We start from the raw sequence: 72,089 nt of genomic DNA on the forward strand, positions 1-72,089 counted from the left end.
TATATAATTGGAAGGTGAAGGAAATATGGAAGCTTAGACAGAAAAATAAAGAATTAGGAGAAAAATTAAAGTTGTTTGATGATGTTGAGAAAAAAAAAACAAAGTTTTAGAAGAAAATGTGAAGAAATTGGAAGAGAAAAATAATATGTTAAAGATGGAATTGTCTACTCTGAAACAAGAGAAAGAATGTTTGAATGTGAAACTATTTGTATGTGATCACACAAATTATTTGAGTGATTATGTGATTGAGAAATGTGATTTTTCTGAAGTTGTTTGCAAAAAGGAGAGTAATGATGAACATGAAAATTCTATTGATAGAACTTTTATCTATGAAAATATTGGTTTTAAGATTATGAAAAGAATGATTTTCAAAGGTAAAGGTTTAGGAAAGGATGAACAAGGATTAAGGAATCTGATTGAGACTATAGTCAGGCCAAAATGTGCAAGTCTTGGATATGCTAAAGATAATGGAAAGATGAATAAAGGTTCAAGACAATCAATTGAAAGCATAAAGATTGTGGAATGTTCACATTGTAATAGAAAAAGGCATACAAATAATAGATGTTTGGATTTAAATCCCTGTAATATTTGTGGCTTGAAAAATCATTGTAATAAGACATGTTGGAATAGAGAGTGCAATGAAGATTTTATGGTAGGTTGCATCAAAATGGATTGTGGATGGAGCTATGGATCAAATTGGCAAAGAATTTTAGGAATGATCAAAGTTTTATTTAGGTACAAATGTTCAAGTGTTAGGAGGAATACAACAGCATTGGGAAACAAATTAGAGCAAGGCATCAAAGACGAAAAAGGTTATTAGTGAACCCTATCACCAACATTTGTGACAGATGAGGCAAGATTATCAGTGGATCCTATGAAAAGTGGAAATCATTGCGAGCCAATTGTTGACAAAATGTTTGTAGAAATTAAAGGCCATAGCCTTGGATGATACTATTCATGAAAGCATTAACATATATGAATATTATTGAAAAATAACATTTTGGCATCAAGAAAAAGAAAGGATTTGGATTTGTATGCAACAACATTTGAGGTTGAAATTAAGGGAAAATGTTGGAATGTGTAATTTCCCCCTCAAATAAAATTGTAAAAAGAATACTAGAGGAATCTAGAAACTCCAGCTAGATTACCAAATAGGGTTAGGTAAAATTAATATTTAGGTTTGTAAAGTTCTAGAAGTAATTTATGTGTAGATAGTTCTATAAAAGTATTTTTTTCTTATGTCGGTTAATTTACATGTTTCCGCAAACAATTAAAGACCTCTATAAAATAGAGGCACCATGTAATGTTATTTTATCATTAGGCAATGAAATGATTTTATAATTTCTATAAGTGCCTGTAGTGTGTATTTTGATTTTAATTGTCATTGTTGATCCAATCCATCCACTCCAATCCCTCTTTACACACAAACATATTCATGTGTTTTGATACCAAATGTTTATTTTACACAAGAACTAAATACTATGAATATATCTTTATTGCAACTATTTTAAAAAGGTTACAAAGGGTTGAATATAAAGAATTCATACCCATAGAAAAATTATCAAAAAACCTAGAACAAATAAAACTAAATCTTAAATATATGCATATTTCAACACATTCTTTATTTTCATAGAAAATAAAAACTAATAAAAATTTTCCTTAGAAAAAACTCTATTTTATGACCAACGTCAATTATCAACAAAAATTTCCACATATATGAAGAATATTTTTATGAGATCTCATGTAACTATAAAATATGGGGTTAGTAATACATTATTAAAAATCGGTAGATGGAAAACTCCTTTTGTGACAAAGGCCACAATACAATTGATGCCAATCTGCTGCTCAAGCAACAACCATCACCTTGTAGTGCCACCTTTAATGTTGAATAATTATCTTTTCTCATTCTCCTCCTTTAGTTTTTTCATAATTTTAGGTAAAATTCAGAGCAACCTCATCATTGAGAGGTGTAATTAATACATCTAGACCTATCTGGGTCATGTGAATGGAGGATTCAATATGGACACAAAATACATGTTCTTAAATAATTTAGAGGATACTATGCAAGCCAGACTTTGGGTAGTATATCTACTTTGGCACAATGTCAACCATTTAAAGATGTTTGAAAATATAGTATATTCAAAATAAACTATCATTGATTTCATATTTCTCTTTTATCTATCAAATCATTCCTAAAATTTCACTCTAATATATCACAAGATATAGATTGCAATATGTTGAAACTCTTGTATTTTTCTAGATTAGCTTACATCATTCAAGTATCACAATAAACACTCATTATTTTTGCAATTAGTTTTCTAAATATCAGTTACAAGCAATATATTTTAAATATGACATCATGATAATTAATTTTTTTAAATTTTGGTTAGAGATGCATTTTATTGAATCTATCAAGACCATCCTGAAGGAAATAGGAGTAGAATGGATTTATCAGAAAACATAAAAATCAACCACATAGATCCATAATAACTTGATTAATATGGAGATTGAGCTTTTTCAATTCTACAAGACACATACATCAATCAATTCAAACAAGTAGATTTAGAAAGAACATCTTAACTCTTTCTATCACATAAGAAAATTACTGAACCATAATCTTCAATACTTATTAATAATGTAGAACTCATGCTCTTACAAATCAAACTACAATTTTAAAAATTAGAGCTACCTCTCATACACTAGATAGAAAAATAAACTAAGTTCTAACTTGCTAAAACTAGAAAATGAGCTGATACTCTCACATGAAGGAAAAGTTGTTATTTTCTTCTTCAATCTGATTTCTACGCAACCCAAAATCTATATTTATAATAGAAGTTCTTATTCAAAAAATGAAAAACTACTCTATTATTTTACATGCATTCTTGGCATTATAATAACTCTAATTTTATAGTCCAATAAATATCTGACATGATAATCCTTGGAGAAATCAAATAAGGATGAGGACCGTTAAATATTTGTTAAAGTTTTCAATTTTTTTAACTGCAACTCTTTGATGATGCATGTGTCTCAATGATTGTGATTAAAACTTCCAATACTCTCCCTTAATCACAACTACCACCACTTACGATTCCCAAAAAATTTCTTTGGTGCTCAAAGCTTTCTTGTCCTAGTGGCTTGGTAAAAATTTCTACATATTGTTCTTCAGATCTACAATAATCCAAATATAGCTCTCCATTGTTAATTAGTTCCCTAATGAAATGGTGTCGAGTATCTATATTCTTGCTCCTCTTATGAAACATGTGATTCTTGGATAATGCAATCACTGAGTTATTATCACAAAAGATTTGTGTTTTTTCCTCTTGTTTATGCCTCAAATTTGCTAACACTCTTCTCATATAAATGGCTTTACATGTTACTCCTATTGCTACTACATACTCTTCCTTTGCTAATGAAAGAGTCATAATAGGTTGTTTCTTGGATACCCAAGATACTAGACCTATTCTAAAATGAAATACATAACCAGATGCAATTTTTCTATCATCAATTCTACTAATACGATCACTATTAGTGTACCCTATAAGTTTGAACTCATCCAAACATGAATAGTGCATTCCATAATTTCTCGTTCTATTCACAAATCTCAAAATTCATTTTCCTACTTTCCATTGAGAGTCTTTTAGAGACTCCATGAACCTTGAAATGAGAATCAAACCATACATTATATCTCGCCTTGTGGCAGTTAAATACATTAGACTACAAACAAGTCTTTTGTATAATGTTGGATCTTCATTGGACCCATATCATCCTTGCTTAGCTTCAAACCTATCATAACTAGTGTTGGTGTTGATTTTCTATTGATCACATTGAAACTTTTCAAATTATTAGCATATTTGTCTTTTGAGATGAATATACCATACTCATCTTGCTTCACCTCAATGCAAAGAAAGTACTTCATAAGACCTAGATCAGTGATTTCAAATTCCTTCTTCATAGCTTCTTTGAACAAGTAACCTTATAGATCACCCATAAATATAAAATCATGAACATACAAACATACAATTAGAATTTTACCTTGGTCATTCATCTTTGTATATAGCATAGGCTCACTATTATACCTACTAAAGCCTTCCTATATAAGATAAGAATCAATTCTTCTATACCATGCTCTAGGAGCTTGTTTAAGTCCATAGAGTGATTTCTTGAGTTTGTAAACCTTATTTTCATGTCCTAGAACCTCACATCCTTGTGGTTGCTTCACATATACCCCTTCTTCTAGAAAACCATTTAAAAATGCAATTTTGACATCTATTTGATATACTAACCACTTGTTCTAAGGTGTGATTGCAATATTGTCTGCATTGTGTCTAGATGAGTCACTAGAGAAAATGTTTCATTGTACTCAAATCTAGTATGTTCTGAGTATCTGTTTACCATAAGTCTTACCTTATGCTTCTGTATATCTCCATCTGCATTTATCTTAGTCTTATAAACCCACTTTACTCTTATCACATTTTTTCCTTTTGGAATGTTTACTATGTCTCATGTATGATTCTTTTCAATAGAATCAATTTCCTCATCCATAGCATGTTTCCATTTTTCATCATTAATTGCATCATCAAAATATTTTGCATCATCTACTTGTAAAAATAATGCAAAAAGAGAAATTAGATCAGCATTATTCTAACTTTCATTTTGATCATATATGTCACTTAAGCTTCTTGTTCTTGGTCTACTTGAGACTGATAATGTTTTATTTGGAGTAGATCCTAAATCATGTGGGCTTGATGGTACTCCATGAAGAGTTCTTATTAGAGATGGTATTTCTTGTGCATGATTATATTGAGTTTGAGTTGGTACAGAAGGATTTTCTATGGGAGCACTTGTTGAATTGTAACTTCCCTATCCGCTTGCAAAAAACATACCAAAACATTAACTATTTTCTCAATTTTTCCATCCCTAGATGCCTCTTCTATGAATTGTACATCTCTACTTATTAACACTTTTCTAGTTATAGGATAAAAAACTTATAAGCTTTTGTATCCTCACTATCACGAACATATATCCATTTTCTGCCCTTGTTATCCAATTTCTTTCTCAACTCGTTTGGGACATGAGCATATACTACACATCCAAATACTTTCAAATGATAAACAATAGACTTATTTCCAGTCCATGCTTCCTCTGGAACCTTATTCATAACAATTTTGGTTGGGCATCTATTCATTACGTAGATGAAGCACGTGCTACAACTTCTTCCCATTGCTCATTTGACATATTCTTAGCCTTCAACATACTCCTAGCCATGTCCATAATAGCTCTATTATTTCTCTTTGTAACATGATTTTTTTGTGGAGTGTACCTTTTAGTAAATTTCTTTTGTATTTCATGATCCTTGCAAAATTTGAGAAACATGTTTGAGATGTATTCACCACCTTTATCAGTTCATAGAACTTTGATATAATATCCACTTTGCTTCTCAACTAAAGACTTGAATTGACAAAATATATTAAAAACCCTAGACTTATGATTTATGAAATAAAGCCATGCCTTTTTGGAGTAATCATCAATAAATGTCAAGAAATAAATACTTCCACCAATTGAGGGTCTCTGCATTGGTCCACACAAATAAGAGTGAGCTATCTCTAAGGATGCCTTTTCTCTAATTAACTTGCCAATGGGAAATGTCTCTCTATGTTGCTTTCCCAAAATACAACACTCACATACTTTATCTAGGTTTTCTATCAATGGAAAAGCTTTTACCATATTCTTTTTATGTAACACATCTAGGCCACTAAAATTCAAGTGTACAAATCTTAAATGCCCAAGCCAGTTCTCATCTTTTATTTATGATTGAAAAACTACTTGTGATAAATTTTGAGTGATTTCTTGGGAAAATTTAACCCTTAAATATGATGTTATACTTAAGGGAAACATTATTTTGTTCATCATCTGAACTTTTTCTATTAACTAATTTCTTGGGAGTTGATCCAAGATTATACATTCATATTTTTGAAAGAAATTCTATATCCCTTTTCAAAAAGTTGTCCAATACTCATCAAATTATGTTTTGATCTAGGAACAAAGTAAACATAAAAAATAATTTTTTCTCCCACTATTTAGTTACAATGTTGACATTTCCTTTTCCCATTACTAAGACATTTTTATCATTTCCCAAAGTTACATATGATTTTATAGACTTATCCAAATTTGAAAACATTCTTACATTCCCTGTCATATGATTACTACAACCTAAATCTAGAAACCAAACATCCTTTTGACTCTCCTATGCAACATTACATGCTAGAAACATATTGCCTTGATTTTGATTTTCTCTAGAAAAATTTGAACTTTTTTTGTTGGAATGATATTGTCTTTTTCTACATTCACTTCCATAATGATCATATATTTTACAATAGTGACACTGAACTTGAGATTTGTCATACCTTTGACTTGGGGATCAATTTTGACTCAAAATTTGGTTGTTGGCTCACCCACTTGGATTGGTTGGGTTGGTTCTTCCACTTCTATATGAATTTCTTCCTTGACTCTAAAGTTAGATATGCCTATGCTTCTACTATGAGAAATTGTGACTTGTGACTTAAAAGCATGCTCGAAAGAAGAGTTAGAAGAATGAATAGGTCTATGCTCATAAGAAAATAGAGAGGCATGACGCTCATCTATAGAGTATTGAGAATTTTTTTTTGTTTCTTCAATAGTCACAACAATAGATTCAAACTTTCTAGGTAAGTTTCTTAGAATCTTTTCAACTATTCTTTTATCTTCATGAGTATCACCATGAGATCTAATTTGATTGACTAGCCCAATAATTTGAGTAAAAAAAGAATCTATAGATTTAGATTCTTTCATATACATAGTTTTGAAATCCCTTCTTAACATTTGTATTTTTGCAATTTTCACTTTATCTATACCTTGGTATGCAGTTTGAAGAATATCACATGCTTGCTTCGATTTTATTGCTGCTCCAACTCTAGGGAAAATGCTCGTGTATTGCTTGGAAAATGTAGAAAGAAGCTTTAGAATCCTTCTTCCTATTATCCTTTAGCAAATCCTTATCTATCTTAGACAATGCTCCAGATTCAATAGGTTCAATGTTTCCATTTTCTACAACACTCCAAATATCTTGAGAACTAAATAAAACTCATTGTAATTGACCAATATTCATAATTTTTTCCATTAAATTGGGAAATCTGGGGATTTGACAAACTTGTACTAGAAGAAGATGCCATTAACTTGGCTTTGATACCAGATGAGCAAAATAGGAGTAGAATGGATAAAGGAAAAAAATGAAAAAATCAACCACACAGATCCACACAAAGCTGATTAATATGGAGATTGAGTTATTTTCATTCTACATGACACATACATTGATCAATTCAAACAAGTAGATTTAGAAAGAACATCTTAACTCTTTCTATCCCATCAGAAAATTACTCAACCATAAGCTTCAATACTTATTAGTAATGTAGAACTCATTCTCTTACAAATCAAACTACTCTCCTAGAAATTAGAGTTGCTGCTCATACAATAGACAGAAAAGTAAACTAAACTCTTAACATTCTAAAATTAGAACATGAGCTGCTGCTCTCACATGAAGGCAAAGCTATTGTTTGCTTCTTCAATCTGATTTCTACGTTGCCCAAAACCTATATTTATAATAGAAGTTCTTATCCAAACATTTAAGAACTTCTCTACTATTTCACATTGATTCCTGGCATTATAATAACTCTCATTTTGCAGTCCAATAAATATCTGACATGATATGCCTTAGAGAAATCAAATTAGAATAAGGACCATTAAATATTTCTTCATATTTTCAATTCTGTGTGGATACATGTGGTAATTTATAATAGGCGGTAATTTGTTTTATTTATAATTTCATAAAACTTGAAACAAAAAATAGAAATATACAATTATTTTTAAAGAACAGGAATGAAGTAAAGCGTATTGATCACAAAGACTCACAAATTAGTATCTTTTAATGAAACAATGTGTTAAATTCATTTCAATTTAGGCTCGATGAAAACGAGTAAAGTATTTATTCATTTCGGCCAGAAAGCAGAATGAGGCTCTTAGTGGGTTCACCATAAAATCATCTGAAGGAAAGGAAGAAATCAAACTGAGGAAGAATCTAGACTAAGAGAGATAAGATACAAACTTCTCTCACCACAATGGTCTATAAATTACAGGCGCTCATGAGGTTTGTCCAGCAATCAACTGTTTGAGCTGTTGGTCATTGATATTAAATGCCTTGGTCAAAACACCTTGAGGAATTGGAGGATTGGCTCCAAAGACGGCAGATGCAACCACTTGAACACCAGGCAGCTGGCTGTTTAGAGCCGTAATGGTAGTTGCATATGAATTCCCAACATTCTGTTGAAAATGGATTAACCCCCTTGGAACCACAAACACATCTCCCTTCTCCAACTTTTGCGAGAACAACACATTATTTGTGGTGACAAAACCAACCAAAATAGTGCCCTCCATTACAAATATGATCTCAGTAGCGCGAGGGTGAATATGAGGGGGATTCAAACCACCAGGTGCAAATACTCCGTGGTTCATTGAGATGCCCAGCGTGTTTAATCCGGGGAAAGTTTCCACAGTACCAGCGGTGATATTGAACCCAAAACGATTGTTGGTTGAGAGTGGAGTATCAAGTCCCTTAAACAAGAAATCTGAAGCATTCACTTCCTTTGGGTCTTTGCACACAAAACCGTTCAGCTTCACATTGGATTGAGTAAGATCGGCCACACAGAAATCCTGCAGAGGATCTGGGTCTGATGCATTAATTGACAATATTAGAGAAAACCATAAAATGCAGCTCAAGGAAGCTTTCATCATTGTTGCAGAAGTTTGCATTTCCTATTGGTTCAAAATGTTGAACGGTATGAGAAATGGAGAAACAGAGCTTGTTATGATTGAGCCTACCCAAAACAGGTATTTTATAGAGAAAATGAGCGGTGCAATATGTTCATTTTAATTTGCAATACTTTGTCAAACGATGGCGGCTAGACACGAATTAGTCCATTGTGCGCGGGATGAATCCATTGGAACGGGTCGTTGAGTACGTTGACATTGCAAAGCTACGTACGAGAATGGAGAGAAATTGTCATGTATAGCGTAGAGTTCGTTGACATTGCAATTTATCGAATTGTTTACACATTGTCTAGTGGAGTCTCTCTACCATTTTATGAATAGTTTGAATTTAATAATCTGTTAAGACACAAAAGTATCCACGTTGATACCGTCTCTGGTACCTAATCTGATAGATATTTTGGAAATTTAATGACCCGTTCTTTCGCTTTCCTAAATCTTTGTCATGCAAAACTTTGTTAGCAGGCTTATGTAGGATTCTTTGTCTGAACACTTATCCACGTTTTTTCACCCACTTATGGTGCTTCGCTTTTGACGTCGCAGTATTCACACTGTTATGAGCCAGGATTGTCACTTGAAGATAGCCGAAGATTGCATCTCCGCTTTCAAGTACGTAATTAACCATCGTTATTACTACAAAACATTGTTCTCATAAATGTATTAATTACAAAGATAAAAGAATAGTTTAGTGTTTTGGAAAATTAAATGATAGTTTAATTATCATTGTGCGCGGGATGGGACCGTTGGAACGGGTCATAGCTACGTAAGAGTATGGACAGAAATTGTTATAGACGGAAGCGTCTACCAGCCAACAGAATGGTATTTATTTAATATTTAATATTAAATTAAAATTATTAAAATTATTTGTTTGTTTTATAAATTTCAAATTAGGTAATTGACATTTCCATTTATTGAATTGTGTACACATTGTCTGAATAACTCGCTCTACCATTTTATGAATAGTTTCAATTTAATAATCTTTTTAGGCATAAAAGTATAGACGTTGATACCGTCACATCTACCTAAGCTAATTTAAGGACCCGTTCTCTCGTTTCCCTTAATCTTTATTATGCGACGCCTCGTTGCCAGTGGCTATGGGCCAGCAACTTATATGCATCTGTAGTCAGTATTAAATAGACTGCCTGATATCAGTCGCTACAGGCCAACAACTTATATGTACCCGTAACCAGTATTAAATAGTCAAAAGTGTTTTATATTTGAATTGAATAGTGGTGCATCAAAGTCTTTTATATTTGACCTGACTAGTGGTGCATCAACTTCAATAGCATGTTTATGTAGAATTCTATTGTCTGAAACACTTATCAATGTTTCTTCTCCGGCTTATGGTGCTTTAATGTTAACATTGTAGTATTGATAATGTTTGTTTTTTTTTTAAATCAGTAAACAGTCAAGATATTGTATTATATTAATAAAAAATTAAGTTTTTACAAGAATCTTTGTTCTGGTGGATACTGGTAGGAAATAATGTAGAAGAAAAGCTCTAATCTAGCCCAGAACCAAAGTCTTATATTATACAGAAATAAAAGGAGCATACCCCAGTGAGAATCTAATTAGAGTTTCATAATTTCCTGCGTACATAATAAATCTGCTTGGATTATGAAAGTGACCCTTCTGAACTTCGAGGAATGCAGACTTGAGTTGAAGAGTAAGAGTCTTGATTTCGTATAGAAAAAACACCACAGACTAACCACAAAATGATATTGATTGTTAATCCAAGATATGGAGGAGGAAAAGCCAAAATAGATGTCAAAACTTCATGCTTGATTGAGAGAGACAGAAAATGAAGTTGGTACCAAGAGTCGATACATAATGGGGATTGTCTAAATTAATTGATATTTCTTAAATTTAGAAAATTACTGGTGTTATTCTCAACTAGCTTTAGCGTATACTTTGAATCTTAATCATTAAGCCGCTGCGGATTTTATTGTAATTAGCTCATATTTTATAATAAATATACAATCACTATTAAAAGAAAGCTAAACTTATCAACCCACTACCAAACTAAACTCTTAATTGATTCATATATTACTTATATCTGTAATAATCCGAAGAGGCAGAGAGCCAAATGGCATAAGATCTTTCAGCCAGGAGTCAATCCAACCTAAATTAAGGACAATCTAAGTTATTATGTTCAAAACTGTATTAAAAATAATCTTACTAGTCCGATAACTCTTAACCTATATGTTTGTTAGCCTTAGAAGATCACAACATAACAATATCTAAACATCATTTATACTAACACAAGAGAACGAGCTGTAATCAAGTAGGTCTAATAGCTACGATACCCTTCTGATGCTCCCTGAGTGAGGATAGAGAAACAATTTAGACCTCCAAAAGACTGAAAGTCCAAAAGCAGAGCGACTGGTACTAAGTTTCGATTCGAGTAGATAATAATTATCTCTACCAATATCTTGAAATTAAAGGCCTACTCCAAAATCTAAGAAAACCATGGTAATAACCATGGTGAGATATCAGGCAAAAATTGATAAAAATAATCAAGATGACATACAAAGAATAGATACAATGTGAAGACTTAGTTAATTAAGGGTTAATTCTTGAAAAACATGCAGATACATATTTCCAACCCATCCAAAATTTAGGAAGCTGCTTCTAAGCCTACCAATAGTAATTTAAATCTACCAAAGAAGTGAGAACCATCCAGATATAAAAGCTTGTAACATAACAAATGGGGAGCAATAAGCCCCAAAAGCCACCGAAAACCAAGGAAACCATGAAATATATGAATAAAATAGTAGTCGTTACCATTATCTATATTAAAGGAGAGAAACATTTATAGAGAGCAGAGGAAGGAACCACCAAGCAACAATCCCTTATAGGAGAAGCGAGCTAAGGGGGGCCCAAAACTAGAAAATATAACCAAAATGAGACCAAAAAATAGTTTGATATGACCATTAGAGAGGCCCAAAGTAGAGTACATCTTAATACCAACATACCAGCAAAATGAGTGAACATAGCCCTAATACTGAAAGCATCCTACCAATCTAACTAGGCTCGAAAAGAGAACAACCCAATAGAGCTCCTAAGAGCCACCTACTTCCAATAGATCATAATGACTTCAGATATATCATTTGGGTTCTCCAACTAGAAATTGGGCAGAAATTCAAAATCAAACTTCACCTAGCTAGTTTTCTCTATGTTTGGAGTGTAGAAGTTTAGGGCTTCTAGGTTGTCAAAGACCACCCCAAGCTAAATGTATGTTTTTGAACAAATTGAGATAGTTGATAGGCCATTCTCTACTCTCATCCTTGACTATTCCCCTCCACCAGGGCAGGAATTGTATACTAGCCTCCATTATGGGCCACTCCCAATAAAAGGCTAAGTTTTTGCAGATTACTAGGGAGGGTCGATGAAAGGATATCTTAAAATCAAGGGAACCTAGAGGGAGTGCCATGTACTTCTCCAGAAGAGGGATACACAACTTGTCATCAATGCTTCTAATGGCTTGTTCAAGGCCCTTCCTCCTGATTGGTCAAAAATGTTGCAGTAGAGTTAGATAATGGCCCGTGGCTCCACCCTAGCTCTTGCCATACAACCTATGAAGATACCTATAATATCACTATTTTTCCTCTAGGTATACTCATAGTCAAAAACTCCCTCATCAATGGCTCTTCTTAAAACTATCCTCATCATGTCATCAACCTATTTAAGGATTCTGCTCCATCTCTCTAGTTTGACATTACCCCAGAATGCCATGGTTTGAATTTTGGAGGTGTAGAAAAAACTAATGTTGCGATCCATCCCGAAGGTAAGACTGAGCCCAACAATAATGATAGACAATAAAAGGTGGGGTCCAAAAGAAGGACCTAGAAGCCCTTTCTGCCATGATGTCATAAAATGATGACACCAACATAAGCTGAGACACGAGGGAGACATTAAGGCAAAATGGTGAAAAAAACCAAAGGAATAAATTAACACAATCATAAAAATGACAAGCTAAAAAAAAGATGGAAGGTCAACAAAAAACAAATGAATGCATGAAAGGAAGGAGATAAAAACATATAATAATAATAATAATAATAAATAAGAAGGTTGAGATAAAAGAGAATAAAGGCTACCTCTACTAGAACTAAGTGGATGATAATAAATCGCTTGCTATCTCTAAAAATTAGATAAGACTTAGCATTAGCCCCTTCATTTTCTAATAGGTCTACCTTCTTATTTCCTTCCAAATAGATGTGATAAATTTGAGTTTCTTTAAATTTATCTAGAATGGAGAGGACCTCTGATAGTTTCAAATTCAAAGTCTAGCTAGGTGTGGCTCGTTTCCTTATGGCATTTAATACAATTTGGGAATCTCCTTCGATGATAATTTTGGAGAGATCTAGTTTTAAACAAATTAGCAACCCCTCTTGCAAGGCTTCAAGGTCTACTAGGTTGTTAGTAGTTGACTCAATAGATTTGGCCCTCTTAGCTATCCAAAAGCTTGACTCATTGTTAAATATGTAGCCAATGCTTGCCTTGCCTGGGTTACCATGGGAGGCCCCATCAAAGTTTATTTTTGACCAACCACAAGGAGGAGGTTGCCATCTAAAAGATTCCCTTTCTATAGTTGAGCAGAGGGTTGATAAGATTATTCCATTTTTCCTTAAAGAAACCATCCCAGCTAGAGAAGGATTCTTCTTCATTCTAGGACTTTCTAAGATGGGAGTTCATTATTTCGACAATACTAGATTCAATTTTCATGATGATCTCCTTTGGCTACATTTCCTGCTCCCTGAACAGTCTCCTGTTCCTTTACTTCCAAACTTCCCATACAAGGATGGAAGGGCTGATTTTCCATATGCTACAGAAAATACCTTTACAAGAGTTGGAAGCACAACTTCTAAGAAGATCCAAAAAAGAAAAGGGGAAGGGGATGTGCCAGCCCAACATATATCTGAGCCACTCCCAGTAGTCAAGGGTTTAAGGGCATTTATAAAGAATGTGATCAACATCTTCACTACTATGTTTACATAGGTCCGTCTAAACCCAATTTGTGAAATCTCTCTGCTATAAGGATCTTGTTATGGTATGTGAGTCGTAGTAAGATCCTAACCTTGGGTAGACATGAAGGGCCCTAGAACAAAGAAGATGGTAGGGTCTATTCCCTACTATAATAAGGATTAGTGAGAGCTTTATAACCACTTTTGACATTATACCTTCCATCTTTGGATGCAGCCCACACCAACCTATCTACTTGCTCTAATCGATTGATCTTTCTTGATTTTTTTTATCTTTAGATATATCTCTTTTGAAGAAGGATCCAAATCTAAGTCATCCACTTTTTTCCATATCCAAATAGAGGAGTCATCATTAGGGTCCTTAGTCTTATAGTTGCTAACCTTACTACCCCACCGAGAGATCAACATCTCTTTGAGAACCCCAGGAATGTCTGGACAATTGATGAGAGGGAGTCCATCCCATGAGTCATCCTAGAATAGTGCTTTATCTCCTTTGTCAGTATCCTAGGTGAGGAATTTATTGATGGGAGTTCTACATATAACCATCAAATTCCAAATTTTAGATCCTTTAGGGAGAGTCTTCATCCTAAAAATAGAGTAGGGGTCGTTAGGATCAAGGTGCTTATTATATAAGATTTTAGCCCATTTGCTATCACTAATTTCAAAGAGGTGCCAAATTAATTTGGTACCAAATGCCTCTATTTGCCAACTTAAGGTCTTAACTCCTAAACCTCCTAAAATATTGGGTTTGCAAATGTTTTCCCATCTTATAAGAGGTAGAATTTTGGATTCCTTCCCATTTTCCCAAAAGAAGTTTCTAAGTTTAGATTCAAACTTCTTATTAATGTGCTTAGGAAGTTAGAGACAAGATAAAGAGTAAGAAGGGATAGCAAACAAAATAGATTTGATCTTGACTACTTTACCTAATTTAGAAAGCCATCTATCCTCCCAATCACCTAGTCTGGAATCCACTTTGTCCAAGACATTTTGCTGGACCTTACAAGAATTGCTTTCTTTGTCTAGGTCTATGCCTAGATACTTACAAGGGAAAACACCCTTCTTATATCCCATAATATGAAAAATCTTCTTTTCTACCTCCAAATTGGTGTTGATAAAGATCTTCAATTTTGCTATATTAACTTTTTGACCCAAAGCTATCAAATATAGTTAAATGATAGACTTAATATTACAAGCTTCTTTGATTATGCTTTCACTAGGCATACTAGTATCATCTGCAAATTGTTAGTGGGCTATATTGGAGGTGTTATTCATGACTATTATACCCAAAATATTTCCTCTTTTGTGTGCTTCAATGAAAGCTCTACCAAAGGCTTCTTCCATAATGATGAATAAAAATGGAGAGAGGGGATCACCCTATCTAATTCCTCTTGAAGTATTGAAGAAACCTTATGGTGTGCCATTGACTGGAACTGAAATCTTTGTGGTTGATATACATTGAAAGATGAGGTTGATCCATTGGTGGGAAAATCCAAATTCTTTGAGGGTTTTACAGAGGAATCTCCAATCCACCATATCATATGCTTTTTGGATATCTAATTTCATGAACATGCTTTCCCTTTTGTTTTTGATCGCCCAGTGAATTGTCTCTTGGATGATTAGTATAACATCTAAAATTGATCTGCCTAGAAAAATCCTAGTTTGTTCTTCAAAAATGATTTTGGGCAAAATATGTTTGAGTCTATTTGCTAAGATTTTTGTGAATATTTTATAAATGATGTTGCATAAGGCAATTGGCCTAAAATCCCCCGGGTAGACTAGATCCTTTTTTTTGGGAATCAAAGTAAGAAAGATGTGGTTAATTTTTGAAAAAAATTAACCACCATTCCTATTAGCTTCGATTGCTTTCCAAAGGTCTTCTCCCAAAATGTCCTAGCATTTTTTATAAAAGAAGGATTGGAAGCCATTTGGGCCAAGGGACTTGTTAGGATGTGATTCAAAGACTGCCAATTTGTCTTCTTCCAACAAGATAGGTTTATTTAGTTGTCTATTATCATCCTCAGTGACTATTCTTGGAATGACTTTCAAGATACTTGTTTGGGTTGTCCTATCAAAAAATTCATAATTATTTAAAATATTCTGGAAGTGATTAACTATAATTTCAAAAAAAATCATTGGATCTTCAGTGATGGTGTCTGTTGAATCTTTTATTTTGACTATTTTTTTTTCCTCTATATTGAAGAGTTGAGTGATGAAACAACTTTGTGTTCCAATATCCATCATCTAACCATTTTTCTTTGGATTTTTGTCTCAAAAAAAATTCTTCTTTAGCCAAAATGCTTTCTTGTTTGGCAATCAGTTCTTTTTCCAAAAGATAGCTATTATTGTTCATACCCTTTTTAAAGACTTCTAAGTTAAGCTCCTTCAACCTCTCCTCAATTTCTTGTTTTTCTACAAAAATATTGTTAAAGTATTCTTTATTCTATTTTAGAATATTCTCTTTTAGAATTTTCATTTTTGAGACAAAGATGTACATTTTGGAACCTTTGAAAGACCCTTGTTTCCACAAGCCTTTTATGTACTCTAAGAATTTAGGATCACAAAACCACATCTTTTTGCATTTAAATGGATTTCTTACTGGTTTAGTGTATTCTTAAAAAAACATTCTAACTAGAAAATGATCTGAACTAGCAATAGGTAGGATTGGGGAGTGAAAATTTATGTTAGTTTCACTTATATCTCCTTTCAGAAAAAAAACTAGTCTAGTTTTTCTGCTATATTGCAGAAGTCTTTCCTTTTGTTGTTCCATGTGAATTTTTCATTGTTGATCAGAATTTCAATCAATTTGTTATTGTTGGTGTAAATAAGTATTTACTTATTACACTTACTTAAGTTTTACTTAGGTTAATGCATTATTTAATTATTTTTCATTATTTTATTATTATTTTAGGTGAGACACTTAGGAGTTTGTGAACTCTCATTGAGTTACGCAACTCTAATTAGGCACATGGTTTCTACAACACAGGAGTATGCATCATTCACTTGTTTTCCGCACTCCTCATTTAGCACATGTTGTCTACTCCACTGATTTCCGCACTACACCATTGTAGTCTTATCCTCACATCATCGCACTTATTCCCGTGCTTAATGGAGGATAATCCATATCTGGTGGACATGTGCCTGGTTGTATGACATGTCATGGTGCTAACTTCTAGGCATTCTAGAAGCTCTCCTGAGGCCTTTATATTCAGGCACTCCTAGTGTACTCATAATATGTTGGTTTTATCCATTATTGAATGAATATCATCATTCTGATCATACTCTACCTATTTTTGTCTACTGTGTGCTATTGTTGAGTTCTTATGTTCTTGGGTAAATTCTAGCCTAAGCCAAATTCTTACATGGTATCAGAGATGAGGAAGATTCTCATCAAGTAGCTGTTCGAGACCATACATGCTTCAACACATCAATTCTGGAAGATTCCCAGAAATTGGGAGCGTCTAGAGCCAGATCTGACCTCTCCGTTGCGTCCGGAGCGCTGAATCGGTGAAGATTGACTATAAATTCGTCTATATTGGGTGAAAGTTGATCGAGAGGCAAAATTTTTTGCAAACCGGCACCCGAAGGCACCGATTTGCAATTGGGTATGATCGTTTTATGTGATCTGATTAATTAATGTTCAGATCTACATTAATTTACTCTCTGTATTTTATTTTCCTTCCTATCTGAGTGTTTTTTCAAATTTTATTTTCGAAATTTAATAGGAAGCAAAAAATTTTGCCGAACTGGGCAGTCAAACCCCAGCTCAGCTCTTTGTATTTGGCGGGTATATTATATTATCGCAGGGTTTAATATTAAATCTGCGGGCTTCAATATTTTTCCCGTGGACATACCCCTGAAATTCCGGCAGCCACTGCATATTCCAACAGTGGCGACCGGCGGGAGAATTTCGCTAAGTATTGGCGGGCCCACAGCATCCAGCGGCCTTTTCCCTTACGTCTGCGGGCTGCACTTTATAAAGTGCGCAGCGTTTTCAAAACCCACGAATGTGGGATTAAAAACTGTGAACCCGACACGCAAACCCGGTGCTGGACAACCGCAAATGAAATTCGACAGGGTTTGTTCCACCCCCGACACGGGGACCAATCCGCCAGCACCACGTGGCGACCAGTTATTCCCCTGCCCTGCCTTGTCAGGACACAATCAGCAAACTGTACACTTGCCCAATTAGATTTGACATGCGAGACATTATCCGTACGATCCGTACAGTACGGATGTCCATGTCAGCGCCACGTCATCCAGGTGGCCGAGTTTTCTGCTGACGTCATCATTTTCATGAGCCTAAAATTGACGCCCATCTGGACATCATCCCGAGTCATTTTATAACTGCTGTGACGGCCGTATGACCGTCAAAATTAACCTCATCTTTTGCTGGTGCAACCCCTCACCAAATTGATTTTGATTTTGGCAGTCCGACTTCAAGAGGCCATAACTTGCACATCCGGACTCCAAATCAGGTGCAATTTTTTTTGAAATTGGGTAAAATTTTCTAAATTTTTTAGTGGTGCAGCTATTTTTTGGTTTTGGCACACGGATTTTTCAGAATTTGCATTTTTTGGCGACTGTACCTGAATAATCTTGCATTTTGCAACTTCAAACGCTCTGTACGGGCACATCTAGAGTCGAAAACAGGTTCCATTTTTTTTGAAAGTGCGGATTTTTTTGTCTACTTTCCAGATATGGAATAAAATTGTAGTGTTTTGTGGACAAAATTGTTACTTTCAGAATAGGGCCTTTCTTTGCCTTGTATTGCTTCAATATTGTAGCACATTGTAAAGTTTTAGATTTATACTCTATTGAGAAGTTGTAACAAGAAAAATCAGAAGTCCATAAAGTTCAAACTTGGCAAGTGGCCCATTGTAATCACACTACTGATAAAGTGCCCAAAGCATCTATTTTTGGGGGGTTTCTTGATTTAGTGAAAAGGGGGGGTATTCTTGGTGTTGTGTTCTCTCTTTTCTACAAATTTCTTTCATTTTTCTGCATCATGGGCAACTTTAAGTTTCCTAAGTTAACTCCTCATAACTATGCTACGTGGTCTATCAAAATGTTGTATCACTTAATGCATAATGGAGTTTCACAATATGTCGATGGTACTCTTCCTAAACCGGCAAGTGATAATGTATCAACAAGTGAACTTTCTGAATGGGTAGCCATGGATAGGAAAGCCCTAGGTGATATATGTTTGGGGGTAGATGATAAGATCATGTATCAAATCATAAAATGTACTACATCCAAGGAAGCTTGGGATACCCTCGAAAACCTTTATGGTAAAGTGTCTGAAGAAGATGTGTTCAAAATAGAAGATGAGCTAGTTTCCTTAGATCCTAAGTCGTATGACTCAATACAGGACTTCATCATCAAGGTGAATGAATTAAGGACAAAGCTTACTAATTGTGGGAATTCTATCAAAGATGACAGACTGATCTATCTCATTCACAACAAGCTACCATCTAAATATTCCACATTTGTCTCTTCTTTTAACACCTCAAAGACTACCTTAGGGTCTGCCTACAAGAAAGTAACTTTTGATGAATATGCTAAATTGTTGGATGATGAAGAAAAGAAGTTGAAAACAATGGGGATTCTCAAATCACCTCAGACCAAAGCATTGGTGGCCAATGAGGGTTCTCAACATTCAGCTGGACAATCTTCAAACAAAGGAAAGGGTAAGCAAAAATGGAAGAGCAAATCTAAAGATGCAGAAAAGACAACACCACAATCAAATCAACAAGGCAAGTCCTTGAATTCCAACAAGATAGGGGACAACAACAATAAGGAGAAGAAGAAGTGTGCTTATTGCAAGAACACGGGTCATGAAGAGCATGATTGCTATCTTAAAAAGATTGATGAATTGACCAACATCATGAAGAAACATAATGTTCCATTGCCTAATGCTTATAAGGAGAAGGGATCTTCTTTAGATTCAAAGAACAAAGGGCAAGCACTCATGGCTAATGCAAACTCTTCGAAGGAATGGATATTTGACTCAGGTACCTCATATCATATGGGTTCTTCAAAGGAGGATTTTTCTTCATTGAATCGCTCAAGGGTACCACACATCTTCATGGGGAATGATAGCAAAATGGAAGTTGAAGGAAAAGGAAATGTGGAAATGGAAAATGGAGAGTTTCAAGAGGTTCTATATGTTCCCAACCTAAGTTCAAATCTCCTTTCAATCTACCAAATTACTCACCTCGGAGATGGACATAGAGTTGAGTTCCTTCCTGACTCAGTTCAAGTGCACAGTCTTAAAGATAATTCCTTGGTTGCAGTAGGGAAAGTGAATGATCACAAGAGGTTGTACTCTTTCTCACATTTTGTATCCAAGACTCCTTCAAAGGCCTTGTTATCACAATCACATTCAAACATGCAATTATGGCATGAGTGGTATGGTCATCTTGACTATCGCTATCTTCAGCAAATTTGCACATACCACATGGTCAAAGGTCTACCTCAAATCAACTTTTCTAAGGGTAAGTGTTCATCAGATTCAATGGATATGCATCCAGAGGGGAAGTTACAAAGAGGGAAGTCTTCTAGAGCAACAAGTGTTCTTCAAATGGTTCACATGGCATTAGCAGGTCCTTTTGCATTCAACCAGGGTCGCTACATACTTACCTTAGTTGATGACTTTTCAAGGTTCACTTGGGTCTACTTTCTGCATAGTAAGGGTGAAGTTTTGGACGCATTTCTAGACTTCAAGGCTCATGTCGAATGACAATCCAAAAAGGCCATCAAAGTACTTCGCATGGATAATGGAAACATGGATGTGAACAGAAGACTTAAGGATTTTTGCAGACATAAGGGCATTGATCTTCAGACTCCTTCAGCATTCAATTCGCATAAGACAGATGTTGCAGCTTTGAGGATTCGAACTCTTAAGTCTATGGCAAGTTGCATGATTCATGCCAAGTCTCTAGATCCATCATTAGAAGTCGAAGCAATCTCAAGTGCCACTCACATTCTTAATCGTTCTCCTCATCCCGCCTTAGATGGAAAAACTCCTTTTGAGGCATGGTGTGGTAGAAAACCTATTGTGACACACTTCAGAGTCTTCGGTTGTCCTGCTTGGGCAAACAGATCTTCCATGGGTCGCAAGGCACAGACATCTCGGCCTTGTACTTTTATTGGTTATGAAGACAGTGTGAAGGCATATAGACTTCTTGATCCTAAGACACATCAGATTTTTGTGGAGAAGGATGTACATTTTGAGGAACGTTCTCCGAGCTTGTTCTCTACTCCTCTTCGCACATCATACAGTGTGGAAACTGATAGTGACACCAGCGGTAGTGCTTCAACAGCTTCAGACACGTGGAGTTCTGTCGACAGATACAGTGAGAGGTCACTTCATTAGTTCAGTTTGCATGCCTACATCGCCACAGTGATAAGTCCAGAACAATAGGGTACATTCAGTCTTCCAGATACAAGTTCAGTGACAGATTTGGGGGACAATATTCATGATCTGCCTCTTCTTCTTGATGCAGAATTACCTTCTTCAGTTGTCACGGGAGTTTCAGACTCTCTTGTTCATTCTCTACATGATCAATCCTTACAGGTTGAAGTGAATGTGGATACTTATGATCAGCAGTTGCAGCAGGGTTCTTCATCAGTTGCAGGGATAGACAGTTCTTTGGGATAGGTTCTTCAGCTAGTTGAGCAGGTTTCAGAGACATCACTTATCCATGGGATTCTTTCCACACACAGCGGAAGCGTCTCATTTGTACCCTTGGCATTGTTTCTTCCTAAGGGGAGGAACACCATTCTGCAGTGTTGGATCAGCTTCTTTACTAGAGCATTCACTGTTCGGCATTCTTATTTGGGGGGGGGAGCCCATTCTATCTCTCTACCTCTTCTCTCATTCTCTTATGTATATATTGGATGTATGTCATAATGGGGGGGTCTTGATTACTCCATCCATCCATGCATCCTATCTATCTCTCTTTTTGGGGGAGGGTTTTTCCCATGAGGTTTTCTCTCTTTCCCCGCTTTATGGGAGATTACATATGATTATGTACATGGGTACCTAACATGGTCTAGTAGCCAGGACCCATCTTGCATTTTCATCCTAGATTGCGTAAGCTTAAGGGCATTCCCCTAATTTGCACTTAAGGGGGGGTGTTGGTGTAAATAAGTATTTACTTATTACACTTACTTAAGTTTTACTTAGGTTAATGCATTATTTAATTATTTTTCATTATTTTATTATTATTTTAGGTGAGAAACTTAGGAGTTTGTGAACTCTCATTGAGTTACGCAACTCTAATTAGGCACATGGTGTCTACAACACAGGAGTATGCATCATTCACTTGTTTTCCGCACTCCTCATTTAGCACATGTTGTCTACTCCAATGATTTCCGCACTACACCATTGTAGTCTTATCCTCACATCATCGCACTTATTCCCATGCTTAATGGAGGATAATCCATATCTGGTGGACATGTGCCTGGTTGTATGACATGTCATGGTGCTAACTTCTAGGCATTCTAGAAGCTCTCCTGAGGCCTTTATATTCAGGCACTCCTAGTGTACTCATAATATGTTGGTTTTATCAATTATTGAATGAATATCATCATTCTGATCATACTCTGCCTATTTTGGTCTATTGTGTGCTATTGTTGAGTTCTTTTGTTCTTGGGTGAATTCTGGCCTAAGCCAAATTCTTACAGTTATAGTGATACCAAAGCTTGAATTCTTTGGAAGCTTGGGAGGTATGTTATATACCTCTAGATTTTTCCTCCATATGTAAAATTATGTTAAAATCCCCTCCTAAGAGGATTAACTCATTTTTGTAACTATTAAGGAGATAAGTAATTTCATTCCATAAAATTTTCTTCTCTAAATTGTATGTAGGACCATATATATTAATTAGAATAAACTGAAGGTTAAATTTAATATTTCTAACTCTGTAGCTTAGCCAATTATACTTGGGTGCTAGAAATTCTAAACTAACTTTGCTAGGATTCTATATGATGCCTATACCTCCAGACACCCCTTTGGATTCATGTAATAAGTTGTTCCAACTACCTAGCCTATGTTCTAATCTAGTTCCTTCTTCCTTGTTTAGCCTAGTTCCCTATATTAAAATAATATCGGATTCAAATAATTTTATATTTTGTTTTAGGTAACTTTTTTTTACTAGGGGCATTTAAGACCCTAGCATTCCACGTGGTGATATTCATGGCTCCTTGGGAAGGAACTTCCCCTTCCCTATGTTAAAGAGTTGACCCATTTTTTGCTGTTCTCAGGCCTAACCATCTGCTTCTCTATGTTCCTTGAGAGATCTTCTTCCTCTTTTAGATTTTACCCTACCAAAATTAGGAGATTTCACTTGTTCCTGATTCATTTTTATACCTAGCTATTCTAGATCTACCTGTGAACTCTTAACAATCTCAAATAGCTTACTTTCCTTGCCTTCCTTTTCTTCACTTCCTAGCTCTATTAGTATTTTCTCTACCATGCCTTATTATTCCTTTGAGGTTCTAACCTCCTCCTTTGATGTCCTTCTGGCTAACATGACCTTGGCATCCTTATTTAGCTTGTAATCTTCCTCAAAGGATAGTAGGTCTCTTTTAAGGTCATCAAAAGTGTAATCATCTCCCCCCAACTATAATGTTTGTTGCATGAGTTCTTCCATATGTGAAGTGCTACTATTATCTATGTTTTCAAAGTAAAACACTTAGATCAAGTCCTCTAAAAGCCTTTCTAGTTTTTCTTTTTCTTCCTCTTTTAAGATCTCTTCACCCATGACTTCATTCTCCCCCAACTCTCTATTAAGAAAATCTTGAAAGTCTTGCACTACAATATATCTTGGCCTCTTTCCTCTAGGATTACTTGTTATGGGTGTATTTTCAAGTGGATCTCTCCTTGTGAGGGGGTTTTGCCAAAACTTGGCAAGATTCTTTGGGGACGTTTTGCCATATGTTTTGGTAATCAATGAAGGCTCTTCAGGATGCTACATCTATACCTTAATTTTATCCTGTACCTATATAGTATTACCATTTGCTGCATCTTTTCCAAATAAGAGTGAATTTTCCAAATCTTCTATTTTGCTGAGAGAGTTGATATGACTTGATTTCCTCATTGTTCAATTTCGAAGCCATTAAAGTCTATTCTTTGCGTATCTCTAAGGAGTTTTTTCTTTCCTTGGATTTTTTTCATTTTCTATTGGATTTTTTCCTGCAAACTATTATGCACTTAAATGTAGTTGAAAATCCATTTTGGATGTATCCATTCATTTATTTACTTAAGATTTTTCTACTCTATTTATCCAAATTGGTAGGGTTCTCCAAGTTAAGGTTGAGGTCTTCCTGCTCTATTGTGACTGGTGAGTTTGAGTTGTCCTCGCTCTTATCTGAGATTGGATCTTTATATCTACTCTTGAGAGGAGGACTCCCTTTGCTAGTTTCCTTTACTTCTGTGTTCTTTTCCTTCTGTTAATTCTTATCTCAGAATATTAGGCTTCTTTCCTTTCTTGATTTAGTCTTTTCTAATTCTTCTTTCCCTAATTTTCCTCTTGTGACTGTGAAAACTTTTTCCTCATATATACTCTCCTTCTACTTCATTCTTTTATGCCTAATTTTGATCATGGGGTAAGAAACATTAATATCTAATGTCATTTGTAGAGTCTTGAAGGAAAATTTTCTCTCATCATCTAACCTGATTATTTTTTAGATCTTTCCTTCACTTCTCTCAAAATTTAGATTGTAAATTGATCTATTGTTAATAATTTTGATAGGCTTAAGATTTTTATTGTTCACCTTGCATTTGATTTAAAGTTTTATATTGTTGCAACATTCAAATGAGGCATCTACACCCAATAGGTCTCCCACTGAACACCCTATTCTTTTAACGATATCTATTTGTTCAAGCTCTAGAGGGATAGCTTTTAAAGATAACCAGGTTGGGATTTACTAGATTTTGTATCAATGTAGGAATGAAAAAACCCTTGTCGAAAATGGTTGATCTAAAATATAAATGGGGAAATTGGATGCAACTAATAGTCTATGAGGATGAAAATCCCCTTTGCCAAAAGTACAACATGTTTTTTCATTTGGTTTTGAATTGCCTGAAGGGTGAGAAACTCAAAGACAAAGTATCCTCATTGAGAGTGGTGGTGGTTGAAAGCTCAAAAATTGCTAAGATGACTCAAAAGGCCAAAATCCTAGTGAATAAGGAATTGATAGGCTTGAAGGTAACATGTGAGGTGACCTCTCTAGACCTATTTGAAACACCTAGAAAATATTGTGAGAAGGTAAGAACCCTTGTGAAGGTCGACACCATTGGAAAGGGTAGAGATGTTTAAGTTGTTATGGATGATGCAATTGACCATGAAGAGGTGGAGATTTTGACATGTTCACTCTAAAACTATTTCAACTAGGGGAAGGACGCATGAATAAAGTGATGCAAGCTATTAGTATTGCTACTCCATGTTCTCCATACCTTCTCTTAGGGAATGGATCACTGCTCATTGATGACACCCTAGTGGTCTCACTTCTAGGTATTGTTGAAATGCTTTCCCCCACAACTAAGCTACCAAATCTTAACCTTCTTAGTATTGATGTTGAATGGACAGTCATGAAGCATAAGTCTAGAGGAGGATAAAAGGTAGATGTAGGGTCATCCATGAGGATTGGGAGACCTCTGACTAGGAAAGTACATCAAAAGGAAATAGAGAAGGATATAGCATAGTGGAAACAAAAAACTTTGAAGGACACTCAATATCAATAAAAGGTGAAGCTCAAGTCTTGGAATGTGAGATGGATGAATAGCTCAAGGAAATAATATGAAATAAAACAAAAGATCATAGAGCTCAAGTCTGATTTGATTCTTTTGCAAGAAGTCAAAATGATTGAGTTGGTTTTTGCTAGAGTTGCTACTTACATTTGTCCAAGGGATGAATTTTCTTATGGTGAGGCTAATTGCATCTCTAGTGGAATTTCCATGATGTGAAACCCAAACAAGGTGGTAGAAATAGTCACCTATAGTAAACATTAACAAGAAATGGTCAACTATATTAATCTTGTACTAAAGTGGCTTAGACTATGAGACAAGAAAGAATCATGTGTATAGGGGATTTTAACACCCTACTATATCCATCAAAGAAATTGGGGGGTTTGGAAGAATTTTCTGATAGTATGCAAGATTTGGAGGGCTTTCTTGGAAGGAATGACTTGATTGATATTGGTCTTTAGGTTATTGCATTTACTTGGTCTAATAATAGATTGGAGAATTTTTTTCTTTAGGTTATACTTGATAAGGCTCTTTTTTATTTTGGTTAGGACATTCTTCAACATTATTCCTTAAATGTGGAGCCGAGGACCATTTTGGATCACTCTATGCTGGTGTTTTCTTGGTTGGAGAATAAACCTACTAGATTAAGGCTTTTTAGGTATGAAATGATGTGGCACTCGCACACTAAGTTCAAAGACTATATTGTGCGGTGGTGGAAGGATCCAATTAATGGAATGACCATGTTTCATATCACCATAAAACTTGAATGCATCTAAAAAGAAGTGCAAGGATGGAGAAAATCATCATTTAGGAACATTTCCAAAGAGAAGAAATCAATAGAGAAGAAGTTGAAATCTCTCCAAAACCAAATTATTCAGGGCAATACTAATGTTAAATAGTAGTAAGAGGAAAGGGAGTGTCTGAACTTATGGAAGACATTCCAAAATTGGGAGGAACTTTAATGCAAATATAGATCAAGAGTTAAGTGGTTAGAGGTGTTGAAATTATTTAGAATAATTGAGGGGTGAATCAGTTTACCAAGGTCCAAATGTACAAACAAAAATTTTCATAGCTTAGTGAACCCATATCCATAAAAGATATTCATGCATGCATCCATTAGTTCATATTATCCCTTGAACTTGTAGATTATTGTCCTAGGTCAAAACAACTTTGCATAAATGTAAACATGAAACATAATAGATTCAATAAAACATTTGATACAAGGATTTTACTTGGAAATCCATTTTGAAAAAAACCACTAGCAACATGCTACTCATTCTCACTCTTTTGAAGTGATGCCCTATGAAAGGTCAACCTTGTTAAAGGTTACAATACACACTACTAAATGTGACCTGGTTAGAGGATTTCAATCACCTTATTAGGAGTGAGCCTTGTTAGAGGAATTTAGGTCATTCACTTGGAATGTCAACCGATTAAAGTATTTACAAATGACTATTAGGTCAACCTTAATCCAAAGGATTTATCCTAGATTGGTAGAATGATTAGAAAGTAACTCTTAGCATGAATGTTCATGATATTACATTGGGGGAGTATCCTAAGCATTAGAGAGTATTGATGTGTTGCATTCATGACTATGTTTTTCATTGATGTCAACATAGCAGTGTTTCTATAGATACTAGAAGAATAGTAGTCAGAGATCTTACACAATAACTGAGTAAGGGTTAAGTGATGTGTCTTATAGAAAAAAGGTTAACTTAATTCATTTATTAAATTCCCTTTTCTCGCTTCTTAAGATTTCACTTTATGCACCATACATTTCTATTTACTAATTAATTAGTAATTATTAAATGTCATTTACTTCTTAGGGCTTCACATTTAGGGGTTTGATCTCAATAAGGATTGATTGGTTGTAATTTCATTCATTCTATTTTGCACAAGTAAATTCAATCTTCTTGTTTATCAAGCAGACCATTCTCTCTCACTAACTTTTTTTCTTCCTTGTAATACATTATTTACATGTAGGATATCTAGGGATCTATGAATTTGTCCATCATTAAATTCTAAATGGTATCACAGTCTTACCTATGGCTGCCTATTCTTGTCTAAAGAAAAAGAAGAATGAGAATTTGACAAAAGAAATCTGGGACTTTTTTAATTTTTTTGTGCAAAAATAGGGGGTCTCTAATTTTTGGATCAGTTTGAGCAAAAATGGACCTCACCATTGTGCTTAGAACATCCAAATATCACTATATTCATGTAATGCGCGTCCAATTTGGACATAGTTAAAATTTGGGGCAAAAAAATTGTCACTAGATTTGACATGCTTCTCGAGCTGGGGATTTATTTTTTATTGAAAAAACAAACAATTTTTTTTAATAACAAATTCATTTCTTTTTATAAATAGGCACTGAGAAAGTTTTTTTTAAAAATGGGCCATGCAAAAGGTTAAAAAACAAATAAAGGCAAAAAAAAGTCAAAAAGCACTTTAAAAGTGCTAACATTAGTAGTATAGTCATTGACATCAATGGTACAGTCACTAACATATGTGCAGGTTCTTATGTAAAAAAATTTCAAGTCAATGACTTGATGGTCATTCACCCATCATTGTTTGATTTGTTTTGTCTTAAAGACCCATTGTTGGTTTGTTTGCGATATCTTGAGCATACAGAGGTCTTCTTTCAATCTGAAAGAAGCACTAGAAAGATGGTTCAGAGACAGAGACAATATTAAAGGTATTTTTTGAATTTTTTTCTATTTTGGTACCTATTTTCATGCTTGAAGTTTGTTGATGTCTGTCATCTTTTGAGGGGGCATAACTTGTTCATTATAGCTCCATTTTTTGATTTGAAAAAAGTGTTGGAAAGATCTTCTTGAGTCCTATTTAGATTCTCTAATATTTTTCTTCAATATTACTTGAAGGTACATGTGATTCTAAATTGAATTTTTCTCTCTTCCTATTTACACATTCTTTCTAGTAGTTGAGGTTCAATTTTTTGCATTGTGAGGAATGTTTTATAATAGATGTTCTTATCCAAACATTTAAGAAATTTTCTATTATTTCACATGCATTCCTAGCATTATGATAACTCTGATTTTGCAGTCCAATAAGTATATAACATGATAAGCCTTAGAGAAATCAAATAAGGACCATTAAATATTTGTTGAGTGATTACAACTCCCAATACATCCTTTAAGATAACTTAACTTCCTATGGTGGTAATTTATTTTTATAATATCATAAAACTTGAAACAAAAAATAGAAATATACAATTATTTTTAAAGAATAGGAATGAAGTAAAGCATATTGATCAAAAAGACTCACAAATTAGTATCTTTTAATGAAACAATGTGTTAAATTCATTTCAATTTAGGCTCGATGAAAATGAGTAAAGTATTTATTCATTTTGGCCACAAAGTAGAATGAGTGTCTTATTGGGTTCACCATAAAATCATCTCAAGGAAAGGAATAAATCAAATTGAGGAAGTATAGACTCAAGAGAGATAAGATACAATCTTCTCTCACCACAATGGTCTATAAATTATAGGTGTTCATGAGGTTTTCCCAACAATCAATAGTCTGAGTTGTTGGTCATTGATATCAAATGCCTTGGTCAAAACACTTTGAGGAATTGTAGGATTGGCTTCGAAGATAGTAGATGCAATCACTTGAACACTAGGCAACTGGCTATTTAGAGCAGTAATTGTAGTTGCATATGAATTCCCAACATTATGCTGAAAATGGATTAACCCCCTTGGAACCAAAAACACATCTCCCTTCTCCAACTTTTGTGAGAACAACACATTACTTGTGCTCAAAAAACCAACCAAAATAGTGCCCTCCATTACAAATATGATCTCAGTAGCGTGAGGGTGAATATGAGGGGGATTCAAACCCCTAGGTGCAAAAACACCATGGTTCATTGATATGCCTAGCATGTTTAATCTCGAGAAAGTTTCCACAGTACCACCATGTAATGACCCGTACCAATAGGCCACTAACAAACCCTAATTTTAACACACTGCAAAAATATATAGCTGAAATAAAAGAAATAATAGTGCCAATGTATTCATTAAATAGAAAAAAAAATGTTTTTACAAATGATATGGAAAATTTCAGCACCAAAACATTATGACATAGCACATTACAGAGAAACCCTAACTGGCTATATACAATTGAGAACTTGTTGCAACTACAGATTGAAATGAAGAACCTAGATTGATCAAATACTAGAGACTGATTGTTGAAGATGATATGGTGAAAGTGCAACCCCAATTGAAACTCCAAATCAGCAATTAAGCACAAATGAAAGGACTGAAATATCCTTCCCATAGTTGCAATAATTTAGGTGATCTCTCACACCCTCAAAATTGCATACCAATTGAGAGTTTTTGTTCTCAATGGCCAATTGTGACTATTTGCAGAAACCCTAGGCTCCACAATGCACATAAGAAAAAATCAATAATAAATTTTGATGATAGGCAATGAGCCCTCAATGCCTATTTATTCTTTTCTTTGATAGGTCAGCCTCCCTTTTTAATTTTTCTCCACTTCTTCCAGCAACCTCTAGAAGATTTTTATTTTTTATTTTTTTTACTAATGTTACCTTGTAATCGATAACTTTATAATTAACTCTTCCAAAAAAATGGGACATTACAGGTTCGCCCCTCCTAAAATTGCTTGACCTCAAGCAATCTTAATGCTGGATGTTGCAAAATCACTTCTCCCTCCCAAGTAGCATCTTCAATAGGTAAATCTTTCCACTTAACTAGATACTCTCTGATTACTCTCGTATGAAGCTTCTTCTCTCTACTATTCAGAATGGATTTTGGCACTAAGATCAATTTCCCCTCATCATCTAAGGGAGGTAATACTGTAAAAGGCATCACATTCTGACCCAACGCCTTTTTGAGGCATGATACATGAAACACATTATGCACTCGACTATCTGTGGGAAGCTCCAACTCATAAGCCACCTCACCAACTTGTTTGATGATCTTGAATGGGCCATAATAGCGTGGCTTGAGTTTCTCTGTACCAATCTTTTTGAGAGTGGATTGCTTATATGGATGCAACATGAGGTAAACCATATCATTTACCTCAAAACTGCGCTCAATCCTCTTCTTATCTGTATACTATTTTTGCTAGTTCTGAGCTCTAGCCATGTTTTTTTTGAGAGTAGCAACTATATCCTTACTTTCCTATAATAGTTCACTTGCATGTGGTACTCGACTGTCTCCCAACAACAAATCTAAGAAATTAGGTGCCTCATAACTATAAAGTGCCATGAAGGGTGTCATTTGTATAGTCATATGATATGTAGTATTGTAACAATACTCACAAAGATATATCCATTTGACCCAAGCTCGTTGTTGATCTACCACATAATTCCTCAAATACCCTTCCACCCATTTGTTTACAATCTCTGTTTGACCATTAGTCTGTGGGTGATAACTGGTACTAGGTGTAAGCTCAGTGCCACACAACCAAAATATCTCCTGCCAAAAGTGACTCATGAAGCGGCTGTCCCTGTCACTCACAATGCTCCAAGTTAACCTATGTAATCTAAAAATCTCCCTAAAGAAGACCTCTGCCACCTGAGTTGTTGAGTATGTAGTAGCGATAGGGAAAAAGTGAGCATATTATGTCAGCCTATCCACCACCACATAGCTACAATCATGCCCCTGGGCCCTAGGCAAGCCCATAATAAAATCCATAGAGATACACTCCCACTTCTTGTCAGGAATAGGAAGTGGCTGTAGAAGCCCTGTTGGATAAGTGTGCTCTTGTTTGTTCTGCTGGTAAACATGAAACTCACGCACATACTGCAAAACATCAGCCTTAAGTCCCTTCCAAGTGAATCGTTCCCGTACTAACATGTAAGTCTTGAAATATCCAAGATGGCCTGCTATAGGTGAATTATGGAATGCTCTAAAAATCAACTGCTTCACTTTCGATCCTAGGACTAAGTAAATCCTGTTCTTGTAAATAATCAAATCATCTATGATAGTGTATCTGGTGTCAATTGTTGTCCCTTCCACTATAGAAGAGGCCCACGTGTCTTTGACATATTCTGCTACAATCAAGTGTCACCAATCCTCTGATATCTGAATCATAGAAGTGAGGTGTGGCCTACAGGATAAAGAATCTGCAACAATATTATGTGTCCCCTTAACATATGTGATATCAAAATCATATACCTGTAACTTACCCACTTCTGCTAACAATCATTCAGGTCCCATTGTCCCAAAAAGTGCCTCAAACTATTATGATCAGTTTTAATACAAAATTTGTTGCCCACAAGATACTATTTGAATTTGGCCAAGGCATGCATGATGGCCAACATCTCCTTATCATATATGCTGAATGATCTCTCAGCTCCTCTAAGTTTTCTACTCTCATAAGCTATAGGATGCTTGTTCTGCATGAGTACAACACCAACTCCCTCTCCAGAAGCATCACATTGAAGCTCAAATGGCTTCGTGAAATCAGGCAATACTAATACTGGGCATGTAGTCATTATTTTCTTGAACCACATAAAACACTCTTGTGCCTCCCGAGTCCACACAAATGTCCCTTTCTTCAGCAAATCTGTCATGGGCACTGCATGTCGTGAGTAACCTGATCTCAAATCAATTTTTGTGAAATAAAAAGCCCCATGCAATTTGTCTATCAGCTCATCGATGCATGGAATGGGATACTTGTTCTTTATAGTTCTCTTATTCAACACCCTATAATCAATACACATTTGTAGAGTTCCATCCTTCTTTTTTACTAAAACAACAGAAGATGCAAAAGGTGACTTACTTGGTCTGATGTGTCCCATTGCTAGCAAATCATTGACAGTCCTCTCGATCTCATCTTTGAGTCATTTTGGGAGCCAGTATGGTGTGATCATGATAGGCTTAGGACCTTCCTCCAACTCGATAATGTGCTCAATACCTCTATCTGGTGGCCTGCCTAGTGGAATCTCACTAAATACCTTCCCATAATTGATTCTCAATTTTTGAATATCTGGATGATATTCAGTCCTATGTTGCTCCCCCTGGGTAGGCATCAAGGCACATATTGTTGCCCACTCTATTTTATTATGCCTGGCTAATCTCTGCAACCAACTAAATGAGATAGTCCTAACATCACCATTACGGATAGCCTTCAGCACATGAGTCCTACCATCCACCACGAATCATATCTCCATATCCTCCAATCTTAGGGTAACCTCCTTCAAAGAATGTAGCCATTGCATCCCAAGTACTATGTCCATGTCACCCATGTTGACCACATGATAGTCTGCCTTAAACTCATAATTATTTAGGTGCAAAGGTGGATCTCACACCATCCTATCACAATGAAGAGTATATCCATCAGCTACCTTAACTCTCAATCCCTCGAACTCCTTAGTAATGAGTCCACGCCTCTCCACAAGTCGTGCATCAATGAAATTATGCATGGCACCTATATCCAATAGAGTAATAATCTTTTGTCCTGCCAAGACTCCTCAAAATATGAAAGATCCCTCTCTTTGAATACTAGACAGACGTGCCTCTTGTAAATGTATCTCTGGAGCCTCTTTTTTCTCAGCACTATCTACTTCTTGTTCACCCTCTACCTCATCAGGATCCTCATCATGTTACTCTGAGATATCTGAATCTGAACCTTCATAATAAGCCCGCATCACCCGGTTAGCCTTCCCCTTAGGCTTCATAGGAAAATCATGACCAAACTCATAGGGACCTTTGCAAAAGAAGCATAGCTTCTTCCTACACAAGTCATTAAGTATTTCCTTATCCCAAGGTGTAGCTAGCTTGTCTTTTGAGTCACTAACCTTCTCTTTACCCTTGCTGAATTCCCCTTTGTTATCTCTAAATGATGAAGAACTCTTTGAACTAAACCGGTTTGTTGGAGTTGCAAGTTCTATACTACGAGCTTTCTTCATAGCTTCCTGTAATGTAGGAGGATCAAAGGCCTTTACCCACCCCTTGAGTGGTTCAGTTAATCCCTCTATGAATAAAATGACTAGCCTCCTTTCTGAAATATCAGGCACCATCACTGCAAGCTTCTGGAAGTCATTGATAAATTGTTCTAAGCCTCCTGACTGTCTCAACTGGGCTAACTCCTAAAAATAAAATTCAGGAGTTTTTTTATCAAACCTTTCTATCAATCTATCCACAAACTCTTGATAAGTGGTTACCTGATTGTGTTGCAATGTGATCATGCCATGTGTCCACCAATCATGTGCTACCCGATCTAAATGTAAAGTGGCATACTTGAGTACTTCAATTTCTATCATAGTCTTCAGAGATAGGAAAGTATCCACCTTATGAATCCAAGCATGAGCAGTCATTTTTCCACTGCCATCAAATGTGGGTAATACCAGCTTGTTGGTGACCTATTGCAACTCACTGTGTTTATCTACTTGCTTCTGCCTGGCAGCTCTATAGTTCAGGTACTTGTCAAATGTCCATCCATCCTGTACATATTATAGTAATGAATCCCACTCATTCCTTGCTTGTCGGAGTTCATCTATAATATCTGTTACCATAGCATTAGGTGTGCATGCTAGAGTTTCTTCTCTAAATGTAGGACGTGTGGGTCTATCAGCTGTTCCAGACTATGTCCTATGCTGTGATCTTGCTATGCTTCTGTCATCTTGATTATTATGATTATTTCTCCTATTTTCTCCAATCAAATGTTGCATCATAACCATCATTGCCTATGTACTTGCCTCTATTGACTATAGAAGTCTCTCCTATTGTTGTAAAGTCTCATCATCTTGCACACTTTTGGATGGGCTTGGAGAATGTCTCTCAGCCATATTCTTAGTTATGCTGGTTCCTTTGTGAACTAAATTAAATGGTGGATGGGTAACCCTATCAGGCTGGCAGGAAACCGCTCTGATACCACTGTAATGACCCATACCAATAGGCCACTAACAAACCCTAATTTTAACACACTGCTAAAATATATAGCTGAAAAAAAAAAAAAAATAGTGCCAATGTATTCATTCAATGAAAAAACAATTTTTTTTACAAATGATATGGCAAATTTCAGCACCAAAACGTTATGACATAGCACATTACAGAGAAACCCTAACTGGCTATATACAATTGAGAACTTGTTGCAACTACAGATTGAAATGAAGAACCTGGATTGATCAAATATTGGAGACTGACTGCTGAAGATGATATGGTGAAAGTGCAACCCCAACTGAAACTCCAAATTAGCAATTAAGCACAAATGAAAGGACTGAAATATCCTTCCCACAACTGCAATAATTCAGATGATCTCTCACACCCTCAAAATTGCGTACCAATTGAGAGTTTTCGTTCTTAATGGCCAATTGTGACTATTTGCAGAAACCCTAGGCTCTACAACGCACATAAGCAAAAATCAACAATAAATCTCGATGATAGGCAATGAGCCCTCAATGCCTATTTATTCTTTTCTTTGATAGGTCGGCCTCCCTTTTTAATTTTTCTCCGCTTCTTCCAGCAACCTCTAGAATATTTTTATTTTTATTTTTTTAATAAAGTTACCTTGTAATTGATAACTTTATAATTAACTCTTCCAAAAAAATGGAACATTACACAGCGGTGATATTGAACCCAAAACGATTGTTTGTTGAGAGTGGAGTATCAAGTCCCTTAAACAAGAAATCTGATGCCTTCACTTCTTTTGGGTCTTTGCACACAAAACCGTTCAGCTTCACATTGGATTGAGTAAGACCGGCCACACAGAAATCATGCAGAGGGTCTGGGTCTGATGCATTAATCGACAATATAAGAGAAAACCATACAATGCAGCTCAAGTAAGCTTTCATCATTGTTACAGAAGTTTGCATTTGCAATTGGCTCACAATGTTGAACGGTATGAGAAATGGAGAAACAGAGCTTGATATGATTGAGCATACCCAAAACAGGTATTTTATGGAGAAAATGACCGGTGCAATATGTTCGTTTATTTGAGAAAAAGCATTTTAATTTACAATAGTATGTCAAACGATGGCGGCTAGACATGAATTAGTCCATTATGCGCGGGATGAATCCTTTGGAACGGGTCGTTTAGTAAAATGCTTTACAAACACATAAGACAAGTGATTTTTGTCATAGGTACATACGAGAATGGAAAGAAATTGTCATATATAGCGTAGAGTTCATTGACATTGCAATTTATCGAATTATTTACACATTGTCTAGTGGAGTCTCTCTACCATTTTATGAATAGTTTGAATTTAATAATCTGTTAAGACACAAAAGTATCCACGTTGATACCGTCTCTGGTACCTAATCTGATAGATATTTTGGAAATTTAATGACCCGTTCTTTCGCTTTCCTAAATCTTTGTCATGCAAAACTTTGTTAGCAGGCTTATGTAGGATTCTTTGTCTGAACACTTATCCACGTTTTTTCACCCACTTATGGTGCTTCACTTTTGACGTCGCAGTATTCACACTATTACGAGCCGGGATTGCCACTTGAAGATAGCCGAAGATTGTATCCGCTTTCAAGTACGTAATTAATCATCGTTATTACTACAAACCATTGTTCTCATAAATTTATTAAATACAAAGATAAAATAATACTTTAGTGTTTTGGAAAATTACTAAGTATAATTATCATTATGAAATGATAAATATGTTTGGTATTTTAATTTTTCTTCTTGAAATCTATGCTATTAGTAAAAATTAATGTTTATGATTTAATATGACAGTTGATACACCTATACAAAATTTATAGTTTAGTTGGATGTCTAAAGTTATACCTTTTTCATGGCTCTTTGTACTAGTGATCACAACTTTATGGTCTATTATAGAACTCCTCACTTGCCACTAGTGTTTCCTTGTCATATATAAAAATTCCTAATTATATTGCATGAAATGCCCAGCTCAAGTTCAAGGCACAAATTGCTTCTATCATTTTGTGTAATTTGTAGAATCCCTAACACTTATTGAATATTTTTAAACTGTCATTGACACTATTGACCTTTATTCATAATCTTTTTCTAATGTAACAAGTGTCCCCATGGAATATATGTCTCAATACATAACATGTATTTGTTTAACCATCTAGGGTATGGTGGCAATATGGCTTCAATTGTAATATGTGGTCCATGTTGATTATTCGTTATATTTTTATATAGATAGTTGATTGTGAATCATGATACTTGTTTGGCTTATGTGCATACTATTCAAATTCTTTAGAATAACTGAGAGGGTGGTGAATCATATATCCAAGGTCTAGATGTACAAATAAAACTTTTCAATGCTTAGTAGACCCATATCCAAAAAAATTCAACATGCATGCATCTATTAGATCATACAATACTTCAACTTTGTAGGTTATTGTCCTAGGTCTAAACAACTTTCCATAAATGTAAATATGAAATGCCATAAGAACATTCACACAATTCAACACAAGGATTTTACGTGGAAACTCAATTTGAGAAAAACCACCAGTAACATGCTACTAATTCTCACTCTTCTAAAGTGATTCTCTGTGAAAGGCCAACCATGTTAAAGTTTACAATACACACTGCTAAATGTGACCTGGTTAAAGAATTTCAATCACCTTGTTAGGAGTGAGCCTTGTTAGAGGACTTTAGACCATTGCATTAGAATGTCACCCAATTAAAGGATTTACAAATTATTGTTAGGTCAACCATAATCTAAAGGATTTTATCCACACTAGTATAGTTATCAGAAAGTAACAATAGGACTTGACATTATAAAAACTTATAACTCAATTGAAGATTAAAGATCTTTGTTTCAGTCCTCTAGTCTACTTAGAATTCATACTCTTCAACTCTAATAGTTTGTTAAGTCTTCAAGAATTCATCTCCTTAAGTCTTCATGCTTTGTATGCCAACTATAGTCTCTTTTGTTCGGCCCTGAATGAAGAATTACCCTAGACTCCTTATCTTCCTTAGGTTCTCGCACATGAAAACATTTGCTTTTTACTAGCTATCTCTATAAATAGAGAATTTAGATCTTTTGACATTTAACCACAATAGTCCATTTTAGGGTTAGGTAGGATTAGGTAGGATTCAATGAATCTACCCACTTTTTCATTTGGTTCCTTTAGAAACTTCCTCTTCAATCTTTCTTTTATTCATCTCAAAATAGTTTACCTTGAATTCTGTACCACTAGTTCATCATAGTTATTTTCCACATGCTTCACATAATTCAAGAAATCAAAATAGTCCATTCAGATTTGTCAAGTATTTGATTTTACATTGTTTTCTATCACTCAACATCTATATTGTTGTGTCACTTGGCCAACACTAGTTCACTCCAAAAACACTAAAGTTTACTGATGCTCAGCACCTACTAAAATTTACTTGGCATATACTAACATTCACTCAGCTTGTACTAGTTTTCTTCTTGATTTGACACCTCTTGATTTTCACTCATCCTTCTATTAATTTCTATGCAGCTTGCACTGACTTCTCAACAAGACTTGGAAGACACTTTTCTTACTTGTTCTTCTTCTAGTCTTAACTTGCATAATATTTCATTTTAGACTATAAGTAGATTAAAAATACACTATAGTATCAATGTCTTACATGATTTTAGTACTTCTTTTACATACCAAATAACTCAACCTTTCTCTAGATGCTCTTTTTATCTACTCTTTTCAAATCCCCTTCATCAATCAACTAAATGATAGCTTTCAAAAAAAAAAATTTGGTCTCGCCAGCTGGTAGTAGGTTTGACATCATTGACAAAATAATGATTGTTCCATTACAATTTATTCACTTCAAAACAATCTCATATCAATAATCTCCCTCTTCGGCATTGATGGCAAACCAATACCAAAAATAATACAAAAAAGAAAATAAGATCTTTAAAATTTCTCCCTCTATTAGTATATGTCCTTCCTATGTATAGGGTAATGTAAGCTTTATCAATCTCCTTCAATGTATCTCTCTTATATTTCCCTCTGTAGTTTTTTTTTGACTTTCTCTATCTCTCTCTCTCTTTTGGATAATTAGGTACTTATCTCCCTATCTCTCTTATATTCCCTATTTATCTTATATAATGCCAAAGACTTGTCATCTCTATATGCAGATATAATCAATTCAAGTTCACCCTCTATCACCTTGCATGTGACTATAAGTCTTCTAATTTCACTCCTTCATTACTTTAGGAGGCTCCTAAAGTAAGATCCACTGCATCAAGTTGTAAGACACAATATTCATCTCAGTTGATGCAGGGTACTACTCATGCTTCTTAAGTAGCTTTAGATAGGGGTATCACCACTAGTTTACCTATAAGATATTCACGTGTATCCTTAAGTAAATCTTTTGTGAATATATAAGCTATATGTTCTTTTGTATTCACATACTACATCTCCACTTCTTTTTCTTGAACCAACTCTCTCAAGTAATGATACTTGATTGCAATGTGCTTTGTATTTGTGTGCATCACATGGTTCTTTGATATGTTTATAGTACTTGTATTATAACAATAAAGTACCACAAGTTTAGTGATTTCCTCCTTCATGCCTTTGAGTAGTTGTTTGATCCATACTATATTTGTACAATTTACTATAGCCACCACATACTCAACTTTAGTAGTAGATTGAGATATACAATTTTGTTTCTTACTGGTCCAGGTGACCAATCTTTTTCCCTAGAAAAATGCTCCACTACTTGTTCTCTTTCTGTCATTAATGTTCCCAACCCAATCAACATCTATATAGACTCTTAACTCAAATTTTTCATTTTTCTTGTAGTATAGACCATAGTCTTTTGTTCCTTTAAGATATCTCATAATTCTCTTAATAGCCATCAAATGATTCTTCTTAGGTTTACATAAAATCTTGCAACAATTCCTACACCTAATGCAATGTTAGGTCTTCTATGTAATACATATTGTAGCTTCCCAATCATAGACTTGTACAATGTTTGATTCACAACAACATAATCATCATTCTTTGATAGTTTGTGTTCTATCACCATAGGAGTGCTAACTAGTTTTGAATCCTCTAAACCAAATGTTTTCAATATTTCCTTCACATACTTAAATTGAGTGATGTATATACCATATTTCATTTGATATACTTGCAAACCAACAAAGACCTTGATCTCTCCAAATATAAACATCTCAATTTCTTTCTTTATGTCATTTGCAAATGCCTTATATAATGCATCTTAACATCCAAATATGATATCATCAACAAAAAATTTCAATTTGTAAAATACCTTTACCTCCTTTTGTCTTCAAGTATAGCTTTTTGTTCTCATCAGGCTTCTCAAAACCAATGTTCACAAGATAATTGTGAAGCTTTCATACCATGATCTTGGTGCTTGCATTAAGCTATATAAATATTTGTGTAGTCTACATACCATGTTCTTTTTTTTTGGATCAACACGTCCTTTAAGCTATTTTATGTAAACCTCTTCTTCTGATATGCCATTCAAAAATGCTAACTTTACATCCATTTGATAAACTTTGAAATCTTTGTACGCAGAGTAAGCAAGTAGAGTTTTTACTCCTTCCAATATTATAACTAGGGAAAATATTTCTCCATAGCTAATTCCTTCTTCTTGTGCATACCCCTCGGAAAATAATCTTTCCTTATTCCTTGTGACTTCACAATTCTCATCTAACTTGTTTCTTGTTGGTAAATAGATTGTTCTTTTCAATAAACTACCAAATGCGCAAATCTGAAAGAAATGATCATCTACCAACAGTTGGATAATCTATCATTGATTTGATAGATTTCCTCTGAATTGAAAGGTACAACACCCTTATGCAATGAATTTTTTTAACTGCTAAACTAATTGGGCACATTCTTAACCCGAGAATGAAAGAGAAAAACCAAGCCAGCCCTAGACAGAACTAACTTAGGCAATGAAATACAATTTTGAACTTAACCAACTCCAAGAATTCACAATACCTATGACTCCTTGGCATTGGTGATGCAATATGAATACTACTTATGCTAATGTAATGTGGAAAGAAGAGAAATCTAATCTAAGTTCTATGATAGGAATCGATGCTAATTCTCTGATTTATGACAGATTCAACTCTTGACTCAAGATGCAATAAAGTGCTCAAAGCTCGAGTACATCAATTCTCTGACTAATTATAATTAGAAAGATAACACTCAAATACTCAGATTAAAAAAAGAAACCCCTCATTATTTTCAACACACAAATAGAATGCTCTGATTTGATTCACCTGCAACTTATGTCAAATCTATTATAGATATCAAAATAGAAAACTAAAATACATAAAATGAAATGCAAAAATAAAATGGTGTATCCCCCTATTGCAAGTCTCCAACTATTTTTAGAAGAAAAATCCCATCCCTTTTCTAACAAAAAGGTTTTACAATAAATACATTCTCTAGCAACCATTTGGTTTCTTCTGGTGACTTTTCAATTCCGACTCTTGTCTCTTTGATTTCTCATCTTTTTGCTTTTGAAAACTGATATACCTAATAAATTTAAAATTAATAATGATATATCTTAAAAATTTTAAATTATATTTTAAAATTAACAATTAAATATGTTAAATCAATATTAAAATCTTTCCTTTGTTTGGTGGACATAAAAATAAATACTGTTGCTAGTAAAAATGGGTCATGTTTTGGGAGCCATATCTTCTTCTTCCGCCATTAGATCGAGCTCATTTTTGGATATGTTTTTCCAAACCTAATTTTCTACATTATGACTAAAGCAATCAAAAAAATAATCACCAAGTCAAAAGATATTAGCTACTAAATGCCGGTCTATATGACTATTACAAAATCAAAATTGATAAAATAAAGTTTACAGTCACTCTTATTTCACATGCTTTGTAACCCATATGTCTTCAATTTTCTAGTATGTTATCTTCAATGCTTACTATATTGATTCTCTATTGAATTTTTGGAGTGAGTTTCTAGAAATGCTTTTGGTTGAAAGTCTTGTTTGGAGGTCGAAAAACATACCAAGTTCTCATTTTTCCTCTTCTTTGTTGTAGGTGAAATTTGCACATTCTAGTAACAACTACACTTTGTAAATAGTTAACAAGTAATACTTCTTATTTGCTATTGGGTCACTGGTTATAGAAATTTGACTTTTGTCTTCTCTCTTTTGCAGAAAACTCCAACTTGATTATGAAAGGCATACCAGAAAATGAATTTTCCACTTCATATTTCATGTCATGTTGATGTCCAAATCTTCAAGAGATAAATCATTCTTAGATTATCATTCTTTTTTTAATTAATTAAGATCTATTTTCCATCTCTCTATTGTTGATTTGATACTTGGTGGAAATTCCATCTTTGAGTGCGAAAAATGCACCCAATCTTGAATTTTCCATTTCCATGTATTGGGTATAATTTTGATGTAGATTGATTCATAAATTACTTTTCTAGAGTGATCTTGATACTAGACCCCATATATCTTCATTATGGACTAAGCTTTTCCTTTTCTCTCCTCATGTGGAAAACTAAACTTTGAATGTGAAAGGTGTAGCAGAAAATCCACTACACTTTACCCTTTGGTGAAAATTGAAACATTTTCTTCTCCAACGGAAAATTTGAAAATGACTTCTCCATTTTAGTAAACATTTCACTCTTTTCTTTGCATAGATTTGTTCTTCTATTCATCTCTTCACGTGCTTTCCTTCCAATTTTAGATCTACATTATGGATTTTTATCTATTATGTTTCTCAGCCTATATTAAATCTTCATAGACAATGGATCTTCACAAAAGATGTGTTTACAACAAAACTGAATTTTGTAATAGTCAAAATATGAATCCATGGAATCTTTGCATCAAATACCTTAGAACATTGAAACTTCATAGAAATATGGTTAGGGAAAACCATAAACATTTGGGGAATCTCTTTATGAGGTCAACTTTAAAAGTTTGAAAATAGTGTACCAAAACTATGCCTATAGCTGGCTCTAGTTGGGGACTATGTACTATATAGTGCATAGAGAATCCAACATCTTTGGTAAAAAAAAGTGCCTTATCCATTGGGCTACAGAGGCTAGGCAAAATGAGGTCAACAAATAATTGCTTTCCAAAAGGGTGGAGGGGAGTAGGGCCAAAACCAAAACTAAACAATGAAAAACAACACAAAGAGAGGCTAAATTAGGCACACCAAAACTAGAAATGCAAACTTATTTACAAACATAGGTGAGGAGGCATCACCAAAAGGAAAGGGATTTGGAAGAAACTCATACATGACCATTAATCGGTTGTGGGAAGAAGGAGCCATTTTGAAACAATGCATGATATCCCAATGAAGTAATCCATCTCAAATGTAGTTTGATGAGCCCTTCAATTCTAAAAATCAACTTAATAACATGGAGAAATCTTGCAAGAAAAATATTGTACTTAAAGAGCCATGTTTCATCATAGACTTCTAGCATTTTTTTATCTTTTTGCATGGAGGATTCGAGGACATTCCCAACTTCAATTTGACTTAAATGATCCACCCATAACCGTAAAGGAAAGACTATGTCATCTTTATCATTTACACTCTTGGCAGTATCATAAATAAAACAACTTCCAGTACTCAACATGTCTCCAAAATAAAGATATGATTTTTTAAATGTGTTGACTTTAACCAAAACAACTTCATCATTCTGCTCACAAATTAAATCTGGAAATTCTTCCTTCAAAACAAGGATATAAGGTGAATCAATACCTGATATCTTTATAGATGCATATTTTTCTCCAATGAATGGTAACGGCCGAGATGTGACTTCCTCCTCACACAATAATGTGCTTATTGAAATCATTAATGGTACCAACTGTTGCAAACTTTTAACTTCTACAACTTTAGCCATTTTTTTTGACACTCAAAAGAAAAATCAATACTAACAAATTCTTCATGTGGTAGAGTTTTGTCATGATGCATTTTTGAAATTGATATTTGCTGAATACTACTTTCTACTACCATTTGGTCAAATTTAAAACTGAAACTTTCCTTATTTTCAACATAGCCAAAATCTTCATCATTTGAACAATTAGGCTGAAAATGTAAATTATGCAAATAGTCATTATTACTTACTAGAAGATCTTCATCCATATTTTCTCTTCTTCATGACCATTAACTGGGAGGGAGAAGTATGATCCTTTTTGGAGAAGAAAATCGTGCTCCAACAAGTTGAACCAAAACCATTTCCCTTTGACAACTTCATCATAATTTAAAGTGAATCGTGAAGTATTCTTAAAAATATGTGGCCAATAATTTTTTTCCAAACAACCATGCTTTGTTATAAACTTTTGATTCTCCCATACCTTCACGCACATTACTTCTTGCACAATCAACTATTTTTTGTGAAGAAAAATACTCAAAAGATTCTAAAAATGGCACTAAAACATACCCACATTCATCTCCTTCAACAATATCAATTTAAAAAGAGATTTCAGCATCTAAATCAAGATTGGAAAAATTAGAATATTCAAGTGATTCTGGAAAAGTTATGGCACCATGTTGACATCTACCATGATCAAGTTTAGAAAATAATTCAAAATCCAAACCAAAGTTGAAAAAGTGTGAACTTTCATTACTCATGGGATCAATCCAATCTAGAATACCTTCATCATTTTTCATGGCTATAAAATCTGAAAAATCTTTATCTGAATTTAGATTCTTGATACCTAAATCGGCTATAAAAGAAGACTCTTGTTTAGCAGGCATTAGGAATTGATTAACTTCCATTTCATGACAAAGAAATATGTAATCTAGCACTTCTTCCTCTTCACGATGATTCACCACTTCATTATCCATCAAAGATATTTTTTTGAAATCTATTCTTGCAACCACTTCTTCACCTACATTTTCAAACTTAATATGATATTCATTAAAACATGATTCAACATTTTCATCAATACATAGTTCATGAAGAATACTCAATTCAACATTCTCTTCAAAAGAAAATGATTCTAACATAGGATATTTGTGAAGTTGTGCAAATTAAAAATCATCCTTTCTATTATCTTCTTTGAATATATAAGTTTTGTATTCCACATTTGTGTAAACCAAAGGCTGACTTTCATAAGGAATGTTATGAAAAAAATGATTTTCATTATTCTCTTCAAATCTAAAATTTTCAACAATGGGAGAAAAAGAAAGCATGGACAAATCTTCTTTTTCAGCTTCACTTACCATTTCATTACTATCTTCAAGAATCTCCTTGTTCATCAAAATGGACACATCCAAAAACTAGGATGTTTCTTTCTCTCCAAGAACCAAGCAACTTGTAGAAGAAGATTCTTTATTTACTGGTTTTTCTCTAGACAAATTTGGTGAAACACATTTTCCTTTTCTTTAATCTTGGACATTAAAATACCTTTGGATCACAAAATTTAGCATTAGAGAAAATTGATGATCTTGGGAGAAACTCAATCCATTCTTTCACCTTCAGCAATACTTTCTTTAAAAGCAACCCAAAGGAATTACAGATTTGGATCACTTCCAGCATCTATTTCTTTGTTGGTAGGTAATCTTCTAATTTGTTTCTTTGGCTGAATGTCATGTTCACTCAAGACTACAAAGCTATAAGAAACATTATCAGGTGGAATTTTTAAAACTTCATCATCATCCACCTTTAATTCTTCACTTATTTGGAACACCCTTTCTTTAGAGTGCTGTAATAATTTTTTTTTCACTTCTAGCTCTTTCAATTTGTGATACTTAGCACAAACACATCTCAAAAGCATAACCGACACATGGTCTTATTCAAGGCTCAAGTTCACTTTTCTTCCATGGGTAATTCTTTCTCTAAAAGTGTGAAAAAGAGTATGCAAAAATGGATCATGAGTTTAATGAAGTTTAATAAAGGAAGGGCCTAGCCTCCTTCCTTTCACAACTTTAATAGACATGGTCCTTTAAAAATAGATTTTCCAATCTCCTACAAGTAGAGATAATAATAATTCTAAAATGAAAACATGAGGCTCCTCAACCAAAAATTATGAGAAACAATAACAGAGTCACCAATCTCTAGATAGTAGAGATAATAATAAAATTGAGGAAACAATCATTAGCACTAATCTTCTTTTCACTTCCCTTTCAGAGTCTCCAAAATACTAGCGGTAAATAGATTGTTCTTTTTCAATAAACCCCCAAATGCCCAAATATGAAAGAAATGATCATCTACCAATAGTTGGATAATCTATCATTGAGTTGATATATTTCCTTTGAATTGAAAGGTATAGCTCTCTTATGAATGATATGTAATGAATTTTTTTAATTCCTAAACTAACTGGGTATGTTCTTAACCCGAGAATGGAAGAGGAAAATCAAGTCAGCTCTAGATAGAACTAACTTAGATAGTGAAATACAATTCTAAACCTAACCAACTCCAAGAATTCACAATAACTATGACTCCTTGGCATTGATGATGCAATATGAATACTACTTATGCAAATGTCATGCATAAAGAAGAGAAATTTGATCTAATTTCTATGATAGGAATTAATGCTAATTCTCTAATTCACAAAAGATTCAATGTTTGACTCAAGAAGTAAGAAAGTGCTCAACACTCGAATACATCAATTCTCTAATTGATTATAATCAGAAAGATAACACTCAAATACTCAAATTAAAAAATGAAACCCTTCTTTATTTTCAGCACAAAAATACAATGCTATGATTTTATTCATCTGCAACTTATGTGAAATCTATTACAGAGATCAAAATAGAAAACTAAAATACATAAAGTGAAATGCCAAAATAAAATGGTTTATCCCCTCTACTCTAGCTCTTCGACTACTTGCAGAAGAAAAATCCCATCCCCTATCTAACAAAAAGATTTTACAATAAATTTACATTCTCCAGGAACCGTTTGGTTTCTTCTAATGACTTTTTAGTTCTATAAATGACTCTTGTCTCTTTGATTTCTCATCTTTTTTCCTTTTGAAAATTGATATGCTTATTAACTTTAAAGTTAATGATGATATATCTTAACATATTTAAATTATATTTTAACAATTGACATTTAAATATGTTAAATCAATATCAAAATCTTTCCTTTGTTGAGTGGATAGAAAAATAAATACCATTGCCAGTAAAAAAGGGGTCATGTTTTGGGGGCATATCATTTTCTTCTACCATTGGATCGAGCTCATTTTTGGATATGTTTTTCCAAATCTATTTTTCTACATTCTAACCAAAGTGATTGAAAAAATAATCACCGAGTCAAAAGATATGAGCTACTAAATACTGGTCTAAATGACTATTACAAAATCAAAATTGATAAAATAAAGTTTCCAATCACTCTTATTTCACATGCTTTGTAACCCAGATGTCTTCAATTTTCTAGTATGCTATCTTCCATGCTTACCATGTTGATTATGTGCTGAATTTTTGGAGTGAGTCTCTAGAATTCCTCTGGCAGAAAATCCGAAATGGAGGTCGAAAAGCATACCAAGTTCTCAGTTTTCCACTTCTTTGTTGTAGGCAAAATTTGTACATTCTAGTAATAGCTACACTTTGTAAATAGGTAACAAGTAATACTTCTTCTTTGCTATCAGGTCATTGGTTATAGAACACTCCAATTCATTCTTGGTCAAAATTTTACTTTTTTCTTCTCCCTTTTGCAAAAAACTCCAACCTAACTATAAAAAGCGTAGTAGAAATGAATTTTCCACTTCATATTTAATGTCATATTGATGTCCAAATCTTCAAGAGATAAATCATTATTAGATTATCATTCTTTGTTTAATCAATTAAGATCTCTTTTCCATCTCTCTATTGTTGATTTAATACTTGGTGGAAATTCCATTTTTGAGTGCAAAAAGCGCACCCAATCTTCAATTTTCCACTTCCATGTAGTGGACACAATTTTGATGTAGATTGATTCATAAATTACTTTTCTGGAGTGATCTTGATACTAGACCCCATATATCTTCATTATGGATTGAGATTTTCCTTTTCTCTCCTCGGGTGGAAAACTAAACTTTGACTGCAAAAGGCATAGTAGAAAATGAGTTTTTCACTACACTTTTCCCTTTGGCAAAAAATGAAATATTTTCTTCTCCAATGGAAAACTTTAAAATGACTTCTCCATTTTACTAAATATTTTCCTCTTTTCTTGGCAGATATTTATTCTTCTATTCATCTCTTCACATGGTTTCCATCCAATTTTAGATCTACATTCTAGACTTTCATCTATTATGTTTCTCGGCCTTTATTCAATCTTCATAGACAATAGATCTTCACAAAACATATGTTTACAAAAAAACTAAATTTTCCAATAGTCAAAAGATGAATCCATGGAACCTCTACATCAAATACCTTAAAACATTGAAGCTTCATAGAAATATGGTTAGGGAAAACCATAAACATTTGGGGAAACTCTTTATGAGGTTGAGTTTAAAAGTTTGAAAATGGTGTACTGAAAGTACGCCTACATTTCTATATGCCCACTTGGTTCCAATCACATTCTTGTTCTCTGGTCTGGGAACTAGAGTCCATATCTTGTTCTTCTCAATTTGATCAATCTCTTGTTTCATTACTTTACTCCAGTCCTCATTCTCTAAGGCATCTCTCACTCTCTTAGGCTAATGGATGCTCAAAAAATATGTATCACTTCTTTGCTTGTTCCTTGTAATTGGTCTAGCTTCTTTATCTCCAATAATTTGTTCAATAGGGTGTTCTCCTTTGACATACTTTAACAATCTTGGTTCTACTCTTCTTTCTTCAATGGGTCTATCAACTTTTAAATCATTGTGTACTTCTCTATCAAGTAGATTGACATTCCTTTCATGTACACTTATCTCAAAATTAGAATGTACCTCTAATTTTGTCTACAACTCAGCTCCTAAAGGAAACTTGGCTCATAAATGCAACTCGATATTCATTGTATGTGAGTCAACAGTCACTAAAAGTTGTTTTTGATTTACTATTTTGTTTACAACACCTTCACTAATAGGCATAGCTTCATAAAAGTATATAAAGGATTTTTACTCATTAGGTTCCTTCATGTGTTCTACTTCATGTACCTTTGTACATTCATCAAACTTCACATTTTCATTTTCCACAACTTTTTAGTGTTAGTATTTAAACACTTATAAGCTTTACTTCTTGTGGAATAGCCAAGGAATATACCTTATTCAGTTTTAGCATCTAATTTACCATTCTTGAAATCGTTAATAATATAGCACTTGCTTCCAAATACCTTAAAATATTTTGCACTAGGTGAGTATCCATACCATAGTTCAAAAGGTGTTGAATGCATACCTTTCTTAACTTGTACATTGTTCAAGATATAGATAGTTGTACTTACAACTTCTCTCTAATACTTCAAAGAAACATTCTTCTCCATCATGAGTGTTCTAGCATAGTCCATTATAGATCTACTCCTCCTTTCAGCAATCCCATTTTTTGGAGTGGTCCTAGGTGCATAAGTTTTTCTCTTGATTCCTCTATCATTACAGAACATCTCAAATTCATTTGATATAAATTCTCCACCTCTATTAGATCTCAGATATTTCAAGATTATGCCTGTCTCCTTTTCAACTCTAGCTAAGTACCACTTAAACAATAAGACAATTACCATCATTCATGTCAAGATAAAATAGATTTCCTCTCATCTAATCACCTTTTCCAATTAGTTTCCCATTAGTGTCATAGATCTTTGCTATCTTGTTCTTAAACTCAACTTTACAACCTGAACTATTCAGTTCTTACACATTCAACAAGTTATAGTTATGTCCTTCTACATAATAAGCATTGTCACAAATGATCTTTTCTGGGAGTTTGATTGATCATTTTCCTTTTATTATATAGGGTGCATCATTACCAAATCTTACACTATTTCTATTGTAATAATTAAGGGTTATGATATTTCTTTTATCTCTAGTCATGTGATGTGAACACCCACTGTCAATGAATCACTATTGTTCACGTAAGATACTAGAGGAGTTGCGTCATTCTCATCAGAATCATTCTTCATCACAATGTACACCACTTCATCATCATTGTCATTGGATCCATCTTTGGTTTCCTCTTTAGCAATGTACCAAGATTTCTTTCCTTTATCTTTATAATCTTTGTTGTCCTCATCTCTTTTTCTTCTATATTTGTCTCCACTTGTATTGTTCTTCTTCTGTGGACATGTAGCAACAATATGACCAACCTCATTACAATTAAACAACATGGTAGGTATCTTACCTTTGAATTTTCCTTTGCCTCTGTGAAATCTCCTTGCCAAAAATGTTTCAAGCTATTCTACATCCTCCTCATCTGTATCACAGTCACTAGAAACATATTTGACCTTTTACATTTCCTCTTTAGGTTCCTTTAATGATAGTTTAGCTTTGAAAGTAGATTCAACATTTTTAGCTTTGAAATTATAAAAATTAGAGAGTTCAAAAGTAGCAAGCCTACCCATCAAACCTTCAAGGCTCAGATTGGTACCAGGTATACATCTTAGTTCTTGTATGGTGGAAGCTCTAATAGCATAGATAAGTAGCAGTGTTCTCAATACTTTTCTTATTACAATCTCATCATCAATGATACCATTAGCTCCTCTAATAGCATTCATAACATCTTTTGTTCTAGCACAATATTGAACAATTTTCTCACCTTCTTGCATTCTAATGTCATCAAAATTCCCTCTAAGACTTTTTGATTTGGCTTTTAGAACATTTGTATCTCCTCCATAAATTTTTTGTAAAGCATCCAACATCTTCTTTGCATTTTCACAATCCTTAAAATCATCAAACTCTAAGTAGCTTAGGGTAGAGGTAATCTCCAACATTTCCTGATTGTGTTCTTTCTTCTTTTTTAGATCATCAATAGTTAGGGCTAAAATAAGAACAACATGCTCAGTGGTGATGATAGATTGTGCATGGTATCCAAGACCTCCTAGCTATAGCTTCATCAAATTATGTGATATAGGAAAGTTTTCCTTGTTAATCTTGGGTACCTCTCTTTTAGACATCTTTGATCTTTTTCTTTAAGTACTTTCATATTGATCCTTTAAAGCACTATGACTCTAATACCAATTGTTGGAATTCTCTAGAATAACCGAGAGAGGGGTGAATCAATTATCTAAGGTTAAGATGTACAAATAAAATATTTCAATGTTTAGTACACCCATATCAATAAAACTTCAATATGCATGCATCCATTAGATCATACAATACTTAAACTTTGTAGGTTACTATCCTAGGTCTAAAAGACTTTGCAGAAATGTAAACATGAAGCACCATAAGAGTATTCACACAATTTGACAAAATGATTTTATGTGGAAAAAACCACCAATAACATACTACTAATTTTCACTCTTCTAAAGTTACACCCTATGAAAGGCCAACCATGTTAAAGATTACAATACACACTATTAAATGTGACATGGTTAAAGGATTTCAATCACCCTATTAGGAGTGAGCCTTGTTAGAGAAATTTAGACCATTCCATTAGAATGTCACCAGTTTAAAGAATTTACAAATGATTGTTAAGTCAACCTTAATCCAAAGAAATTTATCCACACTAGTATAGTTATTAGAAAGTAACAATAAGACTTGATCTAATAAAGACATACAACTCAATTGTAGATTATAGATCTCTATTGTAGTCCTACATTCTTCTTGGCATTCATGCTCTTAAGCTCTGATAGCTTATTCACCCTTCAAGAATTCATCTCCTTAAGCCTTCTTTCCTTTTATGTCAACTATAGTCTCTTCTGTTTGGCCACTAAATGAAGCAATACCCTAGACTCCTTGTCTTCCTTAGGTTTTGAGTTAGTGCAAAAAGTTGGGTCTCACTTTTGGCCAAAAAGTGGAAGTGTTTTTCCTATTTTTGAAATATTTTGTCAATTGGTGCCAAACTTTGAGCCATTTAGAAATTAAATATAAAAAAACTTTAGAAATAAAAATTGTAGTTCCTAGGATCTTCTTTTTGAATGTGTAATTTATTTGTATACCCATATGATAGATTATTTTTTTGGTATGGATTTTTAAAAACCACTCTTTCAAAATGCCTGTTTTAGGATCATACAATGCTTGTGTACGAACACCATAATTTGATACAACTAAATAAATTTTTGTGAATCTTTTTAAACAGAGTTACCTGACACACCAAAGATAGATGAGAATATTTTTCTTGAATTTTTTAATGAATATTTTTTTTTAATTAATTTTTAATTGGCTATAAAGGTAAATTATAAACCTCTCATGTACAGACACCATCATTTGATTAAAATTTCACTTTTTTCAATTTTTTTTAAAAAGTTCAAAAGAATTGAATGTAGATTAATGACATATAAATTAATTTTTAAAAAATCATAAAATAATGATTAAAAAATAATACAAAAATAGTAAATAAAATCATAACACTACAAAATTTATATTTCTGAAATCAAGATAGTGAGAGCTCTAATGGGTTTTTTTTTTGTAAAAAAATTTGATTGGGAAGACCCTCTAAAAATTATGGCAAGGCATGAATTTGTCAGTACAATGCCTTAGCCAAATCTTAAGAGGCCAAGCCATAGGCTTGGTCTCACAAAGCCTATCCCAAACCAAAATTTGAGGTAGGAAAAAAAAATCTTGCCTCATGTTGTATGTAACAAATGGGCACCCATTATTTGAAATTCAAAAAATGGGTACCCATTTTGAAAAACTAAAAGCGGCATGTAAAATACCCCCAAAACTTTAAAAAACTAATTTTTTAAAAAACGAGTACCCATTTTTTACTTTTAAAAAATAGGTACCCAATTTTTAAAAAATCGGTACCTAATTTTTTAAAAAATGGATGCCCATTTTTAAAATTTAGTGTAGGGTACCCGAGCCGAAAATGGGTGCCCATTTTTTAAAATCAGGTACCTATTTCTAAGAGGTCTCATTCCATGGATTTGACTTCTATGGAATTGTGACCCAACTTTGTCCATTCACCCTTCTTGTACATGACAACCTTTGCTTTTAACCATCTATCTCTATAAATAGAGAATTTAGATATTTTTTCTCTTAACCACAATTGTCCATTTTAGGGTTAGGTAGGATTAGGTAGGATTCAATAAATCTACCCATTTTTCAATTTGGTTCCTCTAGAAACTTCCTCTTCAATCTTCCTTGTATTTGCCTCAAAATGGTTTACCTTGAATTTAGTGCCACCATCTTATCATAGTTATCTTCCACACACTTCATATAATTCAAGAAATCTAAATAGTCAGCTCAAATTTGTCAAATCTTTGAATTAACATTATTTTTCGTCATTTGGCCAACATTGGTTCACTCGACCAACACTAGTTCACTTGGCCAACACTAAAGTTTACTGATGCTCAGCATAAACTAACATTCAATCGGTTTGCACTATTTTTCTTTTTTTCTTAACACCTCTTGATTTTTAGTTGGCTTATATTGATTTCTGCTCAGCTTGCACTGACTACTCGGCTTGCATTGACTACTCGGCAAGAGTTGGTTGATACTTTTTCTTACTTGATCTTCTTCCAGTCTTAACTTGAGTAATCATTCATTGTAGACTATAAGTAGATAAATTTACCAATACATTATCACCTTTTATGTGTTACCTTTAGTAATGGTAGCCTTGGAGTTTATTATATAAATCTTGATAGTATATCAACAAGTGTCATATGGTTAATAATATTGTTGTTCTTTAGGACTTTGTGTCTTCTTGGCTCACTTGCACCTTGAAAATTCCCCTACAAATACATATCCTTAGAGAAAAATATAATAACATTTTGATTCAAAGCAGCATGGATGGACTATCATGATAGTCTTTGCATCTAAAAATGATTATTCCGTTTCATTGTTTTAGAATAGTATACCTTTTTTTGTTTAATAAAAAAGTATGAAATAAAATGATAGATAACATTAAAAGTTAGAATTAGTGAATTTAATAATATTTAGAGATTATAAATATAGACAAACTACTACTCTTAAGATCGATAATACAAAATGATAAGTGGGTAAAAGTACAAAATTGTGTCACCTTTCAGGTTGACTTAACAAAATGACTATATTTGAATATTTCTATCTAAAAATCAATTTTGTTCAAACATATGCTCTTGATGAATGTATTCTAGCTAATTTATATATTGTCTCACTCTTTTCCAATTCAAAATGTCTATTAAATGTGTGTTTTAAACTAGTCTATATCTGATTACTAAAGAAATATAATTATATCAAAAAATTGATGTTTCAATAACTCTTACTATTTTTTATGATACTTTTAAAATTACATATAAACATCATTTTATAGAGGTCAAAGTCAAAAATATTCTCATATAGATTTTATAGTGTTTGAATTAGATATAGTATATTGTAATTAAAAAATTCTACAAGTATGTATTTTAACACTCAAGAAGATGTTGATTTTAAGAAAGAAAAAGTATTAAATCATATCAAAAAATTCAAAAATGATATGACGTCCAAGAGAAAAGAGTCCTCTTCTAGAATGTATAATTTTCCTATTGGGTAGAGTAGATTTATTATTTTCTAAATGTGGTGGGAGATGAAAACTATCAATTTTAGGTGAGTTAAAATTTGAATCGTTATAAAAGAGAAAATATAAGTCTAAAGATAATTTTTATTTTTGATAGTTCTAGCTATATATTTTATCTATAAAATATTTAGAGATTAAAGGGGAATGAGTTTATTTCCATATAGTTTTATGGTGGGAACTAGACACTTAATTTTTAGCGTTTTTCAACAACAAAAAAGTTGTGTTGAAAAATTTGGAAAATATACCAATTCTTATTCCAAATAATTATTAAGAATTATAATCCTAAAATTCATCCATTTGTACACATTTCATTAGTTTACTTTATTTTCAAATTTTAAATAATAATACCAATTCTATGTCATTCAAGGTGAACAGTTATACTTTTGTTAGCCTTTTCCTTTATAAAAGAATGACAAAGGTTTGTGCTTTTACACAACCACAACTATTATGACCTTAATATAAAATAAACCACTACTTTGTATTATTTGAATCATTATCTACAAGTTGGCCATTCAAATAAAAATAAAAATAATATTTTTTAAATTAAACTTATCTTTCATTAATAAATATGTGAAGATTGCAAAGTTTCCAAAATAGTGTAGAGATAAAGCTCTTGTTCAAACCAAGTTCAAAAATACATACATCATATCTATTTTCTTAATGTATTGGTGCTCAATAGAATATCAAATGAAAATGAAGACAAAATAGAAAAACACATCTAGAGACATGAAACTTTCTTTGTTTCTACCTATTAAATCTAGAACTATTACAAAACAAACTAACTACTAATACCTAAGTAGTTGCAATATTGTAGAGTTGCACCAAATAAGATCTGAATCTTTTTAGAGCCCTTTATAGTTAGTATTCAGTAAGAACTACAAAATGCCTCAAGAAATTAGATCTTTTTCAACAAAATCACAAACACACTTGTGGCTTCTATGACATTCTTTCAATAAAAATTATTATTCAAACCATAAAAAAATCTCTTCCATTGATTGCCATGATTAGAAGAACATTCCATCATTGTCCCTTTAGTTGTACATTTTATTTCTCACTTAAAAAAAGGCTTGTTCAAAATTAATTATATAAATTAATTTACTAGAAAAATACAATCTCTTTTGATGTTGCATTTCAAGAGCTAGATGGACATGGAGATAGTCCTAATTAGAGACTCTCATGAAAGAGTAGTTCAATGGGAGTTGTATTGAAGAGGCTCATAACATTTAACTTCACCATTACTTCCCCTTTGCTTGAGTCATTTTAAACTTAATATTGATGTAATTCAACATCATAGTTTTGACCACTAAATGACCGTGGGTTCTTCCAAATATTTTCTCTACCCAAATTCATTTATCTAATACAAGAAACTTATGCACCTAGTAAAAATGCTCACGTTCAAAAGGATTTAAGGTCGTGATTGCTTTAATGCCATGTAAATAGTTTCAAATCCCCATAATATGGGAGAGACAAAGCTTTCATTTTAAACAAAGAATATAAACATATACATTGTGATTGCATTTATCAATCATTAGAAAGGCACAATAGAATACCAAATGTAAATTGGTACAAGACATGTGACTAGAGACATGAAAACTTATGTGTTAGTTTCTATTAAATTTAAAATTATCATGAAATAATAATAAAAACCTAAAAATATAAACTTTTGATGAACAACTACTTGTTGCACTCTAGAGTTGCACCAACAAGATTAGGTGGTTCTTATAGTTCTCTCTAACGACTATTCACTTGAGCTACATAGTTCCTCAAGAAAATACTCCTACAAGATCTAAAGTTTGTTAGTTCTCTCTGTAACTACTACTTACTTGGAGTTACAAAATTTCTAGACTACTCACTTCTCTCTCGACAAAATACCAAACACATTTATTATTGTAATATTATTTCATCCATTTAAAAAAACCTTTCTCATACACAAAAAGACTTAATTGCAAGAACATTTATTTCTTTTTTCTTGAGTTTTGATTAAGTAAAATGAGAAGACCTAACCCCATTATATTAAAATAATATTAAGTCCTTCGATAACATAAATAAGTTCACAAGAAGTGACACCCATCAGATAGAACCCAAACCAGAACAAACAAATACAACCAATCTAAAACTAAAATGTAGAACAAATAACTAGGCTAGGAGAAAACAAAAACTCATCCACCATCTAAAAAGGTCCAACAACAGCACCAAGTCCCTACCAAAAAAGCTAAAAAACTAAAAAAAATCAACTACATGCCACACTAAACCAAGCACCCAAAAAAATTGCATAGAATTCAACTAGCAAACAATATCACCACAAAGTAGCACATAATAGAGACTCAACACACACCACCCAGAGGCAACAAAACACGACCCAACCCATCACATGTCTAACTCCTTGAGCTGATCTAGTAGGGATAGCTTGAGGGAATGGAAAGGATTGATCTCACTTTGGCCTTGGGAGGACTTTCGAAGGCCTTCCTCATTTTTTACAGTCTCCTCTTTGCTCTTCCTCTTCACTAATTTTCCTCCATCTAGGCCTTCAGATTGCCAATGTCCTACTCCAATTTGGCCTAAACCAAATTGTTAATTTATTTCCCATGTTGATCTTCTATTTTCTTTATGAATAACCTGGCCTTCAACATTTAATCTCTCTCTTCCTCTAAGAAAAATTTGTTCTTGATGTCCTCCACCTACTCCTTTCATTGTTCATATTTATGAAGATTGTGTTGGAAATATTCAAGACTATGTTAAGTTACTAAGAGGTGATGGGTGAATTAGTAACTTCTAGAACTTTACCAATCTCAACTTTAATCCAATAAATCAACTAGCACTTAATTCATCACATCTTATCTATTTGCATACATGAGAAATTGAACACATGAAAGCATCCATAACTCTAGAAAACAAATATTTAGTGACCCATAAACCTTCCAAATAGAAAGTAAAACTGGGGTGGGGATGATACCCACAAACTTTAGTATTGCAGCATAAAGTTGGTCTGTTAAGGCTTACATTTAACACTTCTAAGGATCTTTCCTGTTAGGAGAAATTAATACTATTAGGTCCACCTTGTGAGAGGATTTACAAACATATAATGAAGTATGGACTCAATAAAGAGATTTATGAAAGACTGTTAGGTCTACCTTGTTGATGGATTTTGATTGGTTCATCTATTAGGATGAAGCACTATATCTTTGACTTGCAACTAAATTTGCTAATAGAGATTCCTTAGTGTATTAATCACCCTTTTGTGATAGATATGTCTCTGCTACTCCTTATATTGATATGACTGGGCATGTACAGGATCATGGTGTACCAAACTATGGCCTTAAGTGGCAGTGAAAAATCAGCAAATTAGGGTTATGTTGACACATAATTTTGAAGTGTTTATGTACTTTATATCAAAAAGTGATAAGAAAATAATCTGTAAAAAATTGAATGTAGTTTCCAAACTACTAGGCCTTATCAGGAGAAGAAAAATAATTGATTGGTCAAAAGTTTAAATTTTAATGCAGTACTATGAAAATTTTAGGGCAAAAATAAAAAGTAGGTGTATGTCTGACAACCTTAATCAAAATCAAATGATAATTTTTTTTTAATATAATTATAGATATGAAAAGTAGACTCATGCCTGGATGTGACACATATTTTTTGATATTTTTATTCCAAATAAATAATTAAATATGAATTTTCTACAAAAAAATTTTTGAAAAAAAGTCCCGTGTTTGACGACCTTAACTAATAGAAAATTTTACCAAATTTAATTTAAATTTATTTTTTCTTATACTAGGCGAAGCATAGAATGTGACACAACTTTTAGATTTAAAAAATGTTATACCGTTTGAAAGTTATAGCTATATTTCAATCAGTATGTCAATCAGCACTTTACAATAATCTTCATTGATAATTAAGTAATAAATACTTACAAAACTTATAATTTCATAGAAATTATATCGATGGAATCTTGAGAGTGATATTAAAAAATCTTTTTTGTTTCATTCAATTTCGATCAAAATAACATTGTCAAACGGCTACTCGAAGTCTGAGTATTACTAAAACCCTCTTCAAACACGTCTTTTGGGTTGACCGGGTAGGCTTGGTAAATACCAAGCCTAATTAGATATCCGATATTCTTCAGTAGAATTTGGGTGAGAAATTTTAAATCCCAACCCATTTTGGAGGAAAAATTACATCTAAAAGTTATAGCTTATGATTTATAAATTATTTCACTTATATTACTATGTAAAGACGTATATTAATATATTAAATATATATAATAACATAATGTAAAGATATAAGATATAATCTATTAATATATAATAATATATTATGTTAATCTTATTACAATCTATAAATATAATTTATATTATAATTATTTTTACCAAATATAATAACGTAATATTATATATATATATATATATATATATATATATATATATAATATGTATTATATATTATTATATTATTATGTATAATAATATAATATATGTATAATAACGTAATATATTATATATAAATATATAATGTGTATTATATATTATTATATTAATATGTAAGTTATTAATACACATATAATAACGTAATACATATATATATAATTAATTAATTAATATATATGAGTCAAAGGGGGTCATAGATCAACCATTGACCTCTTTTGATGCATTAAATGATCACATATGTCCCTAGGGGTCTTAGGATTCCTAGCGACATATTACAATGGCTAATGTGGGTCAAAAGAGGTCATAGGATGACCTACGACCCCTTTTGACCCATTAAATGATGACATATGTCCCTAGGAGTTACAAGACCTCTAGGGACATATTAAAATTGTTCATATTGGTTAAAAGGGTAATAGGGTGACCTATAACCCCCTTTGACCCATTAAATGATGACATATGTCACTAGGGGTCCTAAGACCCCTAGGGACATATTAGAATGATTCATATGAATTAAAGGGGGTCATAGGGTGACCTATGACCCCCTTTGACCCATTAAATGATGACATATGTCCCTAGGGGTCCTATATTAGAATTGTTCATATAGGTCAAAGGCAGTCATAAGGTGAACTATGAATCTCTTTGACCAATTAAATGATGACATATGTCCCTAGGGGTCCTAGGACCCCTAGGGACATATTAGAATGGTTAATATGTCTCAAAGAGGGTCATAGGTTGACCTATGAACCCCTTTGACCCATTAAATAACAAGATTTGTCCTTAGGGATCTTCAAACCCCTAGGAACATATTAGAATGATTAATATGGGTCAAAGGAGGTCATAGGGTGATCTATGACCCCCTTTGACCCATGGACATAGTAGAATGGTTAATATGGGTCAAAGGGGATCATAGGTCATGACCCCATTTGACCCATAAAATGACTATATATGTCCCTAGGGGTCCTAGGGCCCCTAGGGACATATTAGAATGGTTAATATGTGTGAAATGGGGTCATAGGTTGACCTATGACCCCCCACAACTCATTAAATGTAAAAATATGTCCTTAGGGGTCCTAAGACCTCTACGGACATATTAGAATGGTTAATATGGGTCAAAGTGGGTCATAGGGTGACCTATGACCCCCTTTGACCCATTAAATTATGAGATATGTCCCTAGGAGTCCTAGGACCCCTAGGTACATATTAGAATCATTCATATAGGTCAAAGGGGGTCATAGGTCACCCTATGACCCCCTTTGATTCATTAAATGATGTCATATGTCCCTATGGGTCCTAGGACACTTAGGAACATATTAGAATCATTCATATGGGTCAAAGGGGGTCATAAGGTGAGCTATGACATCTTTTGACCCATGAAATGATGACTAATGTCCATAGGGGTTCTAGGACCACTACTCACATATTAGAATGGTTAATATGGGTCAAAGGGGGTCATAGGTTGACCTATAGCCTCGTTTGATGAATTAAATGATCACATATGTCCCTAGGAGTTCTAGGACCCTTAGGGATATATTAGAATGGTTAATATGTGTGAAAGGGGGTCATAGGCCCACGACCCATTAAATGGTATATATGGGTCATAGGAGGTCATAGGGTGACATATTAGAATGGTATATATGGGTCAAAGGGGGTCATAGGGTGACATATGATCTTCTTTGAGCCATTAAATGATGACATATGTTCCTAGAGATCTTAGGACCCCTAGGGACATATTAGAATTGTTCACATGGGTCAAAGTGGGTCATAAGGTGACCTATGACCTCCTTTGACCCATTTATTAATGACATATGTCCCTGGGGATCCTAGGACCCCTAAGGACATATTCGAATGGTTAATATCTGTGAAAGGGGGTCATAGGTCCTAGAGATCCTAGGACCCCTAGGGACATATTAGAATTGTTCACATGGGTCAAAGTGGGTCATAAGGTGACCTATGACCTCTTTTGACCCATTTAATAATTACATATGTCCCTGGGGATCCTAGGACCCCTAAGGACATATTCGAATGGTTAATATCTGTGAAAGGGGGTCATAGGTTGACCTATGACCCCCCACAACTCATTAAATGACGAGATATGTCCATAGGGGTCCTAAGAGCCCTAAAGACATATTAGAATGGTTAATATGGGTCAAAGGGGGTCATAGGGTGACCTATGACCCACTTTGACCAAATAAATAATGACATATGTCCCTAGGGGTTGTAGGCCCCCTAGAGGCATTTTAGAATGGTTAATATGTGTGAAAGGAAGTCATAGGTTGACCTATGACTCCCTTTAATCCATTAAATGATGACATATGTTCCTAGGGGTCCTAGGACCCCTAGGGACATATTAGAATAGTTAATATGTGTGAAAGGGGGTCATAGGTTGACCTATGAGCTCCCATGACCCATTAAATGACGAAATATGTTTGTAGGGGTCTTAGGAACAATAGGTGTATATGAGCAATGTTAGTATGCTAATAGAAACCAAATTTAAATAAAGCTTCTACAAACTAAAAAAAATTCATAAACTTCAAGATAGACTAAGATGAACTCTCAATTGAGAATATGAGCCATTAATGGGCTCTCTCAATGAGAAGCTCTCTTGTTGAGTAGCTTTGTCTAAATAGATAGGATGTATGCTCAAGCTTATTCTTCAAAAAGGGCTTCAAATGGAGTTGGAATTTGGGTGTGAGTGTATTGTTTTGATGTAAAATGGCTTCTCAAAATGGCATTATGACTTTACTTCATGGATTGTGTTATTTTGCAAAGGGGAAAGATCCAATTTATAGGCAAGAGGCTTGAGGGATTGAGGGCTAAGATGCAAGGATGGGAAAAAGCTCATGGAGGGCTTAGATTGCACGAGAGGAGAGCACATGGATTGTGCTTCCTTACAACCAATCAAGGAGTGACACATGTCACATGGTGAGAGGATGGAAGAAAGGGGAAGGATGAGTCAACAAAGGAGGCTCAAGGGATAAAATCTTCATAAAGACCCTTCATAAGTGCTTTGTAAGAACATTTATGACTTTGTGGGCTTTATAAAGTTTTGTGGTTGAAGATATTTGTGAGAGATACCATGAAATTCGAATTTGAGGGTTTAGGGAGGTTTTAAGCTTGCTTAGGGTTGTTAAAATGATTAGAAGAAGCGTTAGAGATGGCTTAGGACTAGGCAAGTGGATGGCAAGTGGATTGCAATTAATGAGGGTGGGTGAAGGAGGAGATATTTGTTAACTTTGGCTTGAGTTAGCAAGTCTTAACCCATGTTTAGGAAATGTGACAAGGTTAGGAGGGGATTAGGATTAGGGTTAAAGACATCTTCTAGAAGAGTCTAGGCTTTGGATGAGGATGAAGACTTTCTAGAAGAGTCTAGAACTTCCTAGGATAAGATTTTATGAAATAAATAAAGTTTTATTTATTTCAAGAGTTTGGTTTGAGGAGATATTTATTAAAATATTTTTAATAAACATGAGGATTAATATTTAATCTTGATTAAATATTTTGAGTTGGGAATAGGGGTAGGAAATGATGAGATTAGCCTTTAATCGAAATTAAAGAAGGATTAGAAGATTTTGGAAGAGGTTATTGGTCTTAAGAAAATTGGCCAACTTTTGAGAAAAAAATAAATAAATTATTTATTTTGGGATTTTTGGTCAATTTATTAATTAAATAATTAATAAATAAGGAAATAATGTTTAAATAAGATTTAAACATTTTTGGGAGGGATTTCTTAATTAAATATTTTTTATTAAGATAAAGGGATTTAATGGCATAAAAATAAATAAATTAATTAAATAATTAATTAATTAATTAATGATGATGTCATCAGGAATTTTTTAGAAAATAAAAATACTTTATTTTCTAAAGGTTTTTTAGGTGTCTACATTCTGCCCCTCTTTGATGTGATGCCGCAAGTGGCATGGCATCAAAGATAAGAAAATAAGATGCCCAAAGTTAGAGCAGAAGAGGAGAGAATGGATTGTGAGATGTCCCCTCAAGAAGGTAGCAGGGAGAGAAAGTGAGGCTCCATGGCTTCTTGAAAAGTACAAGAATCTCGGATGAGCAAGGAAACTCAGATTGGCAGAGAGAAGGGGCTGAATTAGCTCAAACTCTCACTATGGGAGAATGATAAAGGAGAATCAGAGGCACAAAAGGAAGCAAGCTTAAGATCTCAGGGATTGCAGAGGATGAAGGAGCAGAGTGCTATAAAAGGAATCCAGGATGGGGAGATGGATGAGGGGATTAAAAAAGCTGATGCAACAGGATTTCAAAGAGTCAGATTGGCGGAAGATGGGTTTCGGAGATCCCTAGGACTAGGATTGTGGATCTCGAAAGATGAGGCTTGGTGGATTGATTTGGATTGGTGGATCCCTAAGACTAGGATTGTGGATCCCTAAAGCTAAAGGTGAGAAGTGATTCAGAGAGATAATGATGCATAAGCTGGGGTAGGAGAGACCGATGCTGGATATGGATGGGGGATAATGGAGATGAAGGAAAACCATTGAAGCTTTCTGAGCGGGGGGATACTTCAAAGAGAAGTACCACCATGAAGTTGAGCACTAGATTTTCTATATGACTATTGGTTAATTGCCAAGGTTACCAAGAACATCAAGGCCTTTTCACCAACCGTCCAAAGGACTGACAAACTAACTCAAAAAAAACACGCAAGAATTGCCCTAGCATCACACATGAATCCTAGAGGAAGTAGCATGGAAACGACATTGGAGAACCCACAAGCAGAAAAGAAAAACAAACAAAAGACCTGATCAAGACCTTATGCTCTAATTGCCCCATTCGTAGCATACCATGATATGGAAGATGATGGCAACTTTGAGGAAGGAACAAGGAGATTTCTTGGAAAAGATACTTCAAGACCCAAAAGGGAAGATCCCAAATCAAAAGAAAGTGAAAACCCAAAAGAGAGTTGTTTGCCAATGAGATGGGTAGGACAAGGTACTAACGGACCAAGATCAGACATGAGGAAAGCTATATCCTACAAGGACCTATCGAAGAGCACCGAAGCTGGTGGATTTGGATGAGTGATGCATCTGGCAAGCTGAACTAAGAAAGATAACACTTTGGTGACAGGAAATCTAGCTAAAAGATGCATTGGAATAGCTAACCAAGATGTGCGATGGGTGCAAGATGCTGATCAAGGATGAACTGACACGAACGCTGGATAGATACAATGGTACTAAGCTAAAGAGGATTTACAAGCTAATAGACCAAGATATTTACAAGTGAGCTAATCAAGATATGGGACAAGCTAACAGACCAAGATAGTTACAAGCAGGCAAAAGCTCAAGATGATAGGATAGCGGGATGGTTTGATGTTGTGCAAGATGCGAAAGCTAAGGGTGGGGTGATAGCGAAAGATATGGATTTGGCAGGATGCATCCAATGATGATGAGAGATTTTGTGACCAAGGATAGCTAGAGGAGCAGGATGAGATGGCTGGATAGGATGGTAGATAGCTAGGATTATGATGGATATAAAGAGATGACATTGGGTTTGAATGAGGATAGCCTAGAGCTAGATACCAATGACAAGGGAGGATGGACAAGACAAGATCTCCAAGGAATATAGTGCCCTCAATTAGAAGATAACATGCGGAAGGAGGTCTTATGATGGATGTGATAGGATTGAAGCTAGGATGGAAAAAGCTGAAGGGGCTAGGAAGATGGATGATAGCTGAGATGATTGGCTGAAGCTGCATAAGATTAGTGGATGGTGTGAGATGGAAGCTAGAGGATGGAGGATAGGTGGATAGATTGGAAGATGGAGTTGGATGTCAAGAGATGACCAAAAGCATGAGGGTGATAGGCTAAGCTGGGGATGGCGGGATTACGCATGAAGCTTGTTTGCCAAGTTTTCATCATGGTACTTGTCCAAGGCGCTTGAATTGCCAAGTTTTCACCAGTGGACACTTTATTTTTCTTTTCTTTTTTGACTTTCTGACTTTGGACTTAGCTGGAATGATTTTGGCTTTCTTCAGCTATTTTGTCTTTTTGGGGATTTTTCATTGGCTGTTGGAATGTTCAATTTTGTTGCTAGCTATTGGTACACCGAATGTGTGATTTATGCAATAGATCGGATTAGATGGGATTGATGGTAGGAGATGGAGGGATGAAAATGCTGGAAAGGAGCATGAGATGGGGATGCTCGCAAGAGCAACATTGGCACATGTTGGAACGGGTGTGAAAAGAGCATATGGGGGATAGATGGTAGATGCGGGCATGATGGAGGATTTGTGGAAGCGTGCTTGGGGATATAGGCACCCAAGATGGAGTTAGGATATGGGGGACATGAGTCACTAGATGGGGGATTAGCAATGGTGGATGCCATTATGCATTGGGTTTCAACCTTTTTCTTGGGGATCCACATGGTTTTGGATTTTCTTTTCATAGGCTTTTGCATTGTTTTGCATTCTTTGATTGGATTTTTCCTTTTTGGAGTATGTATTTTAGAATAGACATATGATTGCCTAGGATGTGGATTTTTAGCTTTATGCATTTTCAAGTTGGCATTCACATTGTTGTGGTAAGCTTTGGGAAGATGGTTAGGAGAAGCTTTGTGAGATGGAGAGGATATGAAAGAGCATGTAGGGGGATGATGATGGATGATGTGCCCTGATATGTGCCTTTGTTGATATTACATAGAAATGGATGGAATAGAATTTTTATGATGGCTGATAGGAGGATGGAGGATGGTAGATTTTGGGACATAGGGACCCAAAATGGATTTAGCGGATGAAGAGGGGATATGGTAGGTTGTTTTGGGTTGCAAAGATGGTGGAGGGGGGATGACATAAGATTTTTTGAAGGAGTGATGGGAGGCTAGCATGGTGGGCTTGGAGATAGGCTTGATTTGGGGGTGTGGTGTACCAACACCTTTAGATGGTGAGCCTTTGGATACATATCCAAGACCATGAAATCCTAGATTTTTTTGTGCAATAATAGGCTCTCTGATTCCTTGCTCTTGTGGTCCTAAACCTTGACCTTGATAATGCCATCGATTGAGCATTTGAACAAGCTGAGGAAACTTTTTGCTTGCAGAAAATGGTAGAAGTGATTTATTAGGTGTATTGCAATGGGGAGATACTGTTCTTAATTCTTCTGGTGAGAGAGGGCCACCATGGATGAATGTAAGTGAACCAAGAGGGTAGATTATAGATGGTGGAATAGCTTGGATAGGTGGTAAGATGGAAGCATGGAGCGGGGGAGATGGAAGGATAGGATCTTGATGTAGCTGGTGGGATGACAAGATATCTTGTAGTGGAGGAGATATGGCTCGAGGTTTTGGAGATGGAGGAGATGGTGACTGCACTATGGATGGAAGACATGGTACGATGATATCTTCATTTATGCTTTGGGGGATGTCAACATGCTTTTGGGCAGGATCTTGATAGGATTGGTTTGGAGTGGATGGTGCAATAGGAGGTGAAGGGATGGATTCTTCAAAGGCAGCGAATGGATAGATGGGAGATTCAGTAGTGGAGATGGGTGAGTAGAAGATGGATGCATAAGGGTCATTATGAGAGATTTGGGAAATGCTTGGAGGCGATGTGGATAGGATTTGGAGGGATTTGATAGGTAGTGGGATTTTGATGCTTGCGGGAAGTGGAAAGATTTTAAACAATTTGATGGATGGTATGGGGATGATAGCTATGGGAGATGGTGGTGATATTATAGATGGGGAAGCTTCATCACTGACTACTTCACATGGTTGGATTAGATGACATGGCTTATCGACTGTTGGAGGCAACTTTTCTTGTATTTCCTCTAGGAGATTCCTTGGAGACTCGTGTGTCGAAGGTGGAGGTGGATTGACAGGAATAGCTAGTGTGATGGGGGTGGAAGATTGGAAGCTTGGTTGATGGGGTGATGGAGGGGAAGCTGGGATATCAGATGGCATGACTAGATAGTTTGGAATAACTCTTGGATTTTGGGGGATGCTTGGGGGAATGTTTCTAAGGCTTTCAATATACCCGTCATAGTCAACAAGATTTTCATCATCATTGGAATAGGAGGTGGTCGGAGCAAGGACAATGCGACCAAACACATCATGATAGGATTGGTACTTCATGCTTTGATGATGAGTTTGATCGGGATGGGGTCTTGTGTATGGATGAAAACAGAAGCTCATGGTTGGATTTGGGTTAAGCACAGATTTTGGATTGGCTGATGAAAGATTTCCTAGGGAGAGTCAAAGTTGCATGACAGACCTAAGGAGGATTGGCTGGAGATTTTTGGCTTTCCTGTGGATGGAAGACTTCAAGGGCATGCTATCAAAAAGTGAGAGTTTTGCTTTCCTATGTGCTGGATTGGTGGAGATTGTGTCAACCTAATAATAGACTAATGATCTTATGGGCATGACATGAGATTGATCACTTGTGGATCCCAACCTTTAGCTCAAGGTGATGAGGGATAATAGGTGACAAAGCTAGATTACCCTAGACAAAGCTCTGTCAAAAGGATAACTGTGGTGAGGCTGGTGGATTGGTTGGATTGATTGGATAACAAATTCTAGCAGAATGACAACAACTCTCTAAAGGCTTGGGTGTGATTTTGGATTGGGTTTCTAGTTGGCTAGGGGGGGATGATTTGGAGAGACTTTGGATTTGAGATTGTTCTAAAGCAAGGAACTAGATAGATTTGGTTGTAGTGGGGGAGCTTGGATGATTTTCTGATGAGGCAGTGACTACGCTAAGTATGCCTTGAGCTGAGAGATTTTTGCTTTTTTGGAATTTTGACCAAAGTTGGCAAACATTCATTCAAAAGCTATGAACAAATAAGCAGACAAAAGTTTTGAGCAAGCACGTCAAACACACCAACATCCTAGGAAGCTTTCTACAAGGATGAAATTTGTTATAGCTAGAGAGTCCTCGATATACACAAGGTACGTGAGGCCCAAATCTGTAGATTAAACCAAAAAGATGTCACACAGCCGAGAGGAGCGGTAACCCACTTCTCCTCTTTCACTTCTCAAGGGTATAAAGTTCCTTGAGGCTTAGTCCGAGTGACAAAATTTTGATCCCAAGAGAGGTGTCTTTGGATTCACCTCCCGATCTTTATACTCCGCCGGAACGCTGGAGTTGAGGTCGTCCCAAGGGGTGATGAAATCCCCAAGCAGGCCTCCTAAAAAGTGTAAAACAAGACCACATACATGATCTTGGGCTTTAAAAGACACGTGTTCATTCCAATTGATGATTTAAATTTTGTAAGCAATGATTGAAGACACTTGTGATTATGGCATACAATGTTCATTCCAATTTGATAGCGTCATTAGCATAATGAAAGTCGAGAGATCATCAACATAAGAAATGCAAGCACCATTGAAAATTTGTCAAACCCATGCGATGTTCATTGATTTTTAGGCATTCAAGATTGAGTGTGAGTTTATTTTAAGCCCAAAACAAAGATGTGTGAAACTCGATTGCCAAGTGCATGCCCGGAGGCCCTCCACGTCAATAGTTGTTCAATTTTAGTGCCCAAACTTGAAGTGTGATAGATTTAATCTAGAGTTTTGGTCATTTAAAATTTTTGATAAAGTTAAAGCAAACGTTCAAAGACCAAGTGAGTGAGTTAGATTGTGGAACATTTAACACCTTTTTCAAGTAGACCCATCCCCATAAATGGTGCTGAGATTGCAACCAATGGTTGAATTGATGGGTGATTAGAAAAGAGGTGAGTCCAAGGAACTACTCAAATTGATTTTTGAAAATTTGTATTTAACTTAACAAAGTCTCTTAAATATCCAAAAATCAAACTTTACCTAAATTGCATGTGGAAAAGAGATTTGTTTTGTTCAATTTTAGAAGCTCCAAATGAAGTGTTTGATATTGCAATGGTTAATTGATCCTTGGAATTCAAGATTGGATTTGTTGTTTTAATCATGCATTCAAAAAAAAATTGATTTTAATCCATGGCATTCGAGAGTGTGTTTAGCAACATGCATTCAAAGACAAGTGATTAAACATTCAAGTTTTTTCCTTTGAGCATTCAAGATTGAGATTTTGTGTGTTGTTTTAAGAACTTTAAAGTGCTTTGATTTAACCTTAGATCATTCAAGATTGTTTTGGACTCAAAAGTGAAAATGACTCTTTGGACTTTGCTTTTCATTCAAGATTTTGTGTTCTAGTTTGCATGTTTTAAGCCCAAAGATGATATTCCTAGATTGTTTTGATGCATGAAAAACCTAAGAAACATTCAAGATTTTGCAACAAAACATTTGTTTGGAACAAATAACAAAGCTTTTAGGACAATTTTTGGCAACCGTTTAGGACTCTTAGTTTTCATGAGATTTTTAAAAAAACTTTAAAATATTTTCAAATGAAGTTCATTTTATCCTTGATTGATGCTTTCAGTTTGATTTAGATTTTAGTGTGCACTTAGTGTTGATTTTGAACCTTTTGAAATGGAAACTTGAAGTTCTTTTTAAATTCCCAAAAATGAAGTGTTCCTAACTTTGCATGAATGCATCTAAAACCTTGATGTTGCAAGGATGCAAATAATTAGATTGGTTTAGTTTTACTTGTTAAAAGATTTTTTCTTTTTTGCAAATTTTTAATTTTTTAATGGATTTAAGTATGATTTGGGGGTTCATTTTAAGCACTAAAAAGAAGTGTGTATGATTTTGCTTCCTTAAAAAAAAAATGGCCAAGATCTCCCACAAGAAGAAGAAGAAGAAGTAGATGGAATAAGAAGAATATAGACAAGAAGAGGAAGAAGAATTTCAAGTGCTTTGTCCACCTATAAACTTGAAAAATCTACAAATACTATAAGATAGACTATAAGTTCCTTTGTCTTCTTCATGCTCATGTGGACCTACAAAACCAATTTATATAATCCTACCAATCACAAAAATAAGCAAAATTAGCCAAAATGAACAAATGACATACAAAATTTGACTAAAAAAGCTAATGAAGATGACCCATGTGGGGTCCCACCGGGCGTGCCAAAATGTATATGAGCAATGTTAGTATGCTAATAGAAACCAAATTTAAATAAAGCTTCTAAAAACTAAACAAAATTCATAAACTTCAAGATAGACTAAGATGAACTCTCAATTGAGAATATGAGCCATTAATGGGCTCTCTCAATGAGAAGCTCTCTTGTTGAGTAGCTTTGTCTAAATAGATAGGATGTATGCTCAAGCTTATTCTTCAAAAAGGGCTTCAAATGGAGTTGGAATTTGGGTGTGAGTGTATTGTTTTGATGTAAAATGGCTTCTCAAAATGGCATTATGACTTTACTTCATGGATTGTGTTATTTTGCAAAGGGGAAGGATCCAATTTATAGGCAAGAGGCTTGAGAGATTGAGGGCTAAGATGCAAGGATACGAAAAAGCTCATGGAGGGCTTAGATTGCACGAGAGGAGAGCACATGGATTGTGCTTCCTTACAACCAATCAAGAAGTGACACATGTCACATAGTGAGAGGATGGAGGAAAGGGGAAGGATGAGTCAACAAAGGAGGCTCAAGGGATAAAATCTTCATAAAGACCCTTCATAAGTGCTTTGTAAGAACATTTATGACTTTATGGGCTTTATAAAGTTTTGTGGTTGAAGATATTTGTGAGAGATACCATGAAATTCGAATTTGAGGGTTTAAGGAGGTTTTAAGCTTGCTTAGGGTTGTAAAAATGATTAGAGGAAGGGTTAGAGATGGCTTAGAACTAGGCAAGTGGATGGCAAGTGGATTGCAATTAATGAGGGTGGGTGAAGGAGGAGATATTTGTTAACTTTGGCTTGAGTTAGCAAGTCTTAACCCATGTTTAGGAAATGTGACAAGGTTAGGAGGGGATTAGGATTAGGGTTAAAGACATCTTCTAGAAGAGTCTAGGCTTTGGATGAGGATGAAGACTTTCTAAAAGAGTCTAGAACTTCCTATGATAAGATTTTATGAAATAAATAAAGTTTTATTTATTTCAAGGGTTTGGGTTGAGGAGATATTTATTAAAATATTTTTAATAAACATGAGGATTAATATTTAATCTTGATTAAATATTTTGAGTTGGCAATAGGGGTAGGAAATGATGAGATTAGCCTTTAATCGAAATTAAAGAAGGATTAGAAAATTTTGGAAGAGGTTATTGGTCTTAAAGAAATTGGCCAACTTTTGGGAAAAAAATAAATAAATTATTTATTTTAAGATTTTTGGTCAATATATTAATTAAATAATTAATAAATAAAGAAATAATGTTTAAATAAGATTTAAACATTTTTGGGAGGGATTTCTTAATTAAATATTTTTAATTAAGATAAAGGGATTTAATGGCATAAAAATAAATAAATTAATTAAATAATTAATTAATTAATAAATGATGATGTCATTAAAATTTTTTTAGAAAATAAAAATACTTTATTTTCTAAAGGTTTTTTAGGTGTCTACAATAGGAACATATTAAAATGGTTAATATGTGTAAAAGGGGGTCACAGGGTGACCTATGACCCCCTTTGACACATTAAATGATGACCTATGTCTCTAGGTGTCTAAGGACCCCTAGAGACATATTAGTATGGTTAATATGTGTTAAAGGGAGGTCATAGGGTGACCTATGAACTCAATTGATCCATTAAATGATGACATATGTCCCTAGTGGTCCTAGGACCCCAAGAGAGATATTAGAATTATTTATATAGGTCAAAGGGGGTCATAGGGTGACCTATGAACCCTTTTGATCCATTAAATGATGACATATGTACCTAGGGGTCCTAGGACCCCTAGGGACATATTAGAATGGTTAATATGTCTCAAAGGGGGTCATAGGTTGACCTATGACCCCCTATGAGCCTTTTTGACACATCAAATAACGCAACTTGTCTCTAGCAATCCTAAAACCCCTAAGAACATATTATAATGGCTAATATGGGTCAAAGGGGGTCATAGGTCCCTTTGACCCATTAAATGACTATATTTGTCCCTAGGGATCCTAAGACCCCTAGGGACATATTAGAATGGTTAATATGGGTGAAAAGGGGTCATACATTTACTTATGAACCCCCACGACCCATTAAATGGGGAGATATGTTCCTAGGGGTCCTAGGACCCTTAGTGACATATTAGAATGGTATATATGGGTCAAACGGGGTGATAGGGTGACCTATGATCCCCTTTGACCCATTAAATGATAACATATGTCTCTAGGGGTCCTAGGACCCCTAGGGACGTATTAGAATTGTTCATATTGGTCAAAAAGGCTCATAGAGTGACCTATGACCCCATTTGAAACATTAAATGATGAAATATGTCCTTAGGAGTCTCAGGACACCTAGGGACATATTAGAATGGTTAATATGCGTGAAAGGGGCTCAAAGGTTGACCTATGACCCACCGTGACCCATTAAATGACGAGATATGTCCCTTGGGGTCCTAGGACACCTAGTGAGATATTAAAATGGTATATATGAGTCAAAAGAGGTCATGTGGTGACCGATAACCCCCTATGACCCATTAAATGATGAGCTATGTCCCTAGGGGTCCTAGGACCCCCAAGGACATATTAGAATCATTCATATGGGTCAATAGGGGTCATATGTCCCTTTGACCCTTTAAATGATGACATATGTCCCTAGGGGTTCTAGAACCTCAAGGAACATATTAGAAACATTTATCTAGGTCAAAGGGGGTCATAGGGTGACTTATGACCCCCCACGACCCATTAAATGACAAGATGTCCCTAAGGGTCTTAGGACCCC

The 72,089-nt window shown here is 34.5% G+C and overlaps 2 pseudogenes across 1 annotated transcript; both read right to left on the reverse strand.

Annotated features, from left to right (window-relative positions):
• Positions 1–7,955: 7,955 nt before the first annotated feature.
• On the reverse strand, positions 7,956–8,880 carry LOC149560909 (germin-like protein 5-1 pseudogene; annotated as a pseudogene). Its single transcript, XR_016363389.1, has one exon. The product of XR_016363389.1 is annotated as a germin-like protein 5-1 pseudogene (transcript).
• A 20,220-nt stretch (positions 8,881–29,100) lies between these two features.
• On the reverse strand, positions 29,101–35,390 carry LOC149560910 (germin-like protein subfamily T member 2 pseudogene; annotated as a pseudogene).
• Positions 35,391–72,089: the final 36,699 nt, after the last annotated feature.

The sequence above is a fragment of the Cupressus sempervirens genome, chromosome 4 (assembly GCF_028749045.1).
Source record: "Cupressus sempervirens isolate cs-2001-9-10 chromosome 4, ASM2874904v1, whole genome shotgun sequence".
Lineage (NCBI taxonomy): Eukaryota > Viridiplantae > Streptophyta > Pinopsida > Cupressales > Cupressaceae > Cupressus > Cupressus sempervirens.